This window comes from Pinus tabuliformis, chromosome J (genome assembly GCF_031772625.1).
Source record: "Pinus tabuliformis cultivar Carrire ecotype Pingquan chromosome J, CPIR1, whole genome shotgun sequence".
Taxonomy (NCBI): Eukaryota; Viridiplantae; Streptophyta; class Pinopsida; order Pinales; family Pinaceae; genus Pinus; species Pinus tabuliformis.
This window is the reverse complement of record NC_142295.1, coordinates 1,429,551,906-1,429,623,994: the sequence shown is the minus strand read 5'-3', so window position 1 is coordinate 1,429,623,994 and position 72,089 is coordinate 1,429,551,906.

Here is a 72,089-nt window from a genome sequence, read left to right as displayed (position 1 = left end):
AAGCAGCAGTGCGTACAGGTACGCACTGTGCTTAACGTAGAGGGTGCGTACTACTAGCAAAACCAAGAAAAATAAAAACTAAGGTAACCCTAAGCTATTCCACCCAATTAATCAGTCAAAAACCAGAAAGAAATCGTTTTTTCTCAAATCAAAGTATCAATCAAAAGAGAAATCAATCAAATCCATGGATTCCCCAGCGGAGTCGCCATTTTGTCATGTGGAAAGAGTCAATTTTGCGGACAAAACCGACCTCCCTAGAAGCTAAGGCTTTCTAGTGACAAACAAGACAATTAAGCACTATCTTTCCCTAAACATGCATTTAAAATACAAGCAACCAGGTGTTTAAAGCATACCTTTAGTCCAACGCTGTTTGTAGCGGTCCAACCTCTCTGATCCAGATGAGCTCCTCCTTCTCTTTGAAACCTGCATTCACTAACAAGCAAACGATTACATAGCACCTGAATAACTCATAAAATAAAACATATTCATCATAAAGACCAAGGAGTATATGAAACAAATTATATATAACAACTTGTTGAGAAAAATGAACTTAATTGTATTAATTGGAAACAAAAGAAACCATTACAACCAGTGCCTTGGTGTTGTGCAGGTTCCTCCCAGGGTCTAGCAAGACTTCTCCTTTACTTTGATCAGCTCACCCACTTCCAAATGAAGCTAAGAAAGGATGGGAATCTCTCCTCTCAAGCTCTATAAGGGAGTCCTAATTTCAGCAGCATCTACCCTTAGGAATGTTCAGCTTTCAACCTCCCCTCCCTCTGGCCCAATGCCTGTATTTATAATGCTTTGGAGGAAGTTAATCAGGTCCACCATGAATGGGATAAGCCCCTCTTTCAATGGGATATCTCCCCTCTTCATGGGATAAGTTCCTCTTTCATAGGGATGCATGAACCATCTGGAGGCGCTCAATACACGTCAAACCATCTTCTAGAATGCTCTAGATTCGACCACAAGTAACTTTTTTGAAGTAAAACTCGCGCCTTTTGACCTTTACAGGAGTACGCACCCACCCCTTTACAGACAGAGCGTACAAGTACGCAGGTATTGTGAACTTGAGGTGCGTACACGCAGGTAAGGTTAAGAGAAATTGCGTAACCAGAGTTAATTGACTTTTTAAGGACTTTCTCTCTTTCTTGGAGTTTGACATGAGGAGCAGAGGTATAAGACTTGCCAAGGAGGATAGTATGATAGTTGATGGAGCCATACTGACTGCAAATAGTCATGGTGACAAATTTCAGTGTAACAGTCCCACCTCCAAGCAACCTAGTTGTTTCCTTCGACTGGAATCAACTAGGCAGACCCCGTTTACCGGCTAGTGTACCATTCTGAATCATTTCTCAAATATATAGAATGGTTATGGCCGGTACCATCATAGATGAAGGGGCTTCTGTGAGTATCCTTTCCTCGACTACTTGGAAAGTGCTTGGTTCGCCATCGCTTTTGCCTGAGATGAGAAATCTAACAGGCTTTGACAAAGGAACCAGTCGACCGTTAGGGATCCTTCCCAATGTGCCCATAACATTGAGAAGGAAAACCGTTCACATGAACGTAATGGTAGTTCAAGGACCCCTAGATTATAATCTACTCCATGGACGAGACTATATTTATTGCATGGGAGCCATTGTCTCATCACTCTTTAGAGTGATGTGTTTTCCGCACGAAGGAAGAGTGGTCAAGCTCGTAGACCAGCTTTCATTTCCCGGATCACACAGAGCAAATAGTCATATGCCATCCCTGAATGGTCTTTTCACACAAGGAATGTCTCATCAATCTCCAGTCCGTCCACCTGATGAGCGCGAGTGATTCGGGAGACATGACTGAAACCCAGGGGGCATGCACCTTGGTCTGCTTCGGCAAGAAAACTTCGGGTATAGGGTAGGTTTCCGCGAGAGATATATGACTGGTCTGTACTCCTGTCCGTGATTGGAAGAGGGAGTTATTTTGGAACAAGATTCTCTTGTCAAAGTTATGTGAGTGGAGTAGCCTCCTCCACTCACCTTTGTCTATTTCGGTAGACATCGCCGAGGAAATGTTTTGTTTGCGCTGTGAACAAAACAATCTTTGGTAACCTGAAAGAGGTATACCTCTCCTAATAAAACAAATGTTTTGTTGGTGATTTGAAGGGTGACCTTGAAACTCTGTTTTATACCTGGGGGCATGCAAACCTTTTGGCGTGCAAGCAAAGAGTGATCATTTATCTGTTTTTTGGATTGGTCATTTCCTAACTTGCATAAAGAAAGGATGTGGGGTAAAACTCTAAAAATTGCCATTTTTAAATGGGACATTCTTATTATACGACTGGATTAAACGAGCAGTGTTACCGCAAGGTTCAAGCTCGTTAAAAAATAAACCTGCATCGAGCAGTTTTAGCGCATAGTTCAAGCTTGTTAAAAAATAAACATAAGCCATGAGCAAATGTTTCCCCCCGCATTTAAGCTCATTAAAAAATGAACTATTTCCCTGTAGATAACCATCGTGAATGTAATACTTCAGCCTTTGAAAGCCTTGGTCGTGTTCTCATCATCACCTCCACTTTGTATTGGCCGATCATTCACCTCCATTTGATTATTTACCCCTTTTGAGGAACAGCTGCGAAGAGTGATCTCACTAGCCATCCTTGTAACACTGCCGTGATTGGAAAATTCCAAACCTTACCTGGAGTCAGCTGCTACCCAATTTTATCACTCGTTCCTCAAAAGATGAGTCTCCTTTAAGCTCTTTTCAACTGACTCGTAAAATATGAAAAGATTGCCGAGCCATTGGCCTCTCCAGCTCGTTAAAGGGACCGGAAGTGCTATCCCTCCTCTAAATTTTAATCTTTTTGGACCTGAGGGATTATTACATAAAAAGATTGAGCGCTTGTTTTGTTCGGCTCGTTAAAAGTATCGAAAATTCATCCCTTCTGTATTGTTTTATATTTTTTCAGACTTAAGGGATTAGATGACGAAAAAGGAATTTTTGAGTTTCCTTTACGTTCCTTTTCAGACTCTCTAAAATTGAAAAGGACCAAGTTATCTTTGTCGTTAAACTCGTTAAAACTTAATAGCGACAAACTTGTCCATAGCAGACAAGAACGAGTTTCACTATCGCTAGGCTCGTTAAAACATAGCGATGGGTTTGCCCGAAGGGCAAATTATAGAACAAGCATATGTTATCCTCCTCAAGCTTGACAAAAATAAAGAGGTACTGGTCAGCAATGACTGGGGAAAATTGGGAAGAAAACTTGAAGAAACTTTGTTGGTAGCAAGTCGCTCTTGAACATGACACTTTCACTCCGCATCCAAGTCGGGTTGGGTTGTTTCATTCACCGGTCACATCACCATGGTCCCATCACACCATCCACATTTGATGTAATGCTACCAATCCATCATGTCAGTGTTGCCGATATGTTCAAGAGAAGTCATTCAGAGAATTCACTTGTGTCTCACCCGCTACAATACATTTACACTCCATTCTTTCATGACCGCCACCCTGAACCATATGTCATCAGATCGTTTTCACCTCCATTAAAATCATTTGCTCCGTTCCGTGTCATTGATGTGGGATTCATTAAGGCCCTCCTGTGACGGATCGCTTCTTGTCGTCATCAGCTCATTATCCAAGAAGTCGATCTAGGAACACCCCGTTTAGTACTTTGAAGCTTGCATGCCTCAATGGCAAGTTTCTCACTTCCAGTGACAGGTTTACATCAATGGCCTTTAACCGAAAGATTTTGCGTGGTGTTCGACGCCAAGTCCTTTATTCACACCACGTGAATTGTACTGCAGTACCTTGAGGGTCATTATCATTATCGGTGATTCCTCTCGCGCCTGTTAACAGCTCACATCATTGGCTGGTAATCAGGTAGTCTTTCCATATTCGACTCCAGAACATCTCTCACATGGATAGACTTGTACTTCGAGTGAATATCGAACGAGATTGAAGACCCCGGATCTAGTTTCATCCATCCGGGTTGCGATATATATTCAGGGAAATAAAGACATCAAATGTACATCATTGCTGCACAGATAATCATCCAATCAAAGGGATGATGACTCTACCAGAATCATCAGTCTACACTCAGACGATTGTCTGTCCTATGTACATGAAAATGAATTTATAAAGCTGAGCATGGGAATGCCCGCCTCAGCTAGATCATGAAAATATTATGAAGATAATGTATTGTATTGTATCTTATTACAGGTCTCCTCCCAGCTTGAAAGAACTTCGGATCCTCATAATAAAGCATTTCACCCGACATCAAAAGATTAACGACCTCATGCTTTAGGGGGCAACTGTTATAGACATTTTTGGGCACTACAACCCCAAGCATGAAATTTCCATAAACCAAGGGCTCCTAAGTCCCTAAAAGTGTTTTTCTAACCCCTAAAGGAATAAGGTCAACTGATTACAGCTTCTCCCAGAAGTTCTCCATGAAAAACTGCTCAGAACTGGTCAAAACAGGATCATTTCAGCTGCTCCATAGGCAAAGTGCGTTGCATCTCACCTAAATACACTGTGTGGGTGCGTTGCATTTCAAAAAGCCCTTCTATGGGGTGCGATGAGTGAGAAGTGACAAATGGCAGTGTCATTCCGCGAGGTGGAGAGGCATGGAAACTTCCAGAAATTTCTCCTGTGACACTTGCCTCTCTGAATTCGACCAAGGATGAGTAAGAGATCATCAGTCTCCAAGTGGAAGCAAGAACTATCAGAGGGAAGAAACTAATCAAATCACAAGCTGACTCATCTCCCTTACATATATCTATATATGGATCCCTCATCCCAGAGATCTAGAGGCCGGAATTTTGCATATTGTAAGGAATTGTTGTTGGTTTCTTGAGACAACATCAGATTGTTGGGTGATCTAAGCTTTGTATGAGGTGAAGAGGGGCATCCTTGCTGAGAGGATGATGCTGGGTCAGAACAACTGGTTGTAACTCCCTTGGATCTTTCTTGTTTATCAATAAAAGCTATTCAAGTTTTCCTCCATACTCTTATGTAATTTATGTTTTATGCATTTGTATGGTCAATTTACATCTGATCCTAGATTGTTTATGATTATAGATCCATGTTCTTGTATAGTGCTATGCTACTGTGATCTTACAGGTACTTTGTGAAGCTGGGCGTGCAAGGGAACAAGTAGCGAAAGACTATCAAGAGAGAGAGGAATCGAACTAGGAGATTAGTGCAAGACAGAGGTTCGTCTTCTTTGTTCTTCTCTCATCTATACTTCATAAAGGAAAAACGAAAGTAGCTTTACTTTGTTTGTTTCTAAGGTAGCTATCACACCTTAGTGGGATAAGCAGTTCTGTGTAGACACTTTTCCCTGTAACAAGGATGAAGTCTTTAAGATGATGCAAAAAGAGGATGAAAGCCTCGAAGAACTAGTCAAAATATTTGCATATAATGTTAAAAGGGCTAGGATGCATGAATTAGATGATGAGACATTAAATGCTTTTTTGTTGAAATCCATAAGAGATGAGTGGATTGACCTTCTCAACTTAATGGGAAAAGGAGATATTTCTCAACTTTCATTTGTGCTTTGTGTAAACATATTTCAAGGGGCATAGCTAGAACTGGTAAAAATCCAAGAGATCTTGTTATGTCCAAAATTAGTAAATATGCAAATGGAATAGTGAGAGCTGAAATAAGAAATTTGCTTGATAATTTCAAAACATATGTCCTTGGGAGTCTTATAGAGAAACTAGATACTCTTAATATACAAAACAATAAAAAAGATGAGAATGTTGCATTATCTATTTTATGTCCCAGATGTAGAAAAAACATGCCTTGAGAGAATGTCCCCTGATAGTATAGAAATTTGTGTCATATATGCTAAACTAATAATATAAAGGAATGCTCCTCAATACCTGGTCTTAAAGATGATTTTCAAGATGAGGTTGGAACAAACCAAGCTGAATCACTTTGTTTTATTGCTAAAAGGCCATGGAAAAATCAATAGACAAATATGACCCAAGGTTTTAATACTCAATCATATGCACAACCACAAAATAACTGGACTACACCTATGCCTTGGCAACCTTGGCGCCCACAACCTCAAAATTCATCCTAGGCACAAGGTTGGAAAAATCCTTATGGCAAAAATATTCAATATCCTCAATTCCAACAACCTTATTATTTTTTATCCACCACAGTATTACCCTCCTCAAACAAACTAACCCCATCAATTTCAAAATCCAAATCAACAACTTTATTTACCATTCCCTCAAAAAATCCAATCAACTACCTGCCCAACCGCTCCCAAATCCAAATAATAAAAGCCAAGCCAACAAGCTGTCTATAATATTAAAGGCCAAAATTTTCAAGCTTGTATCATAACCTCATTAGGTCTAAATGATGTTCAACTTAGATCTGGTAGGGTTTTTCAAAAGAAGTCACCCACATTTTCCATATAAAATTCTAAAAAGGATGAAGTTCATGAACAAGATGCAAATATTGATCAAGAAAAGACTCCTCTAAAGGAAGATATTCCTATACAATTAAAAGATGAGAAAATAAAACAAGCTCCTACAGTTTGTCTAGTAGAACAACCTTATATTTCCTTACAAGATCCACCTTTTCCTGAAAGGATCAAAATTGATAAAGGAATAGAAAGGAAAATTGTTTTATTAGATTACGATATGCTAGATGAAATTAAAAATATTTGGTTCAAAATTCCTTTTCTTCAAGCTATAAAGGAAATACCAATATTTGCAAAAACTATCAAGGAGCTATGCATTAGAAAACTAGGAAGAAAAATAAAATACATCAAAAAGATCTAATTGGTAGGAAAAATTGTTGATATTATGATGGGGAAATCGATTGTTAAAAAATATCTAGATCCAGGTAGCCCTATTGTAAAAATTCATATCAATGGTGTTGAGATTCTAAACACTTTAATTTATATAGGATAAATCATTAATATTATGAGTAAACAAACAATGGAGAAATTAAAGCTTCGTAATCTTCAATATACTACTACATTATTACAATTAGTAGATAGATCTGTTATCAAACCAGATGGTATATTGGAAGATGTGTCTATTTCTCTATATTCTTGGGAATATCCTAGAGATTTCATGATTTTAACCCCCAATAATAATTTAGGAGGCCATCCATTGATTGTTGGTAGACCTTGGCTAGCTACAACTAATGCATTTATAAGTTGTAAATATGGTGACATGTATATTTCTGATGGAAACGCCACTAAGAAATTCACATTATATCCACCTTCAAAAACAATAACTGAAGTAGAGAGTAAAAATTTGGATAGATGATGAAAATGAATACTTTGATGATATGCGACCAATATTTACTCTTTCACAATTAGATGAATAAGATCAATTGATAAATTTAATAAATAATAATGATTTTTCTTCATACTATGATCAAGATCAAAATTTTAAGGAACAATACAATATTGAATATTTATCATCTCACCAAATGGATTTATCTTCTATGGAAAGGTTTGGCAATTTTCAAGTAGAATTTTTTCTAGGCAAAACATTGAATACTAACAATAACTTGGAAGAATTTCAAAAGAAGAAATTGATAAAGATGTTTCAAAAACATTCCTTTGCTTATGCATGGGAGTATATTGATATGAAAGGGATTGATCCTAAAACTTGTATGCATCATATTTATATCTAGGAAATGTTAAACTAGTTAGACAAACTCAGAGAAGGATGAATCCTAGTCTAAGAGGAATTGTTAAGGAGGAATTAAAAAAGTTAATGTGAATTTCATTTATCCCATATCAGATAGTCAATGGGTGTCACCTTTGGTTATTGTTCCAAAGAAAAATGGGAAATGTAGAGTGTGTATTGACTACAGGGAATTGAATAAAGCTACTTTGAAAGATCATTTTCCACTACCCTTTATAGATCAAGTATTAGATATGTGGGTAGGGAAGAAGTATTTTTCATTTCGTGATGGTTTTAGTGGATATAACCAAATCCAACTAGCACTAGAAGATCAAGAAAAAACTACTTTCACATGTTCATGTGGAACATATGCCTATAGGGTACTTCTCTTTGGATTATCTAATACACCTGCAACATTTCAAAGAGAAAATTTGGGTATCTTTTCTGATTTAATTCATGGCTACGTGGAAGTTTATATGGATGAATTTACTGTATATGTAAACACTTTTGAGGAAGCTCTTGAAAATTTGGAAAAAGTTCTTATTATATGTAAAGAATCAAACCTTTCATTAAGCCATGAAAAGTGTTTTATGATGTTCAATGAAGGGATTATTTTAGGCCACCATATTTCAAGTGATGGGATTAAAGTGGATACATATAAAGTAGAAGTAATTTCTAAAATTTCAATTCCTGTTTGTCAAAGAGATGTTAGAAGTTTTCTTGGAGTTATTGGTTATTATAGAAGATTCATAAAAAATTTCACAAAAATAGCCTCTCCGCTTTTCAAACTTCTTAAAAAATATTTTGAATTTGATTGGAATTCTGATTGTCAAAAAACATTTGAGACATTGAAACAAAAGATCACTGAAGCACCAATTTTAAGAGGAACTAATTTGTCTCTTCCTTTCCACATTTATACCGATGCTTCAGATATATCCTGAGGAACTTTGTTGGGACAAAAAGATCTAATTCCTTATGCTATTTATTATACAAGAAAAAAATTGACTCTAGTGGAGTTAAATTACACTGTAACAGAAAATTAGTTTTAGTTGTTGTGCATGCCATTAATAATTTTCATCATTATATCATTAGTTATGAAACTTTTATTCATATGGATCATTATTCTATTATATATCTAATGAAAAAACAAATTACTAATGGTAGAATTACACTATGGTTGTTATTATTACAAGAATTCAACATTACTATTCTTGATAGACCAAGAAAATAAAATACAATTGTTTATTTTCTTTCTAGAATTCAAAATAATAATGATGATGTTCCTGTAAAAGATAATTTTCCCGATGAATATATTTTTTTAGTATCTACTAAAACACCTTGGTTTGCAAATATTGCCAATTCTTAGCTACAGGGAAATTACCTCCACAACTATTAGCCCGGGAAAAGAAAAGAGTTATCAAAACCAATGCACCTTATTAATGGATAGATGGAGAATTATACAAAATGGGACTTGATTTGATCATACAAAGATGTGTTCGATAAGATGGGGTACAATAAATATTGAAAGCTTGTCATGATGAGCCATGCAGAGTAAACTTTGCTGACAAACGAGCTTCTTAGAAGATCCTTCTTTTGGGATATTATTGGATATCTATTCTTTAGGATACCAAATATGTAAAAATATGCCGTACTTATCATAGAATGGGGAAGCCTATTCCATTAGATGAAATTCTTCTACAACCACAGGTACTTGTAGAGCCTTTTGAAAAATGGGCTCTAGATTTTGTTGGGCCAATAAATCCTCCATCTAAACAGAAAAGGTATATACTTGTTTGTACATATTATGTTACAAAATGGGTAGAAGCTAAACCTCTTTTATTTGCAACTGAAAATGTTGTAGTTACATTTCTTTTTGAGGATATTTTTACTCGTTTTGGTGTTCCAAGAGAAATTGTAACAGATCAAGGTACTCAATTCACATCCAAGTTGGTGCAAAAGATCATGGAGAAATATAAAATTAAGCATTAAAAGTCTACTCCATATCATCCACAAGCCAATGGACAAGTGGAGTTCATCAATAAGGTACTTGAAGCAATTCTAACCAAAACTGTGCATTTTCATAGGAAAGATTGGGCAGGAAAGCTTCTAGAATCACTATGGGCATATCAGATCACATGGATAAATACAACTTGGCATACTCCCTATGAGCTCATCTATGGTAAGCAAGTTTTTCTTCCACTTGAGTTCCAAGTGGAGACCTTTAGAACAACTACTAAATTGGGCCTTGATCTATCATAAGCTCATAAACAAAGACTAGCACAATTGAATGAGCTAGATGAGATTCGACAAGATGCTACGAAAGAACCAACATAGTTCATCAGCAGATATCAAGATGGCATGACAGATTTTTCAAAGCTAAAAAGTTCAAGCAAGGTGACTAGGATCTTTGTTTTGATTCCAAATTCAAAGATTTTCAAGGGAAGTTTCAAACTCATTGGCTTGGTCCTTATGAGATAAATATTGTTTTTGAAAATGGAGTAGTCAAGATCAAAAATATTGATCATGAACAAGCTACCTTCCTTTTTAATGGTCATAGATCAAGATTCTATCATAAACCACTAACAAAGTAAGAGTTTGTCGAATATTTGCAAGAAAATTTTGAATTCAAGTTAGTTAAGAAGGGAGATTTTTCTCCCTATTCCCAAAATCTATTGTAATTATTTTTATAATTCAATTTAAAATAATAATAATAATAATAAAAAAATAAAAAATAAAAGGTATAAGCATGAAAACCAAAAATGTTGGCATGCTACAAAAAATCTTAACTAAAAACCAAGAGTTCTTGGCGGTTTAAATTTTCATAATTTCCTTATCTTTTACCTCTCTTTTTATCCCTCTTTTGTGATAAGATTACAGGTGGTAAGCAACACTTATGAAGACCAACATTCCTCAATGATCATCAAAGCAACAAAAACAATAAGGAATTTTCCTCTAATCGAGCAACAAATCTCAAGGAATAATTAACAACAAAATTAGTGTCATTCTGCAACTAATTTTCAATCTCGCAATCGATTCCAATTTCTACATCAAAGAACAAGTTTAATAATTTACATTTAGAGAATCTACAAAAGAGGAATATCATAATGAGGTATGAAGAATGTGAAATTGTTTTCATACAAGAGCATTAGATTTTAATTCATTGGATGATTTTATTAAAAATCTTGGGTTATTAAAAGACCTTACAAACTGCCTAAAAAATTATATCCCACGATCATAATCATTACATCCTCATTCCATCATCATAACTTAACTTGTCACATCAAATCCATTTGAAATCGCATAAATCTTATCGATCTTATGAAATTGGATCTAAAAATCGTAGGAAATCACATGAAATGTTTTAGTCCTATTATAAGTTGAACACCCCGTGAGAAATCCATTTCATTATCATTTCACTCCATTCCATGCCCCTCTGACTCAATTTTATTACCTTCTTCTTGTCAACCCTCCATCACCCTTGTTAAGAAAAAAAATAGTTTCAGACCGAAACTTCTCTCCATCGTGGGTATGATCATCCAATAAGAACCTAATGGAGTAAAGTTCCTTCAAGCATACTCACGAGTCAGATAGAAATTGTAGCAAGTAGGTTGGCTCAGATTCTTGAAAAAATTGATGGGCATGAGACAGAGGTCACCAAAGCTTTTGCTTGGGCTTTTGATGGGGCTGAGGCAGAAATTGGTGGCATTAAACTTATAATGATAGAGTCCATCATGGAAGAATCTATAAAATTACCGAGAAATAGAGAGAGTTGGTTTAAGAACAGAAAATTAAAAGAGAGAGATTCGGTAAACTTCCTTAGAGATCCAAGTATGGACATTTTTATCTTTAAAAAGGGAATTCTAGCCATAAAATTGAAAGGAAAATGGAGGAATTTGCTGTTAGTTATTCATAATTTTTTAACCTGTGATGGAAGGTTCGAAACCATGTTATTATATCATGCTTGACTTTTGATGCATTTTATTGATGGGAATGGAATTAATTTACCATATTTCTTGCTCTGTAGCCTTAGAAAGATGGCCTCTAGTGTGTAGCGAGAATCAAAATCCCTTGATAATGCCCTCTATCATTATGGACTTATTAAAATTCTTATAGAAGCACACTTAGAAGCTAAAGGATATAATTGGAAATATTTTCTAGTCCGTAATAATTTTGTAGAAGCTCAAGAAGAAGAAACTAGTAAAAGGGCTAAAATAAATCGATGCAGGTCACTCCCAAACCATAACCCTGAAGAAGAAAACAAAAAAGAAGATTTGAGGTAGAATGAAATAGAGGCACTAGGACACACTTGAAGATGACACTCCTCCTTCTCAGTATTTGGAAAAATGTAAATAGAAAAATGGAAAACAAAATGTTAGAAGGAAGAAAGCCAACTCAAGAACTAAATTGCTTGAATAAAAGGAAGAACCAGAAAAGAAGAAACAAGAACAAACCAATAAAAGGAAGAAAATCCAGAACATTAAAGAATCCAGAATAAAACTGAGAAGAAACAAGAGAATTTCCAAACTCTCAAATGTACAATCTCCAGAAATGGTTAATCTCGAACAGGAAGGTTACAGGACACCACCTCAGACATTGAGCCCCATGAGGAAGACATCAGATATTGATCCAGTACAACAAGAAATCTATGATTATGTGGAGTCTCTCGAACAAAGAGCACAACAAAAGGTAAACTTCTCTTCTCAAATTTAAGAGAATAGATTTGATGCAACCCGTTTGTCAGATCACACTCATAAAAAAGAGTATAGAATTGAGGATACTCTGAAGTAAGATATATATGAGTTAGAAGTTCTCAATAAACATCTGACGTAGGAACGAGAAGCAACAAAGATACAAAATGAAATATTAAGGACTCAAAATGATAATATATTTTTGCATCTATGCCACTGGTACAAGAAGAACAAGAAACTCAAAGAAAATAATAGATTCCTCAAAAATAGAATCAGGGGATTGCAGAGTAAAATATTAATGAAGAAACCAAGGGAAATCTTCAGCATCAAAAAGAGAAAGAAGAACATTAGTCTCGATATGCTTGCACAAGCTTCTGAGATTATACACTGAAGAGAATAAGGAACCAATTTTGAATTTTTGATGCATGAGGACATGCAAAACCTTTGGTGTGGGGGAATGTTGAAGTCTGAAATTGTTTTATTTTTTACTGCCCTTTTTCCTCTCCTTTATCTTTTTGTGACTATCTTGTTACAATTTTAGCCTAATCAAGGTCATCACAAACTTATTTAAGCATATAAAAATGCATTAATCATCCATGTTTTATAATCTATAGTTTCTTTGTGAAATATAATTAAAACATATCTACAACTATAGAATCTTACTCATTCTGCAACTAATGTAGAATTTTTCAGCCATCTCCTTGGTTAGATAGGTTTCAATGCACCAAAGAAGGAATGAAATGTACCTATAGATGAAATTTTTTCCACACATGGATGTCCACATATCATCATGACCTGGAAAGATACAAAGATCGAAATATCTAAAAGTCAAACCAGAAGTCAACTTTGGATATGAGTTTGAACATTTAAGCAAGTTTTGGCAGGGGACCATGGAAAGATCAAGTGAGTGTGGAGATGATTTGTTCAATCACGAGAAGATATGCTTGAGAAGAATCCCTCATGATTTTCTCTTCTAGTATAAAATCATGAGGAGCTAGACTTTAAATTAATATTATTTATTAGATGGTAGACTAGTTAAATTACCTCTCGGCATAGGATTCTTAGATCAGTTCAATAATGAAATGTATAAAAGTCGCGAGGCAAAAAAAAACGTTAGTTGTTGAGTGGTAATCATCTGCAAGTTTTTTTCAAGAGACCTGTGTGATTAATATAGCACTTTGTTCCTTTTTATCAACATGTGATTAAGAAATTTTCTTGAATCAGTGATGAACTTACACTCATGGGAGGGTCCCCTAGAGGGTTATAAGGGTAGATAGTTTCATTTAAATTACAATTTCTCATAGTTTTCTTTTAATCAATATAGATAGTTTTCATTTGAATCACAATTTCATATAGTTTTCTCTCTGTCTACACAAATAGTTCCATTTCATTTGTTTTCCAATATAACTCCCCGTTGTTTAGTCAATAGAGAGCTCATAAAAATAAAATACCAAAAAGTTTTATTTCTAGAATGCATTTCATTAAGTAATTTAAACTTATAACTCAGTTAAATTTCGTGGATAATGAATAGATTTTTTCCAAAACTTATTAGCGCACATTAATAATCACTTGAAGCTACAATTTAATTTGATTCATTTCCCCTTTTCAAGTTACTTCCTTTTTTTTGCAAATAGAATAAGAATTTCTTTCTGCAAATTAGTGTTAGAATTTATTTATGCAAATAGAGTTAAGATTTCTTTCCTGCAATTAGCATTATGATTTCTTTTATGAAAATTAGAAATAGACCTTCAATTTTGCAATTAGAATAAATTGTGATTTCAAGTTATAGATTAATTTTCAATACAACTTGACATTTGGCTTTGAAGTAGCTTTGATGAAAAGAACATCTGCCTGACAAATCTTTAATCATTTCTAACATTTATCCATACTTATAAATTTCATCCAAAGATAGAATTCCTAGCATATATGGTTCACATGCGCTTCACAAGTATGCGAACCTTGGTTGAAAATTAAAGAAGTAATTTAAGATGAATTAAATTACCCAACACTTGATGTCCATCGCAAAACAATTGATGCATGTAGCAAGCTTTACCACAATCTCTCCACTACAATAGGGATACTTCAACATCTTTGTAGTGCCCCTCTTCACATCCTCTTGTGAGCCTAAAACCCTTGGTGATGCCAAGTTGCGATCCATAGTGAAGAAAAACACTAAGGTAGACCTCCATCCTCTCCATATATTTGAATTTTTTATTTCATAGTTGCTACCATGTTGCTATCGAATGAAAATTATTATTGGAATAATATGTTGTTAAAAGGAAAGAAGATTCGTGAAATATGTTGTTGATACCATAAACAATATAGTCTTCACACATAAAACCAATTGGTGCAATTCAATCTATGCGAATGGACTTAGTTGAAGTCAAACATAGAAATAATTCATTGGATTATCAACCAATAATGTCAATCATTACCAATGTGAGGCAAATTATTGATAATGTAAATGAGTTTCAATGTATAAGAGCACATCTTAATAGGTATAAATGAATGTGTTTAAGTCAAGTCACCTAAAAGATATGGTAATCAAGGGACATTGTTGTACTCTCATTTTTGTCAATGAGGTGGTTTTCGATTGATTTATGTAGGCTCCAAGGAACTCAAAAGAATCTCTAATCTTGGTCCTAGATAAAGTATTGAAGTTGATGGCATAAGATATATTGGAAGGTAGGCCTTGAGGAATCCCACATCAACCAACTCGAGCGTAGAACAAAAATTCATTTGAAGAACCATAATAAAAATTGAAACCAACATGAAATGACATAACTTATTTTGAACTTTTCTCACGAGTTTCCTAGTTTTCAAGCAAAGCTCATGTCCAATTGCACTAGTAAACTAGTTTTCACAACAAGAATTATTTATTTATTATATTTACTTTTTTTTTGAAATATTTATTTATTCTATCTGATTCTACTTGAGAAAGAAAATCTCTTTCAAGTATAGGAATACTTCAAATGGAGCCATGTGGAAAGCCAAATGACAAATAAACTCATATGCAGTTTTGAAAGATATGATTTGATATATACTAGAATATGAGAGATTATCTACTTTGATTGAGATGATGTCAAGAAATGTTGAAGAAGAGAGTGGTGCTCCAGCTTAATGATTGTCTAGAACCAAAGTTCTATATAGTTGTAATGCCCTTGGTTCACTTTCTCATCTGGATCACTGCATATGTCCTCCTCTACCATGCCATTCAGATCTTCTATTATGGTATGGTTGATCTCTTGGATGCATAAAGGATTTGATGTTAAGTATGTCATAAACTCATCAATATTAGGTTCTAATGGATATTGTCCATCAAATGTGGTCCATGATTGTTTAGTCTCCTCTCAATCTCCTTCTTTTGGATGTTTTTCTTTTATGACAATAGGGGGATCCTTTTTCTTGCAATATTCTTCCTAATCTAAGATGAATACCATATAGATCAAGAGGATCTATCATATATGCTTAAAAAGATTGTACCTTAGCATTGTAAGTTTTTTGGGTTTCTTTGTTATTTGAATTCAAAAGTGGTTTTGCAGGTAATTGAGTGGGTTTTTGAGGTGGTTGTTTAGTCAATTTAGTGTGTCCTAAATTGCTACATTAATTATCAATCCAAGAGTCGTAGACTGATGAAGTGTGGCGCACTATATGTGCAAGACAACCCCTTTCTTACCTTTTTGTCGTTTTCAATTTTTATTTTTTTTTGGGGGGTTTTATCTTCATTTATCTCCTAATATGAATGGAAATCCTATCCCTGAGTTTTAAGAATACTCTAGAAGGCAAGTATGGATATAGATTTTAAGGCAATTATGTCTTTTATAATGATTTCCAGAACTTAACACTTTAGAGGGTCTTAGAACATACCAATGGTGAAATTAATACTTGAACAAGAATAAAAATGTGCTGCTATTCAAATCAAGCAAATAATGAACTACTGATCATGAAACCATTATCTCTGCTGCTGTCTAAATATAGAAAAATGAATTAAGCTACTACACTCAAACAAATCAAAAACTGTGATCTAGTAAATGTAAAATCAATTCACATCATTCATAGTCTGGTACCTCGCCAAGTAGTCTAAGCTATGGCTTTCGGAGATAACGTCAATGATATGAGCAAGTTGATGTCTAATTGCAAAAAAGTAAAACTAAAATCAAATCACATCATTCATAGTCTGATACCTCGCCAAGTAGTCTAAGCTATGGCTTTCAGAGATAACGTTAATGATATGAGCAAGTTGATGTCTAATTGCAGAAAAGTAAAACTAAAATCAAATCACATCATTCATAGTCCGATACCTCGCCAGGTAGTCTAAGTTATGGCTTTCGGAGATAACTTCAATGATATGAGCAAGTTGATGTCTAATTTCAGAAAAGTAAAACTAAAATCAAATCACATCATTTATAGTCCGATATCTCGCCAGGTAGTCTAAGCTATGGCTTTCGGAGATAACGTCAATGATATGAGCAAGTTGATATCTAAACTAACTAACAAAGCAAGTAAATAAGACTGAAATCAACAAAACAGAACTGGAATTAAAAAATTAAGAAAAGCAAAGTCAGTAGAGAGGCTAATTCCATGTCACTAATTATTGCAAAAATTGTATGAAAATGCCCGGGCCTACTCTATCCTGAAACATACACACACTGATTAGTGTTAACAATATACAAAGCTTGAAAGATCATGTACAAGAATGAAATGTTAATACCATAGCAAATGAAATATACACAGGTGGATAACTATGAAATATGTGCAATGAAAATAAAGAAACAATGCATAAAACTTTACAGTAGTAAGGAAAACGAAACCTCAGTGTGCAGGGGCCCTCTACACAGCCTTGGTCAACAGGCTATCAGTCCAAAATTATGCTCACGCAGTCATATAAAAATAGAGTCTTCTTTATAATTCAAAACAGAGGACGAATCCTCTCGTTACCACAGTGGGATTAGTGTCACGACACAGTAGACTTAACAACAAAATTACATCCACAAAAAAAACTAACTCTATGCATTTAGAAACACATTATTTATAACAAAAGCTTCATAACTGTTTTCCTATGAAACTAAGTCAACAAAGGACACATAAAAGGCAATGTCCATGAATTTAGCATAATGGTTGTCGATATTATTCAATCTATCAAAAGTGGATGTTGGATTCGCATCGTGGGGTAGTCTACAGCTGTCAACATGACCCCAGGGATCTAGGGACGGCCACGAATCCTTCACATGTTTGAAAACGGAGTCCTGTTGCTATAGGATTCCTCTGTTTGACCACCGCTTGACCACCATTGACCACGACTTTCCTTAATGAATCCAGTTGAACCAATAGGACCTGATCCATGTCCAGGTCATTCCTGATCTGCCCACGTGTCCTGTTTTTCTTGATGACACCTGCAACCTGGAGTTTAACAAAAACAGCTGCGGAAAGTTGAATTAGCTGCGGAAAGTGGCTGCATTCCGCAGCTAATGAGCAAAATCTAAGTCAAACAGCAAACACAAAAACATAGTTAGAAAACCACTTAAATGCTCTTTTAAAATCAATATGCAATGATTTTGATAGCTTATGAGGTCCAGGTGAGGGGAAAAAGTCTAGGAAAGTGTGTAGGAGATATGTAGTTTCAGGACTCAACATACCCCCACTGTGAAGGTGTTGCATGTCCCCATGCAACCAAAACTTTGACCCTCCTCCTTTCAGTTCATGTGTTCTGAGACCTCTGCCAACACATCCAGTCTTCTTTTCTTCTTTCTTGGGACCACTGTCATCCTCGGCTTTCTCATTAGGCATTTGAATTTGAGGTTGATGAGAGCCCTACTCAACCTCCAGTTCTTTTTCTTCAATTTTCTATTTTTCCTCTGCCATAGGCTAAGATGCAACATGGTGTTGTTGTGAATAATCTTATCTAACCTGCCCTGTTCTTTTAATGTTTCATTTTCTCTTTTGATGTGTCTATTTAGGACCTCCAGCTCAAAAACTTCCTATTTTAGTGATTGGATTTGAGCTTCTTGGGCTGTATTAGGCTGGGCAGATGAAGTGCCTTGGTCTGTGGCAGTTTTCTCCAACGTCTCAATGTAATCATACATTTCTTGCTGGATTGGATCTATCTCAGGTGTAGTCTTCCTTGGGCTGTCCCCAAAATCTGGCTGAGGAATAGGAGTATGGTGTGGGCCACGGCCAGGAGGAATTTCTGAAGGTTGTTTTAGTGTTTCCCCTCCTAAATCAATAAAGTGGGGCCCTTTCGTTTGTGATTTCCTCAATTTTCCTTTAAGTCTGGACCTCCTCCTCAAATTTTGTGAACTAGTGTCTTCTTTCTCCACAATCTGTTTTTCTTTCCCTTTTCTCTTTGCTACAGCTGACTGTTCCTGAAGGTAAACTAGTCTTTCAGACAATATTTTGTGGTCCTCTTCTGAGGAAGGTTCTAGGGTTTGATAGACAGCCTCAATATTTCTTTTCCCTTTTGATTTTCTTGGCTTCTTACCCTCAGCTCTTTCCTTCCTACTTTCAGACAGTTTTTCTTCCCTACTAGCTTCTTTAACTATGTTAGTAGGAGTGTCCTAAATTCTAACACTTGTTTTCTTTCTTCTACTTCTCCTTGATGAGCTGCTTTCAGGTGTTTCATGTGGATCTTGAAAGAAATTTCTAACCAAAAACTGCTCCCAGGTGTCCTTCTTTTCCTTCAATTGTTTTTCTATCAAAATTTTCACAAGGCCCTGATGATATAGTGGAGTTCTACATCCCCTAGATTCTTTTGGACGGTGATGGACATTTTTTTAGACTATTTAACAAAAAGTAGCGCAAATTAATAGTTTGATTTTCTAGAAAATTCATTAGCAATCGGGTGTGGTACATATACATTGACCCGAATCGTCCCTCACAAGTAATTAATTTCTGGATTATCAATAATAAACGAGCCCACTTTTCTTCTAAAGCAAAGACAGAGATTCCTCATTTGAAAATGGTTATATCCATACCTAGATTTCGTAGGATAACCCTCCATGCACTCTCATCAAAGCTTTTATTTTTGAACCACCGTTCTCCCTCCTGTGGGAGTTCCATTGCGGCTGCTATGGATGCCTCTGTGACTGAGAATTTAAGGTCTCCAACCTTAGCTTCCACGCCATCAAAAGACCTCGCAAAAGTCTTCGTAACTTCTTTGTTGTAGCCTCTGAATTTCTGAAGGAATTGTAGCCACCGTGCCTTCCTTAGCATGCTTTTCAATTGTGGATACCCTTCCATAAATTTGGGCCCTTCCAGTTCTGCTCTCAACAGAGGACCCATTCCTTCCCCTGCTTTAAAATACGTCTGCATGAATGATAGACTGATGGAGGTGAGACGGTTGTGCTTGCGGGGAATGTAGAAGGACTGTGGAGAAAAACCAGTAGTCGTAAATGGAGGAACAGAGAATAGGTAGCGAAAATGAGTTCACAGAACGAAGGCTAGAATGGGTTCACAGAATGAAGGCTTATGTGAGCAGACCAACAATACAAATGCAACTTCGATGGGGCAGTATGGAAATAGAGTGAACCCGGCAAAGTTTTGAACTAGACGGCTGCGGAATAGACGTTAGCATGCTCACAAAATGGCTGCGAAATTTGTGTGGTAGGAAAGAGTCGTGACCAAATCGATCACGTCCTCATAATTACCTGGTTTAACAGATGGAGTGTCAAAGTACGATTGAACACGAGTTAAGTTCGGAGATGGATCATAAAGCCATTAGAAATTAATGCAAGGTTCGTGGTGGAATTATGTAAAGGCCATGGAGTGGTTATGGAAGCTATCAAGGCGAATCATTACATATAATGGAGCTGGTGGTTTCATAACTATGTAAAATGTGTTTTAAAACGCTATTTGAAATGAACTTTGCTCATACCTTGGAACTTACCACTTCCGTCCACTGACCTTTGATTGGCTACTTCCTGATGATGCTTCTAGGTGCTTTATATCTTCAGAATATCTTCCTTTTGCCATACCTACATTTGATTTTCATGATCATTTAACTAACATCTGATTGTCAGTGTTGAAAAACAGAGTGATGGCATCAAAATTAGCTTTTAGCTGCAGAAACTGGGTTCAGCCTCGGAAACTGACACAGTGATCATATTACTGAATGGAGATGGATAGATGATGACTGAGTGAATGAAAACTAGTCATGAGAGGGTTTTTATTGGCAGAATGAAATGAAATGAAGTGAAGTGAAATGGAGTGGAGTGAAATGTAGTGGAGTGAAATGAAGTGAAGTGAAATTTCATGAAACTATGAATACAATGAGAAAAGAGATTTATTTTTTTTGGAAAATATAGGGCGTCAGGAGTTCTTGATTTTCGCCCTGTATTTTCGGTATAAGACTACCAATCAAGGATTGGTTTTCAGGCTTATACACATTATTTTTTTTATTTTTTATAAAAACAGAAAAGAAAAAAGGCTACGCTGGTGGAGAAGAAGGATTCTTCTTCACCAGCCTTATTGCAGAACTATCTTGAAAGATTTTGACAAATTCCTCTTTTGAGAGTGGCTTATGATAGATCTTTAATCTGTGGCCATTCACAATAAGAGGAGTTTGATGTTCATCAATGGTTTTGATTCTTACTGCTCCATTGCTAAAGATTTTGTCAATCTCATATGGCCCAAGCCAATGAGTCTGAAATTTTCCTTTAAAATCTTTAAACTTGGAATCAAATAGCAATGCCCAATCTCCTTCTTGAAACTTTTTCTCCTTGATGTATTTGTCATGCCACTTAGCTCTTTGATATTGAACTAGATCAGTTCTTAGGATTGCTTCTTGCCTGATCTCATCTAGCTCATTCAACTGCTCCATTATATGATTTTGGGCTTCTGATAGATCCATTCCCAACTGAACTGCCATCTTGAAATTTTTGATTTGGAACTCAATGGGGAGAAGGATTTCTTTCCCATAAACAAGTTCATAGGGAGAATGTCCTGTTGTATTTCTCCATGTAGTTCTGTAGGCCCACAAAGCTTCAGGAAGCCTTTCTACCCAATCTCTTCTGTGTAGATGAACAGTCTTGGTGATGATGCCTTCAATAACTTTGTTTGTAGATTCCACTTGACCATTTGCTTGCGGATGGTAAGGAGTAGATTTTCTGTGCTTGACTTTGTATTCTTCCATCAGCTTCTCCACCAGGTTGGATGTGAATTGACTTCCCTGATCTGTCACAATTTCTCTTGGAACACCAAAGCGAGTAAAAATATCCTCATAAAGAAAACTAACAACTGAATGCTCAGTAGCAGAAAATAATGCTTTGGCTTCTACCCATTTAGTGACATAATCAGTACATACCAATATATAATTTCTTTGTTTATATGGTGGGTTAATAGTTCCAATGAAATCTAAAACCATTTTTCAAAGGGTTTGATGAGTACCTGTGGCTGCAATGGCATTTCATTTGAAAGGGTAGGTTTCCCTACTCTTTGTCAGCGATCACACCTTTTGACATATTGTTTTGCATCTTTGAAGAGGGATGGCCAATAATATCCTGAAGAGAGGATTTTATAGGCTATCCTTTTGTCAGCAAAGTGTTCGCCGCATGGTTCATCATGACATTCTTTGAGGATATCAGGCATTTCATCTTCCCTAACACATCTTCTGATCACAAGATCTGGCCCTGTTTTAAAAAATTCGTTAGAAATCCATGAATATTTTGAACTCTCCTCAATAATGTTTCTTCTTTCACCAGGAAATAAATGTGGAGGTAGTTTCCCTGTAACCAAATAGTTAGCTACATCTGCATACCAAGGGGTCTTAGTAGTTACTGAAAATAAATATTCATAAGGAAACTTGTCCTCTACAGGAGAATCTTCTTTAGTATTCTGAATCCTAGACAAGAAATCAGCTACTGTATTTTGTTTCCTTGGTCTATCCAACACAGTAATATTGAATTCTTGTAAAAGTAGGAGCCACCTTGTAACTCTGCCATTAGTAATAGGTTTGTTCATTAGATATCTAATTGCAGAATGATCAGTATGAATAAAATTTTCATAGCCTGTTATATAATGTCTGAACTTATTGATTGCATGAACAACAACTAAGAACTCTTTTTCAGTCACAGTATAGTTCAACTCAGTGGGAGTTAAATTTTTACTGGTATAGTAAATGGCATAAGGAACTAAATCTTTTTGACCTAACACAACTCCTAAAGCTGTATCTGAAGCATCTATAGAAATACGGAAAGGGAGTTTCCAATTTGGTCCTCTCAAGATAGGCACTTCAGATATTCTTGTTTTCAAAGTTTCAAATGTTGTTTGGCAATCAGGACCCCATTTAAATTCATAGTCTTTTGTAAGCAGTTTGAAGAGTGGAGATGCTATTTTAGTGAAGTTTTCTATAAATCTTCTGTAGTATCCAGTGAATCCCAAAAAAAATCTAACATCTTTTTGACAATTTGGAATAGGCAACTTGGCGATGACTCCAACTTTTGATCTATCAACTTTAATCCCATCCCCTGAGATATGATGTCCCAAAATAATACCTTCAGTAAACATCATAAAGAATTTTTCATGGCTTAGTGAAAGGTTTTTTTCTTTACATCTTATAAGAACTTTTTCCAAATTTTCTAATGCCTCTTCAAACGAAACCATAAACTATAAAATCATCCATATAAACCTCTACACAATCATGGATTAGATCAGAAAAAAAGTCCTAGTATTGCTCTTTGGAATGTTGCGGGTGCATTACATAATCCAAAAGGAAGCACTCGATAAGCAAAAGTTCCCGATGGACAGGTAAATGTGGTCTTATCCTGATCTTTAGGTGCTACCTGAATTTGATTATAACCACTAAAACCATCCAGAAGTGAAAATAACTTTTTTCCTACTAATGTATCTAATACTTGATCGATAAAGGGCAAAGGAAAGTGATCCTTCAAAGTTTCTTTGTTAAACTCCCTGTAATCAATGCATACCCTCCATTTACCATTCTGTTTGGGTACTATAACCAAAGGAGAAACCCATCGGCTATCTGAAATTGGATAAATGAAGTTTACATTGAGTAGTTTTTGGAGCTCTTCTTTCACTATCTCCCTAAGATTTGGATTCATCCTTCTCTGAGGTTGTCTGATTGGCCTACTATTTTCCTCGATATAGATATGGTGGATGCAAGTCTTAGGGCCAATACCTTTCATATCAGTATACTCCCATGCAAATGCAGTAGAATGTTTTTGCAAGATTTTGGTTAGCTCTTCCTGTTGTGATTTTTCCAAATTTTTGTTGATATTCAATGTTTTACTTGGAAAAATCTCAATGGTAGAACTACCGAACTCTTCCATAGAGTAAAGAGACATTTGTCTTGATGACAAGTACTCAATATAAGAATCTAACTAAAATTGTGTATGGTCATATTCTGAAGGTGTTTCAAAATTTTCTAATGTGTTCAGAATTTGACTATCTTCAATAATTTCAGCAATGGTAAAGACAAGTTGTATACTGTCCTCATCATCGACCCATTCATTGTCTCCTACTTCTGTAATTGCTTTTGCTGGAGGATACAGATTGGATTTCTTTGTCGAACTACCATCAGAAATGTACATATCTCAAGATCTACAACTAATGAAAGCATCAGCTGTGGCTAGCCAAGGTCTTCCTAAGATGAGTGGATGCCCTCCTAAATTACTCCTGGGAATCAAAATCATGAAATCTACTGGATATTCCCAAGAATCTAAGGAGACTAAAATATCTTCTAATACACCATCTAATTTGATTATTGATCCATCTGCAAGTTGCAGTAAGGCGGGTGTAAAAAGAAGATTAGGAAGTTTAAGCTGTTCCATAGTTTGTCTACTCATAATGTTGATAGCAGCCCCTAAGTCAATCAAAGTATTTGGAATTTCTATCCCATTTATATGTGTCTTGACAATTGGACTACCTGGATCTACATATTTCTGCATGGTAATTTTTCCCATCATGATATCTGCAATTTTTCCTACCAGGTGGATTCTTCTTGTGTCTCTTGGTTTCCTTCCTGGTCTTTTAAGACTCAACTCCTTTATTGTTTTTGCTAGAATAGGAATCTCTCTAATGGCTTGTAGCAAGGGAATCTTGATACAAACATTCTTTAATTCATCTAGAAAATCATAGTCAGGCAACAAGATTTGTTTTTCTACCCCTTTGTCAATTTGTAATCGTTCAGGGAAAGGAGGTGTAGATGAAGATGCAGGTTGCTCAACTATAGGAGTTGTGGGGGTTGACTCTTTTTATTTTTATTTTTGAATGTTTGGGTTTTGAAGAGATGCTTCCTCAGAACCTTTATTAGCTTTAAGAGAATCCTCCTCAGAGGTATCTTGCTCTTGAACATCTATAGAAGGTTTTTCTAAAACTCTACCAGGCCTGAGTTGTACATCATTGAGAGGAACAATCATATAGGTAGGAAATTGTTGTCCTTCTGCCATGTAAGAATGCTGAGGATTTTTGTTGTTGGTATTTGGCAATGGCTGGGCTGGTAGTTGATTTTTCTTTTGTTGAAATGGAAGCAAGAGTTGAGAATTTGGATTTTGTTGAGAAGGTTTTTGTTGCGGAAATGGTAATGAAAGTTGTAGGTTTTGATTTAGAAGTTGTGGATTTTTTTGATTTTGAAAATATGGAGGATATTGATAAAATTGAGAAAATCTCCCATAAGGATTTTGCATCCCTTGTGCCCATGATTGGTATGGATTTTGAGATTGGGGCCAAGGTTGTTGCCAAGAATTCCAAATTGGTGGGAGTTGAAAGTTCATAGGATTGTTAGATCCTTGATTTTGTGGCCCCTGCCATGGTCTTCTTGAAACAAAACAAAGGGACTCTACTGAATTTGGATCTTCCTGAAAGACAGCTTTGAGCCCAAGAATTGAAGGACAATCCTTGGTCTCATGGCTTTATGAGAAAATCACACATGTTTCTACAACTTTTGCATCCAAGGGACATTCCCTTAAAGTATGTTTCTTTCTACATTTTGGACAAAAGATGGCTAAGGCTTCGGCTTATGCTTTCTGTTTGTTTTGTATTTTAAGGGTGTCTAGTTGTTCACAAAGGCTCCCTAGAATATCAATTTTGAACTCGTCAAGCATATTGCCAATCTCTGCCCTACTTACTGATCCAGTCGCAGATTTGTTTGCTCTAAGAAGAGAAGGATCTCTAGGTCCTTTTCCAGTTTTAGATTTTCCCCTTGAGAGATGGACACATAATTCTGCTATGTCATGGAGTGGAAGTTGAGAAATATCTCCCTTCCCCATCATGTTTAAAATATCTATCCATTCATCTCTAATGGCTTTTAATCAAAGGGCTTTCAAGGTTTCCTCATCTAAATTACTCATTTTTGCTCTCTTTAAGTTGTATTGAAATCTTTCAAGTAAATCCTCCAAGTTTTCATCTTCTTTTTGCATCATTTTGAATACCTCATCCTTATGATTGGTGGGCATACAATAATCCAGGCTATCCAAAAATGTTTGTTTCATATCATTCCAAGTCCTAATAGATTGAGTGACTAATCCCATTAACCATTTCAAAGCATCTCCTTTCAATGTTGAAGGAAACAACTTGAGTTTTTGAGAGTCTTCCATATAGTCATAGGTTCGGCACTAGACTTCAAACTCAAATAGAAATTTTTCAGGATCCTCACTTCGCAACCCATAAACGTTTGGGAGGACAGATGGTGAAATATTTTTCATTTTTGTATGGGTTTCCTCATCGGCTATAGGGAATCCAAATGAGTTATCTCCATCCCTATTTCCCCCATTGTTACCTCTACCTCCTCCATTGTTTCCTCTTCCTCTACCTTGACCCGCTCCTCCAAATCCATTTACTACTTCCTCTGTCATGATAGTTTCCTCAGAGTTCTCAGAGTCCTATGGTTCTTCTATTAATGGCGAACGAGGAAGAATTTCTCCCTCCTCTTCTTTAGGTGATTCTACTTCTTTGATTACAATATGTTCCCCTGTAGAAGTGAAGAAAGGTTCTTCTCCTAGGTCATATTTAATGGATAGTGTGGGAGAGTCTCCTAATTCGGCTGCTGCCCCTTGAATTCCAGGAATCCTAAGGCTGGGAGTGTGAGTTGGAGATGATGGAGGTGTATCTTGTCTATGTCTTAAAGTAGTTGGAGTTGTGAAAATCGAACTTTTGGCCCTAGCTATAAACCTTCCCCTAGAATCTCTTGCTCTATGCATGTCATTTTTTTAATTTTTTATTTTTCAAGTTGGGCTAATAATTCTCTTTCTGATCTTCCAGGTCACACTAGGTGCAAGAAGAGAGCATAATCAAGAAATTATTAAACTAACAACTCTCTTTTCTAATCCTCCATATCACACTAGGTGCAAGAGGAGAGCATACTTCAAGAAGTTATCAATTTGTCCCTCTTTTTTTTTATGTAAGAGATCGGCTACCTAGTTACACTTCCCCGTCAACGACGCAAAAATGTTTAGTCAATTTATTGTGTCCTAAATTTCTACATTAATTATCAATCCGGGAGTCGTAGACTGATGAAGTGTGGTGCACTATATGTGCAAGACAACCCCTTTCTTACCTTTTTGTCATTTTCAATTTTTATTTTGTTTTGGTGGTTTTTATCTTCGTTTATCTCCTAATATGAATGGAAATCCTATCCCTGAGTTTTAAGAATACTCTAGAAGGCAATTATGGATATAGATTTTAAGGCAATTATGTCTTTTATAATGATTTCCAGAACTTAACACTTCAGAGGGTCTTAGAACATACTAGTGGTGAAATTAATACTTGAACAAGAATAAAAATGTGTTGTTATTCAAATCAAGCAAATAATGAACTACTGATCATGAAACCATTATCTCTGTTGTTGTCTAAATACAGAAAAATGAATTAAGCTACTACACTCAAACAAATAAAAAATTGTGATCTAGTAAAAGTAAAATCAATTCACATCATTCATAGTCCGATACCTCGCCAGGTAGTCTAAGCTATGGCTTTCGGAGATATCGTCAATGATATGAGCAAGTCGATGTCTAATTGCAAAAAAGTAAAACTAAAATCAAATCACATCATTCATAGTCCGATACCTCGCCAGGTAGTCTAAGCTATGGCTTTCGGAGATAACGTCAATGATATGAGAAAGTTGATGTCTAATTGCAGAAAAGTAAAACTAAAATCAAATCACATCATTCATAGTCCGATACCTCACCAGGTAGTCTAAGTTATGGCTTTCGGAGATAACGTCAATGATATGAGCAAGTTGATGTCTAATTGCAGAAAAGTAAAACTAAAATAAAATCACATTATTCATAGTCTGATATCTCTCCAGGTAGTCTAAGCTATGGCTTTCAGAGATAACGTCAATGATATGAGCAAGTTGATATCTAAACTAACTAACAAAGCAAGTAAATAAGACTGAAATCAACAAAATAGAACTGGAATTAAAAAATTAAGAAAAGAAAAGTCAGCAAAGAGGCTAATTCCATGTCACTAATTATTGCAAAAATTGTATGAAAATGCCCGGGCCTACTCTATCCTGAAACATACACACACTGATCAGTGTTAACAATATACAAAGCTTGAAAGATCATGTACAGGAATGAAATGTTAATACCATAGAAAATGAAATATACACAGGTGGATAACTATGAAATATGTGAAATGAAAATAAAGAAACAATGCATAAGAATTTACAGCAGAAGGAAAACAAAACCTCGGCGTGCAAGGGCCCTCTACACGGCCTTGGTCAACAGGCTATCAGTCCAAAATTATGCTCACGCAGTCATATAAAAATAGAATCTTCTTTATAATTCAAAACAGAGAACGAATCCTCTCGTTACCATTGTGGGATTAGTGTCAAGGCACAGTAGACTTAACAACAAAATTACATCCACAAAAAAACTAACTCTATGCGTTTGGAAACATGTTATTTATAACAAAAGCTTCATAACTGTTTTCTTGTGAAACTACGTCAATAGAGGACACGTAAAAGATAGCGTCCATGAATTTAGCATAATGGTTGCCGAGATTATTCAATCTATCAAAAGTGGTTGTTGGATTCGCATCGTGGGGCAGTCTACAGCTGTCAACATGACCCCAGGGATCTAGGAACGGCCACGAATCCTTCATGTGTTTGAAAACAGAGTCCTGTTGCTGTAGGATTCCTCTGTTTGACCACCGCTTGACCACCGTTGACCATGGCTTTCCTTAATGAATCCGGCTGAACCAATAGGACCTGATCCATGTCCAAGTCATTCCTGATCTGCCCACGTGTCCTGTTTTTCCTGATGACACCTGCAACCTAGAGTTTAACAAAAACAGTTGCGGAAAGTTGAATCAGCTGTGGAAAGTGGCTGCATTCCGCAGCTAATGAGAAAAATCTAAGTTAAACAGCAAACAAAAAAACATAGTTAGAAAACCACTTAAATGCTCTTTTAAAATCAATATGCAATGATTTTGATAACTTATGAGGTCCAGGTGAGGGGGAAAATTATAGGAAAGTGTGTAGGAGATATGTAGTTTCAGGACTCAACAGTGGTTAAGTAGAGGGTAGTTGGAGTCGATGACTAGAAGTCAACTATGGCTATGGTTGAGGTTGTGGTGAAGGTGGATGATATGGTTTTTGAGGTTGATACTAAGGATATTTGGGATATTGAGGATATGATGGATAATATTTTGGATTTTTTCCTCCATATAATCCTCTCCAACCTTGCTTCCAAGATTGATTTCGAGGATGGGGTGGCCAAGGTTGCCAAGGAAATGATTCATTCTAATTATTTTGAGATTGTTGTGGAGAAGATTCAAATTGTTGGGTAGGGTCTTGTATTGTACCTTGTTTTGAGGCTACCAAGGTCTTCTTGGTGCCACAATGTAGAGTTGTTATGAGGCTTGATTTGCTCCATTATCTTCCTAATGGATTGATTTCAATCTTGGTAATAATGGGAAATCATGTGTTTATGCACAAATAAAACATATTTCAATGTTATCAAGTGGACATTCTCTCAAAGGATGTTTCTTTCTACATCCAGGGAAAAATATAGATAATATGACATTCCCAACTTTTTACTTATTTTGCATTCATAACATATCTATTTTTTCACTTAGATTACTAAGAATATATGTTCTAAAATTTTCTATCAAATTACCAAGTTCAACTCTACTTGTCATACCATATGTTGATTTGCCTACCCTTGCCATGGCTAGATACTAGGGACTCCTACCATACTTTGTCCTTCCTCTTGATATATTCTTACACAATTCACAAATTTCCTTAAATGAAGGTTGGGAAATGTCCCCTTTAGCTGTTAGATTTAGGAGATTAATCCATTAATCCCTAATTACTTGAAGTAAAAGGTTTTTTAAAGTATCTAATCCTACTTTATGTATTTTTTCCATTTTAGCATTATAAAAAAATATTTATACATAATCCTCAATCTTTTCATCTTCTTTCTAGCTTATTTTTAAATTTTCTTCTTTAAGGTCTTCTCGTATGGAATAATTTTTATATGTTTCTAAAAAGAGTTGTCTCATTACATCCCATAATCTCACAAAAAAAGATTCTAATCCATTGAAACAATTTTAGAGATCCATCTTTTAATGCAGTAGGAAAAAACTTTAATTTTTTAGCATTTTGTAACTTATCATAACTTCTGCAAAGTACTTCAAACTCAAAATGAAAAGCTTTTGGGTCCTTTTGTAGTGTCTGCAACGCCCTCCAAAATTTTGGATTGCACTCAATTTTCAAAGCCTTCCTTGGTTTTTCCTCTATGGTTTCAAACACTTGGGCTCATTATGTGAGCTCCCTTTGAGTCTTTTCACCCCTTTTGTTGGTTTGACCAACTGTTGTCTTTTGGTATGTCGATTGCTTTATCATGGTTGTAGTCCTATTTTAGTGATTTCAGAGGTCTATATTTCTATGTTTGAGTTTCCCTAGCTATGTATACTTATGTCACACTCATACACAAAGTTGTAATCACTGTCATACAAGTTTTGTCACGGTCATTCGAAGGTCTATCTCAAGTATCATAATTGTCACTTTTAGCTCTAGAAGTCTCACATAGGGAAATTCTTTGTCTAGTTGTCCCGGTGGTCAATGTTGTCATGTTGTCTAAGTATGCTAAGTGTGTGATCACAATGTCGAGTCCTCACAAGTACACTTTCTTCCCACACTTATCCATTTTCCTAAAAAACCTTCTAACTAGACAATCCGCCTCTCATTAGACCCCCACTGGGCTGCACTACGCAGTCTCAGCCCTCAATGATGCTGCTCTACTACCTGAAATGACACAATGCATGAGCTTTTCCTCTGAGACAGTTGCATTTCATAATCCCAAAAGTGAGCAACCTACCTTCCTTCCCAGAAATGCATAGAAACTTCCTTAGAGTCTAACCTAAACTATGCACTTCGTAAGATCAATCATCAAGCCTCCTCCATGCCTACTAGAACCCCATAATAAGCAGAGACCAGAGCCCACTTTTCCTCCAATAACCGCACAGAGGTGTTCTCCTAGTGTCTTCCCTTAGCCGAGACTCACTTCTCTCAAAAAATGCACAGAACTGTCCCCTTTGGTCCTATTGCTACCCTGTCTTGTCTTCCCTCAGGAAATTGCACAGAGGTTCTTCCCAGGGCCCCACCTTTTAGCTACCACTGGTGACCTCAATTGTGCAATCTTGCCTCCTAATGGCCACTACGCAGTTTTTCATGACAGTGAAAATTGTGCCCTAGATTTTCTCATCCAAGACTAAGTTGTGCTCTGCATAGTCTCAGTGACCACTCTCCCTCACTTTCACCTAGAACTGCGCAGTGCATAGTTACTAGACCCTCTTCATAGCCTGTTAGATATCCCGGGCCCAGACCATGGAAATGAATGTATCCTCTTAGACTAGGAGGTTTTGGATTTGATGTCGTCCCTTCATGAGTGAATTGTAGGAACAGGTACACTGATAGATCATGGTGAGACGACGAATGGGATGAAGAAGGAGTGCACATGCTATAAGATGCACTTGCATCTAGATGGATGAAAGAAGCTAATCAAAGAGAAAGTGAATGGATCACATGCATGTAACCATCTTACAAGGCTAAGACCATTGAAGACCCCATAGCATCAAGTCATGTAGAGGAGAAGACAAAGCACATCCAAGAACACATCCATCACTCAACAACAACAACAACTTAACATTTCCACCACTTCCAGCCAGTCCACGTCAGAAGTGCCATATCAGGTTGTTTCATGAGTTGTCAAGGCCACATCACTACTATGGGCCATATCTGTTGTAGCCGAATGTAATGTAAAGTTAAATTTCAACGAACGCACACATGAAGATGAAGAGTCATGCTAGTTGAAAATTCATAGGAATTTGAATGGTCATGAGGGTAGTCCAAGAGTCACAAGGGTCAAGCATCACCCTTGGATATATATACCCCTCCCATTGTATGAGTAAGAATGTTCCACCTTGGCTCCTCCAACATAGCCTTGAGAGTTTCAATCAGTTCTTTGAAGAGTGAGGAGTTGCTCCGATGTCCCACTACTATGACTAGTGATGTATGGTGTACATATGTGTCTTGGAACTTTTTCTTAATACAAAAGCCTGTTAATGCCAACCCATTTTTATGCATGTTTTGTAAATGTTCGTAAGACTATTCTTTCAGCATTTGTAATGCATGTTTGTTTCACCTATACTAATATAGTTGAACTACTTTGGTTGTTTTAGTACTTATATTGTTGGGAATGTGTTGTATTGGTTATCATTATTGTCTCATCCTTGTGGACTGCCCTACAGGATATTAGACAGAAGTTTCTTGTTCACTGGTTATAATGAATATCACATCCATGTGGACTACTTTTCTAGATGGTGTACGTGTTTTCCCTTGTACTTCGTTTTTAATGACTACCACATCTAATGTGGACTATTCCGTTGGATCTTGGACATACCTCTTTTGGTTCATGTGTGTCTATTCTTGGGTGGTACTAATACTGCTCACTTAGAGGCTCACTTTACTCTCCCCCTTTGTAGTAAGAGAACCCAGGCACAAGGTACATTACGCACTCACCAAGCACACTCACCTCACTTTTAGAAGATACTAGCTTAACACTCCCATGTGTTGAACAACAAGATCTAAGGAAAATCTCTAAGAGAATGGCAACCAGACCATCGTACCGGATGGGACTCCTACACCAAACGGTGTGACGTCTAGTTGGGACTTCATACTAGAGAGATCCCATGAATGTTGGCAGGTCTAGCACTGTCAACATTTTTGGAACTAGAAGGAGGGTTGCCAGTAGTTTATGGTTGATTGTCCCACCGACCCCAATGCCCACTCATCCATCATCTGGTCAAGGAAGTAACATTCACTCCCTCTCCCTTACACACAATTTTGAAGTTGGTCATTTCTCACCTCCCAGACTCGAAAGTGAAATATCGTATCATCATATTCGAGATGTCCTTCCCATCACCCGTCAATTTGCAAAAGTTGTTGGACTGATTCTGGGAGTGTAAGCTCTTCCATATTGTTAGAGGAAACAAAATACTACCCCCACAAGAGTGGTAGCTTCATCTTTGGAAGAAGCGATCTTTGCCACTCTTGAAGAGTTGGCAGAAGCTATGGAGAAGGAAGAGGAACCTCCAATATTTAGGAAGGAAGAAGCAAACAACCTCTTACTCTTGAGCTCAAGATTTGGTGGAGGCAGAGGGGAAGGAAATAAAGGAGGAGGAGGAGAGGACGAAGAACCAACAAACTCATAAGAAGAACCATTAGATTCATAAGAGGAGGAGGAGGATGACAAAGAGGACACTATGGTAGAAAAAATATGGTATGGATGACTTAGGGCCCATTGGCATTCTTAGGTGTCCTGCACAAGATGTTGAGACACGTGGAGAAGCTCTTAACGAAATATGACCTTGATAAGAGAGTGAAGGCAGAAGATCACTTAGACACGTTATACCTACATCTGTAAACACTCGAGGGACGTTATGACGATGTTGCATGCAAACTATTTCCATGTACCTTGAATGGAAGAGTAGTTGTATGGTACCACAACCTTCCACCAAATTCCATCTAGAACTAGGGGGTGTTCAGATGAATCTTTCTTGAAAAGTTTGTTGAAGACAAGACCCCCGCCATGTTGCTAAAAGAGCTGGGTAGTCTCAAGATGGAGTAGAAAGAAAAGGTTAAATATTTCAATCAGAGGTTTAACCACATTTTTTACAAGTTCTCAGTAGACACCAAACCTCATGACTCCATCACCATCAAGTTCTCGTCAAGTGAATTGCGAGACCAACATTGACAGAAAATTGTGAAGAGGCTATTGCCATAGAGAAAGACCTGTGCACTATTGGAGTCATTGTAGATGATGAATCTACTAAGGACTCCAAAGACATGGGCAAGAGGCCTTTGACCTCTGTGAGTAAGGCTAAGGAAAAGGAAGCAAATGACATTGAGAGCCTTACTCATCTCCTCAAGTCCCTGATTACCGAAGTTGCTTAGCTTAAACAACAGACGAATGAGACAATCGTGAGTAGTAGGACTTCTAGGTACCCATAGAAGAAGAGCATAGCTTCAAGCAGCAGCAACAACCAATGAGCCAAATCTACGTAAAGCTCTGATCTGGTTCTAAATCTTGACCAACTCACGACAGATTCATACGGCAAATTTCATCATGACAAGCACTTGAAAGAACGTGCCTGTAATGGAACCTTGGAATGAGCAACATAGCTACACAGTTTTTCAACAACCTCACGACTAATTAGTAGGTTCAGCCTGATAATGAATAAGAAGAATTTTTTGCGTCTGATGAAGCCCCAAGTACTAGGCATGTAATAAACATGTATCAGTGTACTCGCAGAGCACAAAAGATCACCACCAAGAAGGAGCCTCTGAGTGATGGCCTGGCCCCGAAGCAAAACATCTGATATAACTTGAGAAGCCAAGGGATCCCCACTATGTTTGAGATACTGAGAGATAAACTAAGACTAGATATGTTAAGGATAGTAGGTCCACTGGTTAACTCAACATAGAAACTCAGAGAAAGTCTGGGAAGACAACTGCAACAAAGAGTGTTTCCACAAGCAGCAAAGACAAAAGTAGCCCAACGGAAACCACAAACTTAGTTCCCCCCTCGAACACCTCAGTGAGTTTCCTCGCTTTGGACTCTAACATTGTGGAAGACATGAAGAAGACTCGTGCAAACATATAATTGTAGGAGCTAACTAAAATCACAAGTCAATGAAACATTCTTTTGCAAGCACTTGGGCAAACCTCTACATGTGATGCTACCTCTTCCAGCAAGGGATCAAGTAAGTCTCATGACACACATGCTTTTGTGCTTAATACTCTCTGCATGGAGGAGGTGAACTCACTTTGTCCACAATTTTTGCTATCATTTGAAATATTCAACTTTAATGTTCACAACTGATAGATTGATTCTGGCACATCAGTCATTTTCATGCCACTCTCCATTGCTAAGAAGATCAATGATCAATGGAGTAAGACAAGTGCACAAATCATCCAACTAGATAGGACATGCGTACCATCCATTAGTGAGCTCAAGGATGTGATCATCTAGTTATCGTCTGATGACCGAGTTCATCAATGCTTCAATATTGTAGCTATGGACATCCCAGAAGCATACGACGTGTTTCTTAGTAGAGACTAGTCAAGCAAGCTGCAAGGATACTTTTCCATTGATTGGTCCACTTATGGCTTCCATTTAAGGGGAGAAACAACCATATCTGAGTATTGTTGAGAGATACATGAATCACAATGTGACTCCCATTAATAGAGAAAATTAACCATTGGATTTCGTAGAACTTATGTTTGGTAATTTCTTTATGGAAACAAAGTTGGGGTGCTATCTTGCAGAGCCATCCCCAACCCCACCAGACACATAGTTGGGTCTCCTTCCATGCCCAACTGGTAAGAATGAAACTTGTACAATAGTTTGTAATAATAGTAGTAGTGGTGATAGTAGACTAGTGTGGGAAGCGGTCTATGTACTAATGATATCTCGACCATGTACTTTGACGGATCCAAAGTGTAGGAGGGCTTTGGAGCTGCTTGTGTTTTAACAGACCTGTTACAGAGAAAACACTTTATCTCTAGCTGCTTGGAGTTTGAGTACATGAAAAACATCACCGAGTATGAAGCACTCATCTTGGGCTTATAGAAAGCCATGAGCCTCAACATTGTTGTTCTAAAAGTGGTAGGTGACTTAAATATCATGGTGCATTAGGTATGTAACACTATACAGTATGTGTCACCCTCTTAAGAGTTATCAACAAGAGGTATGGTGAATTATCTCTTAATTCCAAGCTTTTAATATTATTTCAGTACCAAGAAGACATAATGTGGCTGCAAAAGCCTTGGTGAATGCAACTGCTAGGATGTTATGAAACCAGCTCAAGAAAAGATAGAAAAGATAGATCAATGCCTTAGAATTCAGCCTCTTCGAGGGGGCAACCTCCTTTACATTACATAAATGAACAATTCTTGGATGATACAAATGACAAAACCTCCTTTCTATATATAGGAGTCTAAGGAGTCACAATATAATCCAGCCGACCTAACAATAATAATATAAAGCCACAAAAATAACAATAGAGGGATTCTATGGGGCACAGAAATAACAATATGGGGGTAATAGGGGCACAACAATATAAATAAGGGGTATAACTACAATAGTAATGGGGTAATCACTAGTATTATAGGGACCCAACATGCCCCTCTCCTTCAAAAAAGTGTTGTCCTCAACGCTTGAGTAGTTCTGGATACTTCTGCATAAAATTCTCATCCTCCCATGTGGAATCTTCAGCGGATAAGTTCTTCCACTTGATAAGATACTCTGAAATTGATCGATTTCGTAGCTGTCGAGTTCTTGTTTCTGTGACTGCTTCCGGTTCCAATATAATTTTTCCTTCCTCGTCAAGTTCTGGCAATATTGTTTGAATTGGGAGCTTGTCACCTATAACCTTCTTTAAACATGAAACATGGAAAACTGGGTGCAATCGAGAAGCTGCAGGAAGCTCCAATTTGTATGCCATAGTACCAATCTTTTGCAACACCTTGTACGGACCATAATACTTTGGTGATAATTTATTATCCTTCTTAGCTTGCTTTAGGGACATTTGCTTATATGGTTGTAGCCGTAGGAATACCCAATCACCTACATCAAAACTTCTTTCACTGCGATGTTGATCTGCCTGTTGTTTCATTCTATTTTGTGCCAACACGAGGTTATCCTTTAAGAGTTGGAGGACTTGTTGTTGATGTTCGATGTGATGTTCCACTGCCTGAACCTTAGAATTTTCTCTTAAATATGATGTGATGGATGGTGGTTGATACCCATAAAGTGCCATAAATGGGGTCATTTTTGTTGCTGTATGGAAGGAAGTGTTATACCACCATTCAGCCAGAGGCAACCATTTGACCCATTGTGTCTGTTTATCAGATACAAAGCAACGAAGATATCCTTCCAAACATTTGTTTACTATCTCAGTTTGCCCATCAGATTGAGGATGATAAGATGAGCTATGAGCTAACTGAGTACCAAGACAAGAAAATAATTCTGTCCAAAAATTTCCAGTGAAAATGGGATCTCTGTCACTTACAATAATCTTTGGGTTTCCATGTAGCTTTTGAATTGTTTCCATAAATGCAGTAGAAACTGTACTGGCTTTAAATGGATGTGATAATGCACAAAAGTGTGCATACTTGGTAAGTCTGTCAACTACCACCATGATGACACTCTTTCCCTCAGACTTGGGTAAACCTGTGATAAAATCCATTGAAACCTCCTCCCAACGTTGGCTTGGAATGGATAAAGGTTGTAATAGACCCGGTGTCTTAATTGTTTCAACTTTATTTTGTTGGCAAACCAAACATTCCGCCACAAACTTTTGAATATCTGATTTAAGGCCATCCCAAAAAAATTCCTTCTTAACCCTGTGGTAAGTTTTTAAAAATCCTGAGTGCCCTCCTAAGGGAGAAGTGTGCAATTCCATAAGAATCTTTTGTTTTAGCTGGGAATTCTTACAGAGGTATAAGCGATCTTTGTACCATAACGAATCATTTTGCCAGCTAAATGTATCAGAAGTACTGGAATCTTGTTGTAGCTTTCGAATAAGTGCCCACACTTCTTCGTCATTCTTCCATTCCTCCCTTGCTTCGTTTATCCAATCTGGTTGGATAATAGAAATGGCACACAACAATGCTTCCACATCCTCATCCTTTCTTGAGAGTGCATCTGCCACCACATTTTGCTTCCCTTTTTTGTAGATGATTTCAAAGTCATAACCCAACATCTTTGTGACCCACTTTTGTTGCTCTTCAGAGGATAATCTTTGTTCTAAAAAGTATTTAAGGCTATCATGATCCGTTTTTACCTTGAAGTGTCTTCCCATTAGGTAGGGTCGCCATTTCTTAAGTGCATGGAGTATTGCCAACATTTCCTTCTCATAAATAGCTTTGCTTAAAAACTTTCCCTTGATTGGACGACTTTCAAAAGCAATGGGTCTTTCATCTTGCATTAGAACAGCACCAATTCCATTTCCTGAAGCATCACATTCCACAATAAAGGTTTTTGTGAAGTCCGGTGTAGCTAAGACCGGTGCTTGGCACATTGCCTCTTTAAGATGTTCAAAGGCCTTTGTTGCTTCCGGAGTCCATGAAAATGAATCTTTCTTCAATAATGTTGTTAGAGGTGCTGCTATTCTCCCATAATTCTTAACAAACTTGCGATAATACCCTGTCAACCCAAGAAATCCTCGCAGATGCTTTATGGATGTGGGGATTTTCCATTCCTTAATGGCTTTAATTTTGCTAGGGTCTACCTTAACTCCTTCATGAGATACAATATGACCCAAATATTCCACCTCCTGGACTCCAAAGAAACATTTGGATCTTTTTGCATATAATTGTTTCTCCTCCAATAGTTGTAGCACCCTGTCAACATGTTCAACATGATCCTTCCAAGACTTGCTGTAGATTAGTATATCATCAAAAAATACTAACACAAATTTTCTAAGGAATGGTTTGAAAATTGAATTCATCAAACCTTGAAATGTTGAAGGTGCATTGGTAAGGCCAAAAGGCATGACCAAAAATTCATAATGACCCTCATGAGTTCTAAATGCCGTTTTCGGAATGTCTTCAATCTTCATTCTGATTTGATGATATCCCGAACGAAGATCCAACTTGGTGAAGTAAATTGATCCATGCAATTCATCCAGTAATTCATCAATGACAGGAATGGGGAACTTATCTTTAATAGTGAGCTTGTTGAGCTCCCTATAATCTGGACACATGCGCCATGATCCATCCTTCTTGTGCACCAATACTACTGGAGCTGAGAAAGAACTTTGACTCGGTTGAATTATACCAGCCTCTAGCATTTCTGCAACCATACGTTCAATTTCACTTTTTTGGACATAGGGATATCTGTACGGCCTGATGTTTGGAGGAACACTTCCTGGAATCAGATGAATAGCATGATCATGATCACGCATAGGTGGGAGACCTTTGGGAGTCTCAAATACCTTGGAATGATTGTCCAGGACTTTTTGGAGATCTGGAGAAATAGATGATTCCAATGTGGAAACATCTAGCGAACATAATTGTGCAATTACACCTCTTTGCTCCTTTTTTAGAAGCTTTGTCATACCATTAGAGCTGATTATCTTTCCTGGTTTCCCTGCAATACCCCTTAATTCAACTTCCTTTCCTTCCAAGAAAATTTGATGAAAAGTTCTTGAAAATTAAAAGCTATTGTACCCAAGGATTGTAGCCATTGGACTCCTAGTACAACATCAGCACCTCCCATTGGAATGGAAAGCATTGGGCTAGTCAATACATATTCTCCCATGGATAGCTTGATATTATGGCACTTTCCAGAGCAATTTATTGTTCCTCCATTTGCAATCATCACTTGACACTCTGGTGCTGGATATAGGAAGCAATTCAATTCTTTTGCTACCCTACAATGAATAAAATTGTGGGTGCTTCCTGAATCAATCAACACTATTACCTTTTTCTTCTTGATTTGTCCTTCTATCTTGATGGTTTGAGGAGTGGTAATTCCCGCCAATGCATTACAAGATATGGTCGGATTTATTTGTTCTTCATCTAGGCTTTGTTCCTGGGATATATCCTCTTCTTTTGACCTTTCTTGCTCCTTTTCTTCTTCCTCTTCACAATCTATGTAGAATAATTTCTTCTCAGCACACTTATGACCTTTTGTGTATTTGCTATCACAATTGTAACAAAGCCCTTTTGCTCTTTTTTCTTCCAATTGTTGTGGTGTCAACCTTGTAGGTTGTGGAAGACTATGGGCAACAACACTTCCGTCTTTATAGTTGTGAATGGTATGCTTCCTAGTTGCCATAATTTTGCTTTCCATTTTTCTTGCTAACCTGAATGCCTTCTCTAATGAATCAGGTTCCCAAAGGCGAACATCATGTTGGATATTATCCTTTAAAGACCCTATGAACACATCAATCCTATGCTCCTCTGGAATATCTTTTACCCTTATGTTCAATTTTTGGAACTCCTCAATGTGCTCCATTATTGAACCCTTTTGTTTGAGACTTATCAATTGGCTAAAAAAAGTGTTGCTTTTTGTATCCTCATAATGTGCTATCAATTCTTCCGTAAAAATTGCCCAAGTGATAAATTGTTTACGAGAACAAAGCCATTGATACCATACAAACTGATTTGGTTCCAAATATAAAGTTGCCATACGTACCTTTTGTGTGTTTTGCACATTATTGAGATCGAAGAATTGCTCCATCTGTAATATCCATGTGGCGGGATCCTTGCCATCAAACTTCCTCATATCGATTTTTGGAACATGGTGAGTCTTCGATCCAACATTAGAGTCTATGGAATCATGATTAACATTTCTTTTGTTCTCATCATGAGTTTCCTTTACTACCTTTTCACCATTAGTGACCCTTTCTTGTAGCAACTTCTTCAATTCTTCCATGTCTGTCTTCAAATCTATCTTCAAATTTACCATCAAATCCTCCATCTTAGCTTCCATGCCCTTTATCTTAGATTCCATGCCATTTATCTTAGATTCCACGCCACTTATCTTAGCTTCTGTTAGCTTTTGTGAGCGTGACATTTGTTGCACTTGTTCTTGTAATTTTGATATATCATGTAGCATTTCTTCCTCTTCTTCATGAGTCATGCTAGAGCTTTCAGGTTCCTTACTAGGTGTTTGCATTTTCTTTCCTCGGGGCATCAGTTACCGATAATAATGCTTTACTATGCCCTTTGAATTCCGTTAAACCAAGCTTAGACAAAAAATTAAAAAAAAACTACACACCTTTTTTCACTTTATAGAAGCCTGATATTGAATCTGATGTATCTCTGTAATTTCGGATCATCCAGTTCTGAAATTGCTACCTGTAGTAGCCTTCTGTGTCCTCTTTCCAATGCCACAAGTCTGAGCCAAATTGGATTCTCCAAGGAAGAGTTATGTGAAATCTCCCACAGTGACTTGCTTTTAGACTGGTTCAGTAGAGCGAACTTGTACGACGTGCCACGAGTCACTGTTTCAACCTTTGAATCTGAAACACACATACAAGAAACTACAGTCCGTCCTCTTTCTGTACCTTTTTACGAAATTTCAATCCGATCCTCAGAGAGAAAGTTATGACGATTTTCCCCAGGTCACCTGTTTTGAATGTAATTCAGGAGTCTGCAAAAAGACCAACTTCCTCAGATCATATCTCCGAAAATATCACGCGAAAAGCTCTGAAATTCGGACCCAAGGTTCAGCGCCAATTTTTCTCAAATGGGTTTTTTTGCGACTTCTGAAACGTCACAGAAAAAAAGTTATAGCGAAAATGCCACGATGACCTGTTTGGAGCAGCGAAACCCTAGAATCCAAAGCTCTGATACCAAATGTTATGAAACCAGCTCAAGAAAAGATAGAAAAGATAGATCAACGCCTTAGAATTCAGCCTCTTCGAGGGGGCAACCTCCTTTACATTACATAAATGAACAATTCTTGGATGATACAAATGACAAAACCTCCTTTCTATATATAGGAGTCTAAGGAGTCACAATATAATCCAGCCGACCTAACAATAATAATATAAAGCCACAAAAATAACAATAGAGGGATTCTATGGGGCACAGAAATAACAATATGGGGGTAATAGGGGCACAACAATATAAATAAGGGGTATAACTACAATAGTAATGGGGTAATCACTAGTATTATAGGGACCCAACATAGGACGTCACCATTAAGGGATACATTTTTTGTTGATATTTTGTATAAACCACCTGTCCTAGACAACATCACTAAGTTACACGTTTTTTATGATGATTAATAGATACCGCATTTCATGGCTAACGTTGACGTCTTCAAAGACAAAATGATATATGAGGATAAGCACGAGCAGTCCTTATAGGACGCAAACGATGCAAGCAAGGGAAACCTCTTCCCTAAGGTTGTGGTATCACTTGAGAATATATATGACTTGTAGAACTGCTTTCAGGGACCCGTGAATGCCAAAACCCATAACTCTACATTGTTGCACGAAAAAATTAATCTGGGATGAGACAAGGATCCTAAGTTTGTAAATCTCGATACATTTTGTACATCATAAGAGAGGCAATCTTTCATCCGCCTTTTTAGGAAGTACCGTGATGTATTCACGTGGACGTATGATGATATCAAGACATATGACACATGAATAATCCAGCACATCATCCCATCAAGGAAGGGGCTTAGCCTTTTCACAAAAAGCTAAGGAAATTTCATCCATCACTTGAGCCCCTCATATAGAAAGAATTGACCAAGTTGTTGGATGTCTGGATCATCTACAAAATGTGACATTCAACATGGGTGTCCAATTTAGTCCCTATCTAAAAGAAGTTTGGGGAGATCCGCCTATGCTAGATTTATGTAATCTTAATCACGCTTCAGGAAAGGACAACTACCCAGTGACGACCATGGAGCATATACTACAGACAGTATCTGGAGCAGAGATGTTATCTTTGCTTGACAGATTTTCACAATACAACTAGGTTCTAGTAGTAGAGCCTTTCATACTTAAAAATAACCTTCTGTACCAAGTGAGGTACGTTCGCTTTACGTAGAATGCCATTTGGGTTAGTGAACGCAGGTGAAAAAATTTAGAGAGTAATGGACATCGATTTTTGTGGGCTCATCGAACATAGCATAGTGGTCTACCTCGATGATGTGATAGTCTTCTAAATACATCGGTCAGACAACCTGCACCATCTTAAGTAAATTTTCGAGGATGTCAAAAATATAGGATATCCTTGAATCCAAATAAGAGTGTCTTCACAATCTCTGAGGGTAACTTGCTTGGACACATCATTGCAAAAAGTGGGATCAAGGTAGATCTAGACAGAGTTCAGACCATCACGTAGATTCCTCACCCCGTGAAGAAGAAAGCCATGTAGTATTACTTGGGGAAGATCAACTTCCTAAAAAAGTTCATCTATGATTATGCACAGATTGTTAAACCCATTTAAGAGATGATCAAGAAGGAAACATTTTACAGTTGGGGAAAGAAGGAAAAGGACACATTTTCCTATATCAAGCAAGAAATAACAGAGGCACCAACACTTTACAGCCCAAACTTTAGCAAATATTTCTTGCTATATACTTTTTATTCCAACACTTCACTTGCTCTGGTGCTCACTCAGAAGGACGAGATGAATAATGAGCAACCCATCTCTTTCATGAGTGTGAGCCTAGAAGGACCATAACTCAACTATCCTGCCATGGAAAAATAATCATATGCAATTTACAAGGCGGTGAAGCATTTCAGACCCTAGCTATTGAAAAACCATTGCATTATCTTTGTGTTGCACCTAGTAGTCATATCACTGCTTGTTCAACAAGCGCTAGGTGAAAGAAGGGTGAACTAGATGATAGGACTGCAAGAGTATGATCTTGACATCAAGCCAATTCACACCATCAAGGGTCATGGTCTTTACAGGCTAGAAGCATAAGCAATACATGCACAAGATGAAGAAGAAGAGCTATGTTGTGAAACTAGCTCACAATAAGCTAGAAAAGAGAGATAAATGTCTTAGAATTCAACCTGACTTTCTTTTTTTGATTCGCCTCCTATCCCTTCCGGTGTTATGCCTTCCTCTTAAGGAGAGCGGTATATGATTCATCGACAAGGGGAAACCTCCTTTACATTAGATGAATGAAAAATTCTTGGATGATACAAATGAAAAACCTCCTTTCTATATACAGGAGTCTAAGGGGTCACAATATAACCAAAGCCGACCTAACAATAATAATATAAGGGCACAAAAATAACAATAGTGGGCTTCTATGGGGCACAATAATAACAATATGGGTACAATAGGGTCACAAAAATAACAATAAGGGATACAATGACAATAGTAATGGGGGAATCACTAGTATTATAGTGACCTAACATGCCCCTCTCCTTCAAAAAAGTGTTGTCCTCAACGCTTGAGTAGTTATGGATGCTTCTGTATAAAATCTCATCCTCCCACGTGGAATCTTCAACGGGTAAGTTCTTCCACTTGATGAGATACTCTGAAATTGATCGATTTCATAGTTTTCGAGTTCTTGTTTCTTTAACCACTTCAGATTCCAATATGATTTTTCCTTCCTCATCAAGTTCTGGCAATATTGTTTGAACTGGGAGCTTGTCACCTGTAACCTTATTTAAGCATGAAACATGGAAAATTGGGTGCACTCGTGAAGCTAGAGGAAGCTCCAATTTGTATGCCATAGTACTTATCTTTTGCAATAGCTTGTATGGACCATAATACTTTGGTGATAATTTATTATCCTTCTTAACTTGCTTGAGGGACATTTTTTTATATGGTTGTAGCCGTAGGAATACTCAATCACCTACATCAAAACTTATTTCACTGCGATGTTGATATGCTTGCTATTTCATTCTATTCTACGCCAAGGTGAGGTTATCCTTTAAGAGTTGGAGAACTTGTTGTTGATGCTCGATGTGATCTTCCATTGTTGAACCTTAGAATTTCTCTTAAATATGATGTGATGGATGGTGGATGATATCCATAAAGTGCCATAAATGGGGTCATTTTTGTTGCAGTATGGAAGGAAGTGTTATACCACCATTCATCGAGAGACAACCATTTGACCCATTATGTTTGTTTATCAGATAAAAAGAAATGAAGATATCCTTCCAAACATTTGTTTACTATCTCAGTTTGCCCATCAGATTGAGGATGACAAGATGAGCTATGAGCTAATTGAGTACCAAGACAAGAAAATAATTCTATCCAAAAATTTCCAGTGAAAATGGGATCTCTGTCGCTTACAATAATCTTTGGGTTTCCATGTATCTTTTGAATTGTTTCCTTAAATGTAGTATAAACTATACTCGCTTTAAATGCATGAGATAATGCACAAAAGTGTGCATACTTGGTAAATCTGTCAACTACCACCATGATAATGCTCTTTCCTTCGGACTTGGGTAAACCTGTCATAAAAATTCATTGAAACTTCCTCCCAACGTTGGCTTGGAATGGATAAAGGTTTAAATAGACCTAGGGTCTTAATTGTTTCAACTTTATTTTGTTGGCAAACCAAACATTCCGCCATAAACTTTTGAATATCCGATTTAAGGCCATCCCAAAAAAATTCCTTCTTAACCCTGTGGTAAGTTTTTAGAAATCCTGAGTTTCCTCCTAAGGGAGAGGTGTGCAATTCCCTAAGAATCTTTTGTTTTAGTTGGGAATTCTTACATAGGTATAACTGATCTTTATACCATAATGAATCATTTTTCCAGCTAAATGTATTAGATGTACTACAATATTGTTGTATCTTTTGAATGAGTGCCCACACTTCTTCGTCATTCTTCGATTCATCCCTTGCTTCGTTTATCCAATCTGGTTGGATAATAGAAATGGTGCAAAGAATTGCTTCCACATCCTCATCCTTTCTAGAGAGTGCATCTACCACAACATTTTGCTTCCCTTTTTGTAGATGATTTCAAAGTCATAACCGAACATCTTTGTAACCAATTTTTGCTGCTCTTCTGAAGATAATCTTTGTTATAAAAAGTATTTAAGACTATCATGATCTGTTTTTACCTTGAAGTGTCTTCCCATTAGGTAGGGTCATCATTTCTTAAGTGCATGTAGTATTGCCAACATTTCCTTCTCATAAATAGCTTTGTGTAAATACTTTCCTTTGATTGGACGACTTTCAAAAGAAATGGGTCTTTCTTCTTGCATTAAAACAACACCAATTCCATTTCCTGGGGCATCACATTCCACAATAAAGGTTTTTCTAGTGTAGCTAAGACTGGTGTGTGGAACATTTCCTCTTTAAGATGTTCAAAGTCCTTCATTGCTTCTAGAGTCCATGAAAATGCATCTTTCTTTAATAATGTTGTTAGAGGTGCTGCTATTCTCCCATAATTCTTAACAAACTTTTGATAATACCTTGTCAATTCAAGAAATCCTCGTAGATGCTTTATGGATGTGGGGATTTTCCATTCCTTAATGGTTTTAATTTTGCTAGGGTCTACCTTAACACCTTCATGAGATACAATGTGACCAAGATATTCCAACTCTTGTACTCCAAAGAAACGTTTTGAGATTTTTGCATATAATTGTTTCTCCTTTAATATTTTGAGCACCTTGTCAACATGTTGAACATGATCCTTCCAAGACTTACTGTAGATTAGTATATCATCAAAAGATACTAACAAAATTTTTCTAAGGAAGGGTTTGAAAATGGAATTCATCAAACTTTGAAATGTAGAAGGTGCATTGGTAAGGCCAAAAGGCATGACCAAAAATTCATAATGACCCTCATGAGTTCTAAATGTTATTTTTGAAATGTTATTAGTCTTCATTCTAATTTGATGATATCCTGAGCAAATATCCAACTTGGTGAAGTAAATTGATCCATGCAATTCATCCAATAATTCATCAATGACAGGAATGGGAAATTTATCTTTAATAGTGAACTTGTTGAGCTCCCTATAATCTGGACACATGCGCCATGATCCATCTTTCTTGTGAACCAATACTACTAGAGCAGAGAAAGAATTTTGACTAGGTTGAATTATACTAGCTTCTATCATTTCTACAACCATTCGTTCAATTTCACTTTTTTGGGCATAGGGATATCTGTAAGGCCTGATGTTTGGAGGAACACTTCCTTGAATCAAATGAATATCATGATCATGATCAAGAATATGTGGGAGGCCTTTGGGAGTCTCAAATACCTTGGAATGATTGTCCATGACTTTTTGGAGATCTGGAGAAATAGATGATTTCAATGTGGGAACCTCTAGTGAACATAATTGTGCAATTATGCCTCGTTGTTATTTATTTAGAAGCTTTGTCATTCGATTAGAGATGATTATCTTTCCCGGTTTCCTTGTGATACCCCTTAATTCAACTTCCTTTCCTTCTGAAGAAAATTTCATGAAAAGTTCTTGAAAATTAAAAGCTATTGTACCCAAGGATTGTAGCCATTGGACTCCTAGTACAACATCAACACCCCCCATTGGAATGGAAAGAATTGGGCTATTCAATACATATTCTCCCATGGATAGCTTGATATTATGGCACTTTCCTGAGCAATTTATGGTTCCTCCACTTGAAACCATCATTTGACACTCTGGTGCTAGATATAGGAAGCAATTCAATTCCTTGGCTATCTTACAATGAATAAAATTATGGGTACTGCCTGAATCAATCAACACTATTACCTTTTTCTTCTTGATATGCCCTTCTATCTTGATAGTTTGAGGAGTGGTAATTATAGCCAATGCATTACAAGATATGGTTAGATTCATTTCTTCTTTCTCTAGGGTTTGTTCCTGGTGTATATCCTCTTCTTTTGACGTTTCTTGTTCCTTTTCTTCCTCCTCTTCACAATCTATGTAAAATAATTTCTTCTCAGCACACTTATGACCTTTAGCGTATTTTCTATCACAACTGTAACAAAGCCCTTTTGCTCTTTTTTCTTCTAATTGTTGTGGTGTCAACCTTGTAGGTTGTGGATGGCTAGGGGAAACAACACTTCCATCTTTATGATTGTGAGTGGTAGGCTTCCTTGTTGCCATAATTTTGCTTTCCATTTTTCTTGCCAACCTAAATGCCTTCTCTAATGAATAGGTTCCCAAAGGTGAACCTCATGTTCAATGTTATCATTTAAAGTCCCTATGAACACATCAATCCTATGCTCCTCTGGAATATCTTTTACCCTTATATTCAACTTTTGGAAGTCCTTAATGTGCTTCATCATTGAGCCCTTTTGTTTGAGATTTATCAATTGGCTAAAAAAAATGTTACTTTTTGTATCCTCATAATGCGCCGTCATTTCATCTGTAAAAATATCCCAAGTGACAATTTTGTTACGAGAGAAAAGCCATTGATACCATAAAAACTAATTTGGTTCCAAATATAAAGCTTCAATGCGTACCTTTTGTGTGTTTTTCACATTATGGGGATCAAAAAATTGCTCCATCTTTAGTATCCATGTTACGGGATCCTTGCCATCAAACTTCTTCATATCGATATTTAGAACATGGTGGTTCTTTGATCCAATGTTAGAGTCTATGAAATCATGATTAACATTTATTTTGTTTTCATCATGAGTTTCTGTTAATACCCTTTCACCATTAGTAAGAATTTCTTGTAGAAACTATGTCAAATCTGTCTTCAAATCTTCCATCTTAGCTTCCATGCCTTTCTTTGAATCATCCATCTTATTTTCCACACCATCCATCTTAGCTTCCACGTCATTCATCTTAGCTTCTACGTCTTTCTTTAAACCATCCATCTTAGCTTCCACACCTTTATTTAAACCATCCATCTTAGCTTCCACGCCATACATATTAGCTTGTACGTCTTTCTTTAAACCATCTGATGAGCCCCAAAAATGGACAATTATTTGGGCTCATTCAACCTCCTAATTTGGCTTAGTCCACCATTCTCATTTGTTTATTGCATGTTTTTTATTATTTTTATGTTAATAGAGTGAATTTGGTTAGTCATTATGCCAACAAGTCTAATGGGTGCTTTGTGTAGCCTTTTTGGTCAACTTGGAGACAAAATTGAAGGTCTTAATGAGCACTTGGCAGCCAAATTCGTGGGAAAACAAGCTAGAGGATTTGTAGGAAGGTGTCCCCTTCATTTATGGGCCCTTACCTCGAATTCTCCACCATCAGCTCGGAGTTCAAAGGCCACCGAATCAATGAGCACAAGGGCAGCCAAGCAAGTCAAGTAGGACTGTTGTTAACTACAAGTCTTGGGCAGCCAAGTCCCTAAATTTTAGGAGGACTGTTGGGTCCTCAAATTGTATAAATAAGAGGGCTTAAGACCTCATTTCAGTTAGTCATTTTGGGGTTAGCTAGTGGGTAGTCAATTTGGTTAGCTAGTTAGTCATTTTGTTTTAGCCATTAGTTAGCTGGTTTGTAGTTCGATTTTTATGTAATAGATTAGCTTTGCTTTCAGCTCATTCTCAAGCTCTCCTTGTGGACAGTTTTGATGTAACTCTTCATTCTTGTTTAATAAAGATGAATCCAGCTTTGCACCAGCTCTAAATCTCTCTTGGGAGGCTGTAGCTCTTGGGGTTGGACCCATATCAAGCGCCCAGTACCTCCCTTGTTTATCTTTATGTGTTTTGCTGCATTCTGAGAATAAAATATGCTATTTTGTTTTGTTATTTAGTTTGTCTTTTTGATGAGTAAAATAGCTTTTCATGTTCAGATTTACTTGATATGTTAATCACAGGGAATATATTCAGAAAAAGGCTACCAAGTACTTTGGATCTCACCTCCCCTTCAGTGGAATCATGAGCTGGGACCAATGTAACCTTGCTGCCCACAAAAACACATTCTTTGCTTCACCATGCAATTAATAGTGTTGGATTTTTAGTGGTCGAACTTGATATCAGTTTTGATTGCATGCTTCAGTTTATGATTGCTTAGTTGTAGAGTCATTTCACGTATTTCATTTCGAATAAACTTCTATCCATTTCCTTTTGCTGTTAGGTCAGATTAGATTAAAGTAACTAGGTCATAGGTTTTATATGTGTGTGTTCGTTCAGTTTGGAAAACCACTTGCAGAGTACCTATTACCCTTCCTTACCTGCACATACCCCATCCAACCGACCTGTTTCATCCTTCACTCAGAACCCTTACCTTGCATTTACCTCATTCGCTTACTTTGCCATGATTCTCATCTTTTTGTGCAACATTACTCCAGTCTTCTTGGAACAAGTCCAGCCATCCACACCTTCTCCTCAACTCCATCCTCCAAGTCCTAGACCTCTTCACACCCCTATTTCACCCCCATACTCATTCCATCATCTTTTTCCCTCCATCCATGCTCCAAAATCCTCTTTTCAGAACATCCTGTAGAAATCTCTGAACATCCTGTAGAAACCCCTGCAGACATCCTGTAGAAGCCTGCACACTCGGTTGCCGAGCACCTGAACGTTGTGGACTTCTGTGGAATGATGTTTTGGATCCCCTGGAACCTCTCCTAGCCTTCCTGACCTTTCCCAAGCTTTCTCTCCCTTCGCACCACCTCTGCACAGCCAAACCCTAATAAGAAACAAAACCATAATCACTCCAACCACTTAAGCAAAAATACAAAAACAATGTTCTTTTTAGTGGAAGTAGTTTGAGTTCATGCATTTCACATCACTAGAAGTAATGGCATCATTTTTAGACATTCGCACTCTCACTATTGCATCATAGAGGTTAAACTAGTCAGATTAGGGTTTACTAGGGTTTCCATGTTTTGGTTGGCTTTCAGTTCATTTTTGCAAAGTAGATTAATTTCCTTTGAGATAGCCTTCGTCCATCATTTAGAAAGCTTCTTCTGAGAGCATATAGAAGTTGGCTTGAGCCCTAGCGGACTTGTGCCAGCTGACCAAGTGACAACTGCGACAAGAGCTAGTACTTGTGCATACAGCACCGTCGCTTCCAAGTTTGTACGAACTACCGGGTTGATAAAATTAGAGATAGGAAGCCCCAGGAGTTGTAGCATTATTGCTGCAATACTGGAGCCCACCACCATCCATATTAGCTTCTATTACTTTTTGTGCGAGTGAAATATGTTGCACTTGGTCTCGTAATTTTGATATATCATGTTGCATTTCTTCCTCTTCTTCATGAGCCATGTTAGAGCTTTCAGGTTGCTTACTAGGTGCTTCCATTTTCTTTCTTTGGGGCATCAATTACTGATAATAATGCTTCACTATTCCCTTTGAATTACTTCAAACTAATTTTTCAAACCAAGCTTATGCAAAAATTAAAAAAACTACACACCTTTTTTCACTTTGTAGGAGCTCAATATTGACACCTTTTTTCACTTTGTAGGAGCTCGATATTGAATTTGTTGTATCTCTATAATTTTGGATCTCCAAGGTCTGAAATTTCTTCCTGCTGTAACCCTTGATGTTGTTATGGCCTAAATCTACCTCAGGCTGAGAAAGGCAGGATCTAGGGTAACATCAAAACCACGCTTAACCCGGTAGCTAGCCCTACCAGGTCGGGAGAGGGCTCTCTCCTTGTCAATCTTAGGAAAATATGATCAATGAGGCTTGAAATGACTGATATAAAGACTAATTTTAGGCTAAGTATATTCTTAGAGGAGTTTGATTGAATTTAATTTTGGTTTGTTGGCTCAAATGTGAAAGGCAAATTTGGGTTCGGGGAATGGACACAGTCTTGCAAAGATCTCTATGGGGCGAGGTAGAAAAATGGTTTAGTACTTCACATTGAGTGAGATGGAGAGATTTAAGACTGATGAGGAGTTGGAGAGGGCATGAAAGTCTCAGGGATCCTCTTCAAACAGCTGAAAACATAAATAACTAAACAAACCCTAGGTAGAGCACTGACATCAATGAATTCTACCTTTATCCTTGTTTCATTTAGTTAAGATGAACAGAGAGAGATGATGGCATACATAAACACATGTAAACTTGCATTACAAAAGGAAAAACTATACAAAATCAATTTTCCACAAGAATCCCACAAAGTGTTGCAAACCCTGGTCTATTCCTTTGCCAAACTACAGAAATGAATATACAATAATGCTCAAAGCATTCACAAGAGTCCAACCTTTACCAATGACAGAAAAACTACTAGATATAGGCAAAAAACAACTCATGCTAGGATTTAGGGATCGAATTTATGAGTTTAGGAGCTATTTCAACATGATCTAAACTAAGAACTGAAAAGTAGGCAGTGGAACAGCTTGCCTCTAAAACCTAGTGTCACACGGAATGAGTCGATCTTGCGGACAAGATAGACCTCCCTAGTATCTAACGATGTCTAGTGACAAGCAAGCCAATCAAAAACTATCTTTCTCTAAATATGCAATTTATAAACAAAGGCAAACAAGTGTTTTAGGCCTACCTTGGGTCCAATGCAAGTTTGTGGAAGCCTTTCTCCTTTGATCCAAATGAGCTCCCTTGTAGCGAATCTGCAAACAAAAACAAGCAAACAAATTAAATAGCACCTGAAAAGCCAATATCATAAAGCATACTTATCATGATGATCAAGGAATTCATGAAACAAATGACATAAGACAATTTGTTGAAAAAAATGAATTTGATTGTATTAATTCAAATCAAAGAAGAACTTTACAACCTGTGCCTTGATGCTGTACAAGCTCCTCCCAGGGTCCAACAGGAAGTCTCCTCTACTTTGACAAGTTTCACTCTCTTCCCAATGAAGCCAAAAGGTATGTGATCTCTCCTCTCAAGCTTAACTAGGAAGTCTCAATTCCACCAGCATTTACCCTAAAAAATGTTCAGCTTCTAACCTCCCTAGCAACCCGCCCAATTCCTTAATTTATAGTGCAATGGAGGGAAGTTACTAGGTCCTCCTTCAAAGGGATAAAGCCCTCCTTCAAAGGGATAGCTCCTCTCATCAAAGGATTAGCTCTTTCTCTTTTGGGATGCATGAACCACCTAAGAGCGAACAATCCACATCAAAATTCCTTCTAGAATCATCTATAATTAACCCAAAGTGAGTTTTTTAGAATAAACTTGTGCCTTTTTGACTTTCACAGGGGTCCGCACCTACTCCTTTAGAGACAGAGCGGGCAGGTCTGTAGGTAATGTGAACAGGGGGTGCGGGACCGCAAGCAATAGTGAGAGAAAGTGCGGAACCAGATCTTTGTTGATTTTTAATGTCTTTCTCTCATTTTCAAAGCTTGACATGAAGAGCTGAGGTCTGATACTTGCTTAGGAGGACAGTATAAGTGATGATAGACCCATACTGACTGCAAATAGTCATGGTGATGATATTTTTGTGTAATAGATTGCCCCCTAAAGTGCGAAGTCTGTAGTAGATGAGGATTTCATTTATCATCTAGGAAGAGTGAAGTACTTTATCATTTCGAGGATCATCTTGTGGAGAGCCTGGTTGGAACCTGTAAAAACATTCAATGCAAAATATATATATGAGATCATATCATCGATGAGGTAGGCATTCCCATACTCAGATAAAAACTGACTAGAAAACTAACTACTGCTCTGATATGGGAATGATTTTGTAATACATGACAAGTACAGACACATGTAGACACAGTATGAACGTAGCCATCTGTTTATGAATAGTCCACAGTATAATGAATACAAAATTCCTCACAACCTGGATTGTGGAAACTAGATCCAGGGTCTTCATTTCTACTTCCCACAATAGTACGATTCTATCTGTGCGAATGAATGTGTTGAAGTCGAACATGGTCGAAACCACTTGATTACCAGTCAATGATGTAAACTGTTAACAAGTGTGAGAGAAACCACCATTAATGTCAATGGCTCTCAAAGTACTCAGTACAATCCATGAGATGTGAATAGATGTGTTGATGTCAAACATGTCACGGAGTCCTTTGATCGAAGGTCAGTGATGCAACCTATCGTCGAAGGCAAGAAACCTGCCATTGAGGCATGTAGATCCCAAGGTACTGACGATTTCTAGATCATATTTCTAGATAATGAGCTCAAGTCGATAGAAAGCGATCCGTCGTAGGCAAGCCCACAACACAAAATCATAGATCAAGTTTGAAGAAATTTAGTTGCAAGGACTGACTCAGGGATGGTCAAGATGGATGATAGATATTTTGCAGATGAATGGCTTATTTGCACTGACCTCTTGAACACATAATGACACGACAGATGGTTTGGTGACAATTGACCCAAAGTTAATACCCAGAAGCCTGCTGAAGACTTTCAATGTGGTTTGATCAACTATTAGGCAAAGGATTTTCCAACCCAGGTGAATAAAAGTGTCGTGTTCAAGAGTGGTTACAAAGTATGACAAACAGGCTCTTTTTTCTCTCTTTTCCCCCACCATTTCTGGCAAGTACCTCTTTATTTTTGACAAGCTTGAGGAGGATAACATTTGCTTGATTATAATCTCATCCTTTGGATGAGTCCAACTTAGTTTAAATTCAAACCATAAGAAGGAGTGGTCCGTTGCTGTTTGTAATTGAACAGGTCCTTTACTGTTAACTTTTAACGAGTCCAGTATAGGAGAAACTTGGCGTTTTTCAATTTTAGAGAGTCTGAAAAAACTTAAGAAGACTCCAGGGTTGACCTTTTTTGTAAATTTGTGTCTCCCAAGCCCGAAGAAGTATAAAATAATACTTGAGAGAACCGCTTGATCATTACGACCAAGGAGTACTTTTCGTAATTAGTGCCTCTGATCCGAAAAAGTAAAAAAGCGATCAATGACACATCGTTTTATAACCAATATCGAATTTGAAACGATAAAAATACGGCAATCTTTTGATGTTTTTACGGTCAGAAAAAGAGCTGTAAGTGGACCGTATTTTTAATTCCATTTTAACGAGTTTAAAAAGAGAAACTCGGCGATATTTTCATGTTTTAGGAGTCAGAAAAGAGCTTAAAGGTGACTCAAATATTTTTTCGTTGAAAATGACCGATTTTGCCTGAAAAATCCGTTATCCTGAACAAAAACTCAAACATTACTCATACCTATTTAAAATGGATAAAAATGCTGCAAAAGTTACCTTTCTAAAGTGAAACATAAACAAATTTACAATTCATTTATTCAAAAAACTTATAAAAAGGGCTTTCGTCAATTCATTTTTACCGTTTGAGATTTGGGTGAGAAAATAGAGCTTTTGGTCAGAAACTTCCTGTGAATATTGCGGAAAATCTGTCCGTCGGAAACGAGTGCCGTCTCCTCCAGGTAATCCACATCATCCTACTCTTCAATTTTATCCATTTCAAATCATTTTTTAGGGTTTCATTTCATTTTTTAGAGGATTTTTAGGCTAGAAACCCGTGCGCGGGGGTCCGCAGGCACAACACAGGTAACCTGCAGACCCCGACTTTTTCTCAATGGGGAAAAAGTCAGGGGTCCGCACCTACCGTGAAGGAAAGGTGCGGACCCACACACTGTCTCTAACAGAGAGGGTGCGGTCCCCATAGCAAGAGTTTTTAACCCTAAATTTCTCAAAATTCACCCAAAAATTTCAATTTTTTGTATTCTAATTCGCCTTTTTGTTGGATGTAGAGTATACATCATGCTTGATTGGTGAGAATGGGAGAATGAGTACGTAGATCTTGCCACAATAAATCACCAACCTTAGATCGATGCATTGAAGGCATGCGACTTGTACAAATTCTGGGCCATACCTGGCATGAGGGCTCAGGTGGACTTCTTGCAGTGGCTGGTAGACAGGTGGAGCATACAGGACCAGTGCTTCTTCATTGGTGGTCACCAACTCGAAATGGAGCCGGCAGACATATACTTTTTGACCGGTTTGCCTAAGAGAGGTGAAGACTTGACTCTATTAGGGACTAGGCCAGGTGGCCAGTCTCTCGATAGCGTCCGGCTAGAGTTTTGTAACAACCAGGCTAGAGACAAAGGGATAGACATCAAAACCATATCCCGTCCTGAACTCATGGTGATCGCGTTTACTGTTACCAGGCTCTGTGGGAGCGCCGCACTACATATAGCCACTGGATCCCAGATGCAGATGGCAGTTGACTGCTTTCGAGGCACCATCTTCAACTGGTGCGATGCTGTGTTGGCTAATGTAAAAGGCCAACTGACCAGAGCCAAGAACAGACAACTGAAGACCTTTGGATATGGTGCTTTAGTTGTGAGCTTTGGTTTGGAGAGGGTCCCAATGTTGGTCCCGCAGCACCTCATTGTTGGAGTTGGACTTCCTCGAGAGCCCAAACTGATGCGATGGGTTGCAGTTATGGCCCGTCATCCTGATGAGGGGACAGAGGTCATTCGATTCAAACCTGAGTATTTCCATTGGTTGGAAAACCAGGTTTTTGCTATTCAGGACTTTCCTTACGCTGGGGTAGATTTTCACGGTGACCCAGACATGGCTCTTCCACCAGGAGAGCAATGGGATGACTCAGGTAAAATCATTTTCAACATTTTCCTAATTTAATTTTTTTTTGCTTTTATCTCGTCCCAAAATTGACAGTAAAAGTTTCAAATGCAGATGTGGGTCCATAGTGACTAGCCGCTCTGCAGCCTTATGGGAGGAAACAACCAGCTGTAGCGGCACCAGCCCCACAGGATGAATTAGCAGAGACCTTGGCCGAATTGGAGAGCCATCTAGAGCATTTGACAGGAGACATTCCAGAGATCGGCATAGATGACATTCCGCGTCGACTACAGCGCTATGTGATTGGGGTCCCAGGACCTTTTAGGAGGTTCCTTTGTAAGGTGGCCCGTACAATGGTTTCTTATCGAGATCATCACCAGTGATAGGATGATCGCCTATTGTAGACACATACGACATTTTTGCTTTTTGTACTTATCATTTTTGCCGATCATAAGGTGTTTTTCAACCTATGATCGAGGACGATGTATATTTTGACACACTCCTATATTATACTATATCACTATTACCGGCTTATCTTGTAAAACATGTTATGGAATGTTTTAAAATTTACTTGTATGATTATGGCAAATGTCTACTTAACATTCGAGAAGCAATTGCATCTGCTAATGTATTTAAAGATCTTGGAATATGCTGATATTCAATATAATCAAATTCACGTTCCAAGAGACGCACTCTCAAAAATAATCTCAATAACACTAGATTTCTAATGGCATATACTCTATTAAGTTGTAATACAACGAGTTCAGAATCTAACCTCACTATCAAACTCCGAATCCCAAATGAAATAGATTCAGATAATAACTCAATCATTGCACTATACTCTACAATGTTGTTCGTTGTTTGACCGAGGCTTACCCCATGCATAGATACCAACTCGTCAGAGGGTGAATAGATAACCCAAGTTGCGGAAGAAATGTTCCGTGTATTACGACAAGCACCATCAGCAAAACCAATGTATGTTTGGAGAGGCATCGACATCTGCTATATCAAGAGTAAAACCAAGATAAGCAGGAATAATGATGAAAAACACTCTCTAAGCTAAGCACACTTTTTAAACTAAAACACACCAGCTAGAAAGAAAACTAACCTAACTAAAAATATCCACACCTATTTTTAAGCATAATACCTCTTCAGGTAAAGACCATTTCTGGGTTTACCTAAAGAGTCCCCGTCAAAGTCTACCAATTCATAGGCCCCTTTTTCTAGCTTTCGCTTGACAACATAGGGACCATGCCACATAGGAACGAATTTTCCAGCGCCTAATTTATCATTAGCTTGATCGTACAATAAGACTAGGTCTCCTTCTGAAAAATTTCAAAGGGTCACATTTCGATCATACTGAGCTTTAATACGTTTTGCATGAGTTTCGATCGCCAATGCAGCATCACGTCAATTCTCATCTAGTTGAGCCACGTATAACAAACGTTTTTCCTCTTCGGAAGTGGATGGAAGTAACTCGATGGCCATTTGCAATGACGGGATTTCGCATTCAATGGGTAACACAGCTTCCAGGCCATAAACTAGTTGGAAAGGAGTGAACCCTATTGACGTTTTTATTGAGGTTCGATACGCCCAAAGCGCTGAAAATAGCATGTTATGCCAATTCGACCTATGAATCCCAATGATTCGTTGGATCATGATGACTAGAACTTTATTGATGGCTTCAACTAGACCATTAGCTTGTGGATAATAAGGATTTGAACTATCATGACCCAAGCCAAGCTGGCCTGTAAGTTCAGTCATCATAACGTTTCGAAAATGACGCCCATGATCAGTGATAATCGCTTGTGGAACACCAAACCTAGAAATTATATGATTGAACACGAAAATCGCAGCTGTTTTGCCGTCTGCCTCAAATGTAGGCATCGCCTCGGCCCACTTGGTAAAATAATCTACCGCAATGATGATATACGCATGCCCCCTAGCCGAGTGAGGGTTACATGTAATAAAATCGATACCCCATTTTGCAAACGGACCAACTGCCAAATTTTTGATTGAAATATCTGGTATGCGAAACTAGAGATTCTGGGTTCGATCCCCAGTAGAGTCGCCATTTTGTCACACGGAATGAGTCGATCTTGCGGACAAGATAGACCTCCCTAGTATCTAATGATATCTAGTGACAAGCAAACCAATCAAAAACTATCTTTCTCTAAATATGCAATTTATAAACAAAGGCAAACAAGTGTTTTAGGCCTACCTTGGGTCCAATGCAAGTTTGTGGAAGCCTCACTCCTTTGATCCAAATGAGCTCCCTTGTAGCGAATCTGCAAACACAAACAAGCAAACAAATTAAATAGCACCTGAAAAGCCAATATCATAAAGCATACTTATCATGATAATCAAGGAACTCATGAAACAAATGACATAAGACAATTTGTTGAGAAAAATGAATCTGATTGTATTAATTCAAATCAAAGAAGAACTTTACAACCTGTGCCTTGATGTTGTACAAGCTCCTCCCAGGGTCCAACAAGAAGTCTCCTCTACTTTGACAAGTTTCACTCTCTTCCCAATGAAGCCAAAAGGTATGTGATCTCTCCTCTCAAGCTTAACTAGGAAGTCTCAATTCCACTAGCATTTACCCTAAAAAATGTTCAGCTTCTAACCTCCCTAGCAACCAGCCCAATGCCTTAATTTATAGTGCAATGGAGGGAAGTTACTAGGTCCTCCTTCAAAGGGATAAAGCCCTCCTTCAAAGGGATAACTCCTCTCATCTAGGGATTAGCTCCTTCTCTTTTGGGATGCATGAACCACCTAAGAGCGAACAATCCACATCAAAATTCCTTCTAGAATCATCTAGAATTAAACCAAAGTGAGTTTTTTAGAATAAACTTGTGCCTTTTTTACTTTCACAGATGTCCGCACCCACTCCTTTAGAGACAGAGCGGGCAGGTCCGTAGGTAATGTGAACAGGGGGTACGAGACCGCAGGCAACAGTGAGAGAAAGTGCAGAACCAGAGATTTGTTGATTTTTAATGTCTTTCTCTCATTTTCAAAGCTTGACATGAAGAGCTGAGGTCTGAGACTTGCTTAGGAGGACAGTATAAGTGATGATAGACCCATACTAATTGCAAATAGTCATGGTGACGATATTTTTGTGTAACACCTAGGAAACTGATTCATTCATTTTCAAACTACCATTTTATGATGTATCTACCTCCATGACTGAAATTTTAGCATATTTACATCAAATTCCATCAAGTTACATCAAAATACATCATGAGTTTGACCATGAGAGAGAGAAAAGTCAAACTCAGAAAAAAATAGGCAAAAAAAAACAGAATTTTTTGGCAAAAAAGTCAATTTTCCATCTTGTGCATCGTGCCTCTATCCCTGTGCATCATGCCTTTTTTCAGCTGCTTTTGGAGGCCTTTCCATGCACCAAATTTTCTCTAAGTGGGTTTGTTGGAAAGTTATATTTGTCTACTTTCCAGAACAGGTGGAATTTCTGAATTTGGTGTCCATTTTCCCCTCCAAAAGTGAGTTCTTCCAACACTGCTTCTTGTGTAGCCAAAAACAGGCAGAAAGGTCATTTTTGAGGTGTTTTTGACCCTTTTGGAAGCTCAAAACTGTTGGCATTATGATTCTGGTATGGCTCTATGTTACAGGTGTTGTACTTGATGGCAACTCTCTTAAGTGCCAATGCTCTGTTCAGGCTCTCAAAATATGTTGGAAAATAAGAGGTACGCAGGTACACCGTACAAAAGCTGCGGACCCGCAGGAATATCATAGATAAAGTGCGTACATACCCGCAGGTTACCCGTTCATGAGGTGCAGACCCTAGTTCACTCACTTCAAGGCAGAGAAGCACGCTCACGTGGGGTTTCTTATGTTTGGCCCATGGTATTTAGCCCGTCGTTCTTGATTCTATGGTTTTGGCCCGTGGTATAGGATCTAATTTAGCCCCGGTTTGGATCCCTTGTATTGGTTATTGATGGTTTTGTCCCATGGTGTGAATAAGGGCTCGACTATAAATAGGGAAGGAGATCACTTGGCTAAAGCATCTTTACAAATTGAACATCTTAAGATCTGAAATATTGGGTTATCGGTTTAAAAGCTTGATCTATATAAAAGTGAAGTTGAAGGTGAATCTATGAAGTGTGATCTCTCGGGTGCATGATCAGATCTAGGCATCTAACTATCTGTGGCACACTGGTGGACTGCCAATTTGGCCCTAATCAGAGGTACGCAGGTAATTAACAGTGCAAGTGTGAGGGTACGCACAGCAGAAGAAGGCGCAGTGCGTGGGTACGCACAGCAGAAGAAGGCGCAGTGCGTGGGTACGCAGGGCGATAGAGGTTCAGGTGCGGAGGCACATTGAAAGTACGCGGCGCTGCAGAAGCCGCAGGTGCGTAGATACGCAGCGCGATAGCATCTAAGGGTGCGTGGCCACAGTAGTAGTACGCAGCGCAATAGAAGCAGTGGGTGCGGGGGTACAGTGAAGGTACACGGTGCATTTAAAGGAACAGTGCGTGGATACGCAGTGCAGTTCAAGGCTCTCTGCGGGGATACGCAGAGGTGCAGAAGGTGAAGTGCGTAGCAACGCATGCCAGATAAAGGAAAACTGCAGATCTGTATTAAGGCATTTATTTGACTGACTTTTCTCTGTTGATAAGGTGTTCTGGGTTTAGTTTACTGTTACTATTGATCTGGTTACTGCAGTTGACTGGGTGATTTACTTGTACTTGATGATCTCTTGATGTTTATGGATCTAGTTTGAAAATTTATGAAAAGTGGTCCTTGAAAGAAAAGAAGTAGGGGGTTGCAGCTCCCTTCCAGGAGAGACTGGAAAACGAGAGAGAGTTGTAGCTCTCTGCAGGTTTCAGCCTGCGTACTGGTAAAGGACTGCACCAGTACAAAACCATTGTAAAAGGAGTTTCTAATTTGAAAGAAGATAGAGACATATTGCAGTAGGTGGTTTTCACCCACATTGGGTTTCCACCTTATATCTGGTGTTCTTTGGTGTGACTATCTGTTTTTCTTGTTCATGCTCATTATTTTATGGTACTGACATGCAAAAATAATTCAAAGTATAAATAAGGAAGATTTATTAAAAGAACTTGATAATACTGATTCACCCCCCCTCTCAGTATTATTTCCAACAATTGGTATCAGAGCAGGTCCTTCAGAGAAGCTTGATCGCTTGAAGGAAGATCATTCATCATGAGCAACTACGATAGGGAAGCATCAATCAGGCCATCAATTTTTGATGGGGCAAACTTCAATTATTGGAAGGTAAGAGTTACTGCCTATCTTCAATCTCTTGGTATAGAAGTTTGGGATATCATAGATACAGGCTACACTTTTCCTTCAGCTACTCCTACAGATACAGCCGAAAAGAAGAAATATGAAACAAATGCTAAAGCAGTCAATACTCTGCTGGGATGCTTATCTCAAACAGAATTCGTGAAGGTTATGCAATATAAATCCGCAAAAGAAATATGGGACAAGATTGTCTTGAGCTACGAAGGAGATGAACAGGTAAAGCGTGCTAAACTTCAAACCCTCAGGATTCAGTATGAGAATCTCAGAATGTATAATGATGAAAGTGTGGCTAACTATTTCCTTCGGGTAGACGAGATTGTTAATTGCATGAAAAACTTAGGTGAAGAAATAAAAGAGGCTATTGTGGTTGAAAAAGTTCTAAGATCATTGTCCCCCAAGTTTGAATCTAAAGTGTCTGGAATAGAAGAAAAGGAAAATCTACGAACTCTTACTATGTCTCAGCTACACGGAATTATAACTGCTTATGAAATGAGAAAGGGAGGTCCATCAGACAGGAGAGAAGTTGCCTTCAAGGCTTCAGGCAAAGGAGACTACTATGAAGTAAGTCACGTGCCAGAAGAAGAAGAAGAATCAAATTTTGTCAGAAATCTTCAACGGGGTACTGGAAGGTTCAGAGGTAAGTTACCTTTTAAATGTTTTGCTTGTGGAAGAGTAGGTCATTATGCTGTGAAATGTCCTCATAAGGATAAGATTGACAAAGGAAAGGAACCTGCTAGATGGAACAAGAAACAAAATGCAAATAAGAAAAGCTACTACACTCATGAAGATAGTGATGGTCTATCAAATAGTGATGAAGATGAACGAGGTAATGACTATAAACTTTTAATGGCATTTGAAGATGATGATTACATGGATGCTATAGATGTGGATAGCTTTTATGAAGAAATTTCTAGACTCAAGACATGTATAGAAGAAAAGAATAGGATCATTGATACCCTACAACTTCAAATTGATGAAAAAGAAAGATATCTTGAAAAGTTGGAAGGTGAAATTGTTGATCTTAGAAAAGAGATTGAGAAAACAAAGGCTATTAATCTTAAGTTTGTCAAAGGATCTGAAACTCTGGATGAGATCATCAATGTACAGCGTTCTCCTCTAAACAAGACAGGTCTGGGCTATAATGGAGAAACTTCTCAAGCATCCACCTCAAGAAGTTATCTTGATGCAGCAAGAAGGAATGAGCAAAAGCACAATGGAGATCACTAGGTAAAGCAGGGACGAATTGCAAACAAAGACTATCAGGGGCAATCCGTCTTAAGGGTGAACAAAAGCTACAACCAGCCACAGGTAAAATCTTCTCAATTTGGTTCAAGAATGGATAACAATAGAAATTACAATCAATTGGCTGGTAGATTTGATAACTGCAGAAGTTTCTTCAATGGACAATGTTTCTCTTGCCATAACTTTGGTCACAAAGTAGCTCAATGTGTTGCATATAAAACAATCATGACTAGAGAAGCTCAAAAACAAAGAAGTATGACCGGGATTACAAAAAGGACCTATAACAACTTTTCGGCTCTTGAAAATGAAGTTGAATGTTCTATTTGCAATAACTTTGGTCATGAAGATTCTGAATGCAGGAGCAGGTTTCAGCAGACAAAGGAACAAGCCTCAAGCACCAAAACATGGAGAATAAAGGAACCACAAACAGAAAGATGTGGGATAGCATTTTATGCAGAGGGACAGGAAAATCTATGGTACATTGACAGTGGATGTTCGAAGCATATGACAGGTGATAAAGAAAAACTTGAATCATATTCTGCTTTAGAAAAGGGAAAGAAAGTTTCTTTTGGAAATGATACTCCTGTAGCTATAAAAGGAAAAGGCACTGCTCAGTTAAAAGAAAAGGTCAAAGCTGGAAATGTTTTGTATGTTGATGGATTGAAGCATAATCTTCTGAGTGTCAGCCAGATGTGTGATCCAGGAACCGAGGTGATATTTAGATCAAATGGATGTCTTGTTCGTGATCTTGATATAGGTAAAATAGTGATCAAAGGTGAAAGAACTCCAAATAATCTATACATATTTGAAGAAGGACAACAACAATGCTATCTAAGCAAGGATGATGAACACTGGTTATGGCACTGGAGGTTGGGGCATCTAAGCTTTTCACAAATAAGGAAAGCATGCAAATATCAGGCAGTTCGCGGTCTTCCAGATATCAAAATTCCAGACAACACCATATGAAAATCATGTCAGTTTGGAAAGAAAACCAGAACTAACTTTCCGGAGAAGGAAGGATCAGCTAGCATGCCTCTTGAGCTAGTACATACAGATGTATGTGGTCCATTCAGGAAAGGACACCTCGAGGAGAAGAATACTTGATATTATTCATTGACGATTTCTCCAGGTTTGTCTGGTTAGGACTTATGAAGCACAAAGATGAAGCATTCGAAAAATTCAAATCCTTTAAAGCCTTGGTTGAAAATGAATCAGGATACAAAATTAAGTTCCTCAGATCCGACAGAGGTGGGGAGTTTACCTCAAATGAATTTTTCGATTTCTATGAAGAACATGGGATAAGAAGAGAATTATCTACAGCTAGAACTCCTCAGAAAAATGGAGTGGTGGAAAGAATGAACAGAACAGTCCAACAAATGGCTCGTGCTATGCTTGATGAGTCTGGAACTCCCGCAACTTTCTGGGGTGAAGCAGCATATGCTGCGGTTGTTATTCTCAACAAAACAAATGTCTGGGTGAACAGCACTCAAACCCCTCATGAGCTCTGGTATGGTGAGACTCCTTCGGTAAAGCACTTCAAATCTTTGGGAGCAAATGCTATATTAAGAATACTGATGAGCAACTTGGCAAACTTGAACCTAGAGTAGATGAAGGCATTCTTCTTGGTTATTCTCCACACAGCAAAGCATACAAGTGCTACAATAAAAGACTTGGAAGAATTGTTGACAGCATTGATGTAGTGGTTGATGAGAAGGGATACATTCCTAGGCAATTAAATCATGAAGACATCGAAGAAGATGAAGACTACACTCAAAGACAGAATGATGAAGAAGAAGAACCTCAAGAAGAACCAGAGGAGCAGATAAGGATAGAAGAGAAGACTCCATCCAGATATGTTCAGAAGAATCATCCAGAATTTTAGATTTTGGGGCAGAAAGAAGCAGGTGTACAAACAAGAAGAACAATTGCAGAAGCTTCAAGCTATTTGGCATTAGTCTCTTCCACTGAACCGCAAAATGTGAAAGAGGCATGCAAAGATGAATGTTGGGTCAAAGAAATGGATGAAGAACTTGAGCAGATCGAAAAGAACAACACTTGGGAGTTAGTTCCTAGACCAAAAGATAAGAATGTTATAGGGACAAAATGGGTCTTCAAAAATAAATTGAATGAAAATGGAGAAGTAATTAGAAACAAGGCCAGACTTGTTTGTAAAGGGTATGCGCAGCAAGAAGGAATAGATTTTGAAGAAACTTTTGCTCCTGTTGCAAGACTTGAGGCCATCCGAATGTTCCTTGCTCTCTCAAGCTTTCAAAACTTCAAAGTATTTCAAATGGACGTGAAATCAGCCTTTCTGAATGGAGACTTGGAAGAAGAAGTATACATTGAGCATCCAGATGGTTTCATTCTTGGAAATGATCCAAATCTTGTATGCAGATTGAAAAAGGCTCTCTATGGTCTCAAACAAGCTCCAAGGGCTTGGTACTACCGTTTGGACAAATATCTTCATCAACAAGGTTTTTCAAAAGGATCAGCAGATAGCAATCTTTATATAAAAGTTGAAAACGACAAATTGCTAATACATGTTGTGTATGTAGATGACATTATTTTTGGTAGCAATGAAGAAGCTATGAGTCAAAGCTTTGCCTTGGTAATGCAGAAAGAATTCGAAATGTCCTTACTGGGAGAACTGACATATTTTATTGGTTTGCAAATCTAACAAAAAGAAGGAGGGATCTTTTTGTCTCAAACCAGGTATCTCAAGCAGATTTTGAAGAAATATGGCATGGAAGATGCAAAACCAGTATGTACACCCATGGTCACAGGATGTAGCCTCAGTGCAAATGATGAATCAGCAGCAGTGCATCAACCAACCTACAGATCTATGATTGGAAGTCTACTTTATTTGACAGGTACCCGACCAGACATCATGCATGCAGTGGGAATAGTTGGAAGATTTCAAGCAAATCCAAAGGAAACTCATCTTCAGGCAGTGAAGAGAATCTTTAAATATCTTCAAGGGACTCAAAATTATGGCTTATGGTATCCTAGAGATACAGATCTCACACTTCATGCTTATACAGATGTAGATTGGGCAGGAAGTGTGGATGACATGAAGAGCACAAGTGGTGGTGCGTTCTTTATGGGTTCCAGATTAGTATCTTGGTTCAGCAAGAAATAGAGTTCGATTGCCTTGTCTACAGCTGAAGCAGAATATGTTGCTGTTGCATCTTGCTGCACTCAACTCCTTTGGATGATGCAGACCTTGCAGGATTTTCAAATCACTTGTACACCACCTATCTCCATCTTATGTGATAACACAAGTGCAATCAACATTTCAAAGAACCCAGTCATGCATTCAAAGACCAAGCACATACCGATCAAGTATCATTTTCTCCGGGAACAAGTACTTGAACAAAAGGTCAAGTTGGAGTATGTTCCTTCTAAGGAACAAGTTGCTGATATACTCACCAAACCATTGCCCAGGGAGACCTTTGAATACCTCAGGCAAAAGCTGGGGGTTGTTGATGCATCATCCTGTTGATGAATCTCTTCTGATGGTTGGTTGTACGCAAGGCTCATATGCGTACATGTGCTAGGTTGCGGATTGATCGAAGATCGAATGGCACAGGTTCAGGGGGAGCATATAATGCATTGTTGGCATTATGGAGGAAGTACAGAAGAAGATCATGGATGCTGGTCTGAATATTGCTGCAATATGTCTCTATCTCTTTCATGGTCATTTATGGTGTTTGGTGGATTATGGTTCTTCTTTGCAGATCTGGTTTATAGTCAGGGGGAGCATGTTCTTAGGGGGAGCATAACCCTTTTCCCTTGATGTAAAAGGGGGAGAATGACGTTGAAGACCTTGAAGTTGCCATCAAGTCCAAAGGGGGAGATTGTTGGCATTATGATTCTGGTATGGCTCTATGTTACAGGTGTTGTACTTGATGGCAACTCTCTTAAGTGGCAATGCTCTGTTAACGCTCTCAAAATATGTTGGAAAATAAGAGGTACGCAGGTACACCGTACAAAAGCTGCGGACCCGCAGGAATATCATAGATAAAGTGCGTACATACCTGCAAGTTACCCGTTCATGAGGTGCGGACCCCAGTTCACTCACTTCAAGGCAGAGAAGCGTGCTCACGTGGGGTTTCTTATGTTTGGCCCGTGGTATTTAGCCCGCCGTTCTTGATTCTATGGTTTTTTCCCGTGGTATAGGATCTAATTTAGCCCCGGTTTGGATCCCTTGTATTGGTTATTGATGGTTTTGTCCCATGGTGTGAATAAGGGCTTGACTATAAATAGGGAAGGAGATCACTTGGCTAAAGCATCTTTACAAATTGAACATCTTAAGATCTGAAATATTGGGTTATCGGTTTAAAAGCTTGATCTCTATAAAAGTGAAGCTGAAGGTGAATCTATGAAGTGTGATCTCTCGGGTGCATGATCAGATTTGGGCATCTGACTATCTGTGGCACACTGGTGGACTGCCAATTTGGCCCTAATCAGAGGTACGCAGGTAATTAACGGCGCAAGTGCGAGGGTACGCACAGCAGAAGAAGGTGCAGTGCGTGGGTATGCACAGCAGAAGAAGGCGCAGTGCATGGGTACGCAGGGCGATAGAGGTTCAGGTGCGGAGGCACAATGAAAGTACGCGGCGCTACAAAAGCCGCAGGTGCGTAGATACGCGGCGCGATAGCATCTGAGGGTGCGTGGCCACAGTAGTAGTACACGGCGCAATAGAAGCAGTGGGTGTGGGGGTACAGTGAAGGCATGCGGCGCATTTAAAGGAACAGTGCGTGGATACGCAGTGCAGTTCAAGGCTCTCTGCGGGGATATGCAGAGGTGCAGAAGGTGAAGTGCGTAGCAACACATTCCAGATAAAGGAAAACTGCGGATCTGTATTAAGGCATTTATTTGACTGACTTTTCTTTGTTGATAAGGTGTTCTGGGTTTAGTTTACTGTTACTATTGATCTGCTTACTGCAGTTGACTGGGTGATTTACTTGTACTTGATGATCTCTTGATGTTTATGGATCTAGTTTGAAAATTTATGAAAAGTGGTCCTTGAAAGAAAAGAAGTAGGGGGTTGCAGCTCCCTTCCAGGAGAGACTGGAAAACGAGAGAGAGTTGTAGTTCTCTGCAGGTTGCAGCCTGCATACTGGTAAAGGACTGCACCAGTACAAAACCATTGTAAAAGGAGTTTCTAATTTGAAAGAAGATAGAGACATATTGCAGCAGGTGGTTTTCACCCACATTGGGTTTCCACCTTATATCTGGTGTTCTTTGGTGTGACTATCTGTTTTTCTTGTTCATGCTCATTATTTTATGGTACTGACATGCAAAAATAATTCAAAGTATAAATAAGGAATATTTATTAAAAGAACTTGATAATATTGATTCATCCCCCCCTCTCAGTATTATTTCCAACAAAAACTTCACAAAATTTCTTGGCCATTTGTGGGAACTCATATTTTTTCATGAGAAATCCAAAAATGCTGAGTTTTCCTCCAAAGGAGGTCCCTAGCAAAAAGCGCCTGCCAGGTGGTGCAACACACTAGGTAGAAAAATCTGTGTTTTGCCATCAAAAATTCAAAATTGACAAAAAGTATCCCAAATTTCTTGAAATTTGGGTTGAGTGCCCTACATCAAGTGCTATGTTGGGCCAAGGAAGCTTTAGCCAATATCTTGATCTTATCTTTCTCTTTATTTCTCCTCAAAGTTTTCCTCAATTTGGCTTTTAGGCTCCTTATCCTCGCTTTGCAACTCTTGTTTCGTGCCAAATAGTGATAAGCCATGTGCCTCAACATCTTTTCTCCTTGTTGGCTTTCTCTAGCAGCTTCTCCAAGTGCATATTTGCCACTGTTTGGTGTAAAATGATGAGTATGAAGAGATTTTATATTAAGAATAGGTGTTTTCAATTTGACGAATGGGATTGATGAGTGGGACTGATGAATGAGGGATTTGTTGTTGGATGTAGAGTTTTGTAGGGAGTGATAGGATTTGGGAATAGTGGGAATTAGGTGTAAGGGTTTTAGGGTTTTGGGGATAAGGGGGTAGGATGAGTGTGAATGAGAGAGGGAAGGGAAATGAAATGAGGGAAATTTTAGTGTGAGGAATATGAAATGATGCAGGGGGGTAAAACAACAAGAATTGACAATTTTGCAAACCCTAGGCAGTTTTTAGTGCAACTGTGCAACAAACTAGGGTTTGTATTTTTCACCTATTTACACACCATAAATGAGGACTAAAACCCTTGCAATGGAAAAGTGGAATGTTTCACTTACTTGTGGAATGAAGTTTGCAAGATTTTTTGAGCTTGGGCAAGTCGATTTGAGTGAAATTATGCTTGGAGGACTGGTGCGTCGTGCCAACACACAGGTGCACCGTGCCACTACCCAGGTGCATAGCACCTCTTTAAATTTTACAAGGGTCCGCATCTTTAACACATGAAAAGTGCGGTCAGGTGCACTGCAGAAGATGCGGGACTGCATGTAAGACAAAGAGAAAGTGCGGAGCGCTAATTCTGTGCATAGCTCCTTTTTGCAGACCCGTTTTGAGAGTCTTCCCGGTGTCCAAATTGGGTGCACGATAGCTCGTTGGAAATATTATTGAGTCTAATTTCCAACACAACTTGAATTTTTCAATTCGGAGTTCATTTTCCCTATCAAAAGTCAAATCTCTCAAGACTGGTCAAAATGTGAAAAATGAGGCTGCCTAAAGGCAAAGTGCTATTGCAGTTAACTTTTGAATGTCTTCCTCAACTCCAAATTGAGCTCATGATAGCTCATTGAAAATATATTTGTGTCTAGTTATCATTTCACTCATGAAGCAAGTCATTTGGTCAACTAGGCTAGGCAAAATCTTGATTGTCCCAAGGCCACTCCAGAAGTCCAGCAACCCTCCTGAGAAAACTATATTTTTGACCTTTCTCTGAAACCATGATAGCTGTGTAAAAAATGAAAGAGGATTTTCTTCTTGGGTCATTGAAGGAAAAAAACCTCTCTCACATTTTCCAAATTCATCTTTTCTTGCTCAGAAACACAATTTGAAGAAAAACCATCCCTTTTGTGTGATGAATGGCTTGTTCCTTGGAATGAATTCTCGACAAATGATGGAGATCTGATGTTCGATGATATGAAATGGCCTCATACCTTCTGATATCCCTTACACCTCCTCTGCTTAGATATCTCTGATCCCATAGCCAACCCTAGCTCAGTGGGAGAGGAAATTAGGGTTTGTTCTCTTTTGCTTTTGTAGGTGGATTGGTGCTCAAGATGACTTGATTTTTGCAGTGGAAGGTGCTTGGAAATATCACCGGGTGACTAGGAGAAGCTTGTAGATACTTATTACATATAGAAGACACTTAAAATTACATAAAATTTGTACATGAAATGGAGAAACCCTGTTTTCACCTCAAAACAATGTTTTGAGGTAAAAACCCTTTATGGAGCAAATCATGAGTAAAATTTATGCTTTAGTAAACTTATTAAACATCCTCATGTGACTGCTGGCCTGTTATTGAGCTTTTAAAGATCATGGTGGTAGACCTTAGACCTAATGAGACTTGAAAACCCTAAAATGACTTCTGCAAATGAAATGAAATAAAAATGACAGCAAATGATCTGTAAATGTGCAAATAGGCCAGCAGATGAAAAGAATGAGGGAAATTGACAAAGAACCACTACCATCAGATGATCCATGACCTAATGGAATGTAGCTAATTGGATGAGACACCTAAAATGCATGCAAAAAGATAATTTTGATCACTGATGGAGGGATGAAGATACTGACACTAACAGAAGTAAAATTTATAACCTCGCAAGTCTGATCAAGATTGGATTCTCCAATGAAGAGTTATGCCAAATCTCCCATGATGACCTAATTGTAGACTGGTTCCGTAGAGCAAGCTTGTACGAAGTGCCGCATGTCACTGTTCTTGCCTTAGGATCTGAACCTAATAAACTGAAAACTATAGTCCATCCTCTTTTTGTAACTTATGAAATTTCAATCTGATACTTAGAAACAAAGTTATGACGATTTTTGCCAAGTCACCAGTTTGAGATATAATTTAGGATCTTGCAAAAACCCTAAATTCCTTGGATCATATCTCCGAAAATATAGGGAGACAAGATCTGAAATTCAGACCCGAGATTTAGAGTGGGTTTTGTTTTTAGCTTCTAAAATGTCGCAGAATTTTTTTTATCGTGAAAATGCCATGATGACTTGTTTGGAGCAGTGAAATCATAGAATCCAACCTTTGATACCAAATGTTATGAAACCAGCTCACAATAAGATAGAAAATAGAGATAAATGCCTTAGAATTTAGCCTATTCGAGGGGGAAACCTCCTTTACATTACAAAAATGAACAATTATTGGATGATACAAATGACAAAACCTCCTTTCTATATATAGGAGTCTAAGGGGTCATAATATAGCCAAAGCCGACCTAACAATAATAACATAAGGGCACAAAAATAACAATAGTGGGCTTCTATGGGGCATAATAATAACAATGTGGGGACAATAGGGGCACAACAATAAAAATAAGGGATACAATTAAAATAGTAATGGGGGAATCACTATTATTATAGGTACCTAACAAGCTCGTAGGTTGGGAGCAAGAAATAGAAATGTACAATGTTGAGTGAACCTCTCCCACTTCACAGGAAAACTCTTGGTATGCAGAAGTGTTCTAGTACCTTGAGCACGACACTGTTCCCTCTGATTTTTCTATGTGGCAGTAGAGGGCACTCTGATTGAAAGTTGTATCTTACCAGCTGGTGCATGGAGTGCTTTACAGAAAGCACCACAATGGTGTTTTTCTTAGGTGCCTAGAGGCATAGGATTCAGAAAATGTTTATGTGATCTCCATGACGGACCAGCTGGGGGACACTTTGTGGGTAACACAAAAGCACATAAGGTTATGCAGGCTAGTTTCTACTGGCCTACATTATTCAAGGATGCACACGCTTATGCCTACAAGTGTCTGGTCTGTCAAAGATGCACTGACGGAAGTCGAAGGTCAGTAGCCTGGTTGCAACCTGTTGCAATGGAAGAGACATTCCAACAGTGGGGCTTAGATATCATTGGGGAGATTTTCCCACATTCATCAAAGCAACACTGTTATTTTTTGACTGCTACATATTAATTCATGCGGTGGATAAAAACAGTTCTGCTGAAACAAGTGAATGATCAGAAAGTCATCAGCTTCCTACAACATAATGTCATCTCCAGGTTTGGCGTTCCTACATCACTTGTTTTTGACAGTGCAACATAATTTTCCTCGTTAAATCTTTATGAATTTTCGTTAGAAATTTTTATTGTTTTGAAGCATTCTGCTAATTACTACCCTCGGGGAAATGGTCTTGTTGAATATACCAACAAGAACCTAATTCGTATCATCAAAAAGACCATTTATTCTGAACAACAAAACTAGCACTCCACTTTGGTGAATGCTTATGGGCTGACTATGTCACACCTAAGCCTTCTATAAATACCTCCCCTTACTTCTAGGTTTATAGAAAGGAATCCATCCTCCCACCAAACATCTACTTGCTTTCTCTTGTGTTGTCCCAAGAATCCCAAGGCAAGTCGTGTCTTTTAGTTCAGCGTAGGATGGATGCACTGCACAGGTTCCATGAAGAAAGGATGAAAGCAAATGAAAAATTTACACTCCACCATAACCGTATCAAGAGATGGTTTGACATAAAGTATGCAAGGAGTACTAGCTTCGGGTGACTTAGTCCTAAAGTGGGACAAAGCCCATGAGGATAAAGGCAAGCACACGAAGTTTCAATCCCTGTGGATTGGTCCTTTTACAGTCCATGAGAAGGTTGGCCAACACACATATCATCTTTAATCAATTAACGAGAAGATTGACACTCTCTCTATCAATGGCTAAGACTTAAAAAGTTATTTTTAATGAGATCCAGGCCCATGCCCTGCGCTATGTACAAAGCCTTTTCATTGCTTGC